The 60948-nt window shown below is 48.6% G+C and overlaps 1 protein-coding gene across 1 annotated transcript; it reads left to right on the top strand.

Moving 5' to 3' along the window:
* The first annotated feature begins 339 nt into the window (after positions 1 to 339).
* On the top strand, positions 340 to 27475 carry LOC118624449 (arachidonate 5-lipoxygenase activating protein). The gene is made up of 5 exons (XM_036252733.1): positions 340 to 470; positions 7566 to 7665; positions 12728 to 12798; positions 15915 to 15996; positions 27008 to 27475. Exons 1-5 carry the CDS (start codon positions 401 to 403, stop codon positions 27168 to 27170), a joined length of 486 nt encoding a protein of 161 aa, XP_036108626.1. The 5' UTR covers positions 340 to 400; the 3' UTR covers positions 27171 to 27475.
* The last annotated feature ends 33473 nt before the right edge of the window (positions 27476 to 60948 follow it).

The following is a 60948-nucleotide window of genomic DNA, read 5'->3' as shown; positions in this document are numbered from 1 at the left end:
ATCCATCCATCCATCCATCCATCCAGGCCTTATTACCTGGCTGTACTGTGGACCTGGCCATGCATTACGTCTCCCTTTTCCCCTAGGAATTCAAGAGAAGAAAGGCAGTCCTCAGGACTCAGATCTTTTGGGTGTTCTATAAATACAAACAAGTTTTATTTTTCTTCCCTACCTGCTCCTCTCCTGAGACCTGCTTCTCTTGCAGGTCACACTGAGCCAGGCCAGTTTGGTGGCTGGCTCAAAAACAAAAAAGAAGAAGGAGGAGGCGGCGGCACTGTGTGATTGTGCTGGGACCTTCAGAAATTCTAATGATGAAAGAGAGAGCAGGCCCTCACTTCCCCTTCCTCCACAGTGCAGCCGGGGCCACGGAGCAGTCCTTGCTGCTGAGCCGGAGGCAAACATGGACCAGGAAACCCTGGGCAACATTGTCCTGCTGGCCATCGTCACCCTCATCAGCGTGGTCCAGAACGGTAAGGGATGCCTCGCACTTGGGAGGGAAACAAGGGGAGAATGTATTTGTTAGTTATTTGAAAGTCAGGCTTATATATTCTCTGAGTTTCTCTCTCTCTCTCTCTCTCTCTCTCTCTCTCTCTCTCTCTCTCTCTCTCTGTTTGTCTATACTTGTGCTTTATTTGTTTCTTTTTATTTGAATGTATAGAGGCGTGTGTATTTCGCATGGACTGGGAGTTTTGCTTGTCCTGGTCTTTCTCTCCCTTCAGTGGTGATGACTGTCAGGCTGGCAGTGCCAGGACAGCCACCTGGAGGCTTTACCACACCGTCACTGAAGGGCCTGCGATCAGCCTTTTGACTGTTAATAGCTACTGGGGCCAGAGAAGAAGGCCAGCAGCCGAGAAAGGGAAGATGAGACCTGTGTTCACTCAGACACCGGGCTTGACTCTGCCGCTGGGCTGGCTTCAGGGCACTGAGGTTACCTGTCAAGTGGAGGCTAAAAAAACAACAAAAAGTGAATGTAGGGGTTCAGGAAAGGGAAATTACCTTATTATTACTGATGCATTTTCCATATGCATTATATACTTACATAAAGGGGGGGGGTTGTTTGGGGTAGCACATCCCTTAACCCTGCTATCAATTTAAAAAAACAAGCAGGATGCTCAGACTTGAGAAAGTGGGACCGTGCAGGACTCTCTCCTCAAGGTTCTGAGTTAGGACGGCATCAGACTCTTTGTGTAAGTGTCTCGGGAGGCTTTGTCTTTTGCATTTATTCAGATGGGGACAATGGAGAGTATTACTGAGGGCAGCTCTATGACCTGTTGGTAATGCATGTTCACACACCGTCACACTTTGGAGATTTGAGTGTTTCACCAATTTGGGATATTCTGTTATTTTCTCCCCACTTGAATGTGGACAGAGGCTGGTGGTTAGCCTTCTGGGCACAGAGGGAGGCTTCCCCATGGCCCCACACCTGGGCCCAACTGCGCACTCGGAGGAGGTTTCCTACGTGAGACCACACCTTGCAGCTTTCGGACCCAAATGTTTCACACGAAATTGCATGCAACCGAGTTGCCACTCAGGAGGGAACAACCACAGTGTTTAGGGTGCCACTTCCTCAAGCCACTGCTGTTTCATGTGGGCACCGTGCCCGGGCTCCCTCAACTTTTCAATGAGCAAGGGCTTTATTCGTCCCTGCGCACTCTCCCGGGACCCTGCTCTGTGCCATGCTACACGGTTACACGGGGAGGCAGCAGTGAGCAGACAGTGGTCCTGCCCCCCAGGGAGGGAAGGCTGGGGGGGCAATGAGCGGTAAGGTCCCTGGAAGCCTGCGGGGACCTCTCTGGGAGGTGGGAGTGTGGGTGGCAGGCAGTGCAGGCTCAGCTCTGTGCAGGACCTTCCTCCAGCCCTTCTCCATAGATCCACCAACAGAGCTGACGAGTGTCCTGGCCAGGGAGCCAGTGCCCTCTCGGCCTGCAGAGACGGGCTGAGCTGTTCCCTCCAGTTCAGAGCTGGAGGTGGGGCAGGAGGGGAGCTGAGGGGTTTGCTGCAGCGTCTCCTGTTGTGAAAACAGTCTCTTCATCTCTCCAAAAGGAAGGGCACCAAGAGCTGGCCCTGGGCTGTCCACTGGGCTGTCCAGTGGGTGCCATAGCGCAAACCCTGAGCAGAGATGGTGAGATTTTAATTATTTTTGGCAGATGAGATTAAGAAGTTCTTTGAAACAAGGGGGGAGGAAGGATTACAGATGGCCAAATGTCTAAGTCTTAACCACAATCTAAAGGCCATTTAAGACAGATAAAGATAGAACACTGTGGCCTCACAGAGTTCCTTCCACCAGCTGATGAGAGGGACGGAGGCTTCCTGGGAGGGGGATACAAACATGGACAAGCCTGGAGCTACTGTGTTGGGCTGGAGACTTTCATGCTGAGCAGACCACACATGCCCCGCCCCCCATCACAGACTCTGTCCCCAGGCCCCTGTGAACGGCTCCAGCAACACAGGGGCAGAGTAACCTTGAACAGTGCTGCCCCACTTAATGTTTGGGGAAGGGACAAACTGAAGCCACAGAAAGAGCCCTTGCCACACCCTCGGTGGCTCAGGACAAGCGTGCACCCCCATGGGGCACGGACCTGCGCTCCCATGCAGAGCAGAGCCCACCGTGTGAGGACTTTTGTTTGCAAGTGTAACGTGCCATTTGGAGAACAAGAATAGTTCCAGTGACCTGGGAGAGAGCACCTCTGCTTGTTTCTTCCATGAGTCTCTAGGCAAAGAGAAAGCCCAAATATACGTCCAGAGCTGCTCTTTGCAAGTCTAATCAACCTCAATGAGGCAGCCACAGATCTACCTTACAGGGCTTGGAAAATATGCAAAAACGGTGCCGCCCCACCCCTCACCCACAAAACATCATTCCAAACCCTTCCTGTTTGTTTTAAGAAATATTTACATGTTTTTGCCAGGCAACGCACACTTTGTCTTTGTCCCAAGACAAGTCCACGTGTGTCTGCACTGATGTTTGGGCCTCTGCGCCTCTACACCGTGTGAGCTCATTTTCCAGAGAGGCCAGGGCCCGACCCCCTGGTGGAACTTCCTCCTCTGCCCCTCCAGCGTTCTTTAGTCATCAAGATCTTTGAACATGTGGCCCTCCTCCAGCTCGATCCAGCAGAATGCAGACGTGAAAATGCAGAACAAGTAGGAAATGTAGCCTCCTAAGAAAGCTGGGCCAGAACTACTGGAGCCTGGTTTCCTCGGGAGGGTAGATAAAGGCGTTTCCTCTGGAAAGCACCCACAAAACCTACAGTTTCTCTTGCCCAGGTGCCAGCCGCTTCGACATGGAGCAAAGGTGGGACTCAGGTTTGGAGAAAGTGGTTTCCACAGGGAGCCAAGCGAATTCGATGGCGAGGAGGGTGAGCCTACCTGGCGACAGCAGAGGAAAGGTGTCCTCCGGCAGGAGAGCTGTTCCTGTCGCTCTTCCGGGGGTAGGGAAGGTGGTAGGGAAGGTTAGCATCATCCTCTCTTTCAAGAGCAGCGACCTCCTCCAGTTTCCTCTTTCTTTGAAGCCAAGAAGGGGGGCATGATGGCCCTGTAGTCATAGGGTTTGTGAGAATTGTGATAAGGAGGGAAACAGAGCTGGTAGGGACCGCCTATGTTTCCCCGCCCTCCCTGCTGCTCCCCCCAGCACACACACTCACACGGCGAGTCTCGTGCGCCTCTATGTTGGAAGGCCTCACAACCCAACGTGGGGTCTGACGGGCTCAGGAAACAAGATCAGGGACTCATGAAGTTCCCCAGTGCAGGAAGACTCCTGAAGTGGACAGTCACCGCCCCTGAGTGAGCCCTGCCCATTGCCAGGTGTACTGCCAGTCAAGCACAATCTTTCGTGCTGGGCATAATATTATCTCATTTAATCCTTGTACCCTATGAAATATATACTATTTTTATTTCTATTTTACAAATAAGCAAAGTGGAGCTTAGAGAGGGTAAATCATGGGTTGGAGGTCCTAGAGTCAGTAGTGGTGAAGCTGGGATTCAAACTTCCTCCAATGTGTAAACGCTTACACTACGTATATTACTTCAACTTCATTTATTCAAGAATCCAGGAAGTTCTTCTTAAATTTTTATTGATTGATTGATTTGAGAGAAAGAGAGAGAGACATCAGTTTGTCGTTCCACTCCTGCATTCATTGGTCGATTCCTGTGTGTGCCCTGGCTGCTGTTTGAACGTGCGACCTCGACGCATTGGGACCTGCTAAGTCCTCAGCAGGGCAGGGAGTTCTTTCTCGTGTCGAGGTGAAATCTGCCCTATGACTTCTCTCCACCAGTCTGTTTCTGTTCTCTGGGAAAGCTTAGACTGTGCCTGCTGCTTCTGTGTTTACAAAATCAGCTGTAACATTCCCTCTTCAACAGATCGTTTCTCACAGGTCTTGGTTTCCAGAGTCCCTCGTCATTGCCCCCTCTGTCCATCTTGCCATGTTCTTTCGAAAATGCATTTAGGTATCTCCTGGGCGGGCAGAACAATTTGGAGATCCGGGCACCAATTCTATTAAAATAATCTGCATATGAAATCTTTCGAAGACTCATACGACACTGCTGGCTCATATTAACTTTGGAGTTAACCAAAATCTCATGATCTTTTTATGCCATCCTGAAAAAGTTATTTAACTTCTCTTACTCTCAGTTTCCCCAACTGAGAAGCAGACTTATTAATAACTCCCAGGTGCACCCGACCGGTGTGGCTCAGTGGTTGAGTGTTGACCCAGGCACCAAGAGGTCGCCAGTTCGATTCCTGGTCAGAGCACATGCCCAGGTTGTGGGCCCGATCCCCAGTGGGGGGCATGCAGGAGGCGGCCAATTGATGTTTTCACTCATGGATGTTTCTGTCTATCTCCCTCTCCCTTCTTCTCTCTCTAAAATCAATACAGAAAAATTATTAAAAAAAATAGTAATAACTCCCAGGTGTGGTAGCTGAAGGTTCTGTATGGAATAACATAGGTAAGGCAGCTCAGTGCCCAGTGTGTGGCTGATTTTCAGGAACGGTTAGCCTTCTCTCTCTGAGTCTTTCTCTCTGTCTGTCTCTAGTTTGACCTGATGTCAGCAGCTGGCCAAGACAAGTGTGTTAACAGTCTTTGCACACACAGTTTTTGCAACATAACTGAGGATAACAAGGGGTGGGGGTGGGAGTGGGCAAAGGCAGCCCAACGCTTTGCGTCTAGCTTAGAAGGAAGGAGAGATAGATCTAGAGGGATATTGACAGAAACAGGCTTGCTTTTGTTTTAAGAGTAGGAAAGATTTGAGTATATTTCCAGGGTAAAAAGAAGGAGGGGGAGAAAAAAAAAGCTTGAAGGTTCAGAAAATAAGCAAAACACCAATGAAACAAAGACCCGAAGAAGTGGCAGGAACGGGGTCAAGGTCACCGGCAGCGGGCGAGCCTTGGGAAAGAGGAAGGGGTTTGTTCTCTGAGCACAGAGACGACAGGGGTGGACTCAGGGAAGTAGTCAGGTTGCGTTGCTGGTTGCAGAAATAACCTCTGACTTTCTTAATATTGCCCAGTTCACATGCTCAGAGGCCAGGGCGTCAGCTCGGGTGTTGGAAAGACAATGCTTAGAATTTTCTGCTGGATTTCACGGTAAAAAGAGGCACCCGGAGCGGGCAGACACGTGCGCAAGCCCGTGCGGCTGAGGGGATCCGAGCAGCGAGGAAAACACATCCTCAGGCCCCGCTGGATCTGATCCCCAGCCTGGCTGCACCCCAGGGAGTGGCTCTGACACGGTTAATTAGCCTCCCCGAGCCACAGCGTCTTTATCTAAAGGTGGGAACAGCAGCGCCCAGTGAGGGAACCTGCGCCACGTGCTTACCAGGGGGCCTGCAGCCCCCCCCCCCCCCTTCACAGCCGCTGGCCAGACAAGGGCTCGAAATGAGCCCATTCTCGGGGGAGAAATGTTCTTTTGCCAAACAGAAAACCACGGGAGGCTTTTATTCAAATGTAAGGCATCTTTTCCACGTCTTTCTTAGGAGGTTAGTAAGAAGTTGATGAAAGGGAACCTGGTGGATGGATCTCTGACAATCTTACGTTCCCTCCCCCTTTTCTCTCTTGAAATAGGACTAAAGGAATAAAATGGAGGGAAAGGGGGGGGGGAGAGAGAGAGAGAGAGAGAGAGAGAGAGAGAGAGAGAGAGAGAGACCTTCACTCCCCACTCCCAATGTCCAATCAGTAGACAAACCGTCCGCGGGCTGTCTCCCCCGGCCTGTCACAGCCCACAGCCATCCTCCCTTCAGCTTCCTTCCACCGGCTCCCCTTGGTCTCACTCCTCTCTACAGACCTCACACTAAAGACAGGGTGGCTTTCTGATTGCGGCATGGCTCAGCTTACCCTCGTCAAGAACTCCTCTCTGCTCTCGAGATAGAAATAAATTCCAGTTTTATTAACATGGCTCTCATCGAGGTCTCCGTCGCACTGTTCAGCCCCGTGGGTGCCTCTCGACCACCCACCTCTCTGGGCCTTGCTCACTCCCTGCGTGCCCGCTGAGGCTCGCTCTGCCCCCCTGCGGGGCGCTTCCCAGGGCCCTGACCCTGCTCTGCTTTCTCTTCCGCACAGCTCCACAGGCTGTGTGGTTGGAACGGATGCATTTTGTTTGTTATGTGCGGTCCCTCCTTCTCTTCCATCCTTACCAGCACAAAAGCTCCCCAGGCCAAGGCTCTGCGTGTGTTTTGTTCTGGGATGCTAGCTAGAGCCTGGCTCATGGCAAGTGGTAATAGATGCATGTCATTGAAAGAACGATTCACCATCTATCTCTCTGGCCTCACGTGTAACTGGACCAGGCTCCGCTCCTCACTCCCGCTTCCCGTCATAAGCCGGACATGCTGAACCAAGGACAGTTCTTGCCTCTGGATCTTTGCCTGTTACATTCCACTTGGGTAGAGTGATCTTTCCTGTTGTCTCCTGCCCTCCATCTGCTTAGCTGATTTCTACTTGTTCTTTAGATTTTGTCTAGGTGTCTCTCCCTCTAGGGATTCCTCTGTAACCTGAACCCCGAATTAGGGTGCCTCCCTCACCCACTACAGCACTGTGTTCTCATTCAGCCTCTCTCTCTCTCTCTCTCTTTTTTTTTCTTTATTGATTTTAGAGAGAGAGGGGAAGGGAGAGGGAAAGAGAGATAGAAACATCCATGAGAGAGAACATTGATTGGCCGCCTCCCACATGCCTCCCACTGGGGATCAGGCCCACAACCTGGGCATGTGCCCTGGCCAGGAATCGAACTGGTGACCTCTTGGTGCATGGGTCGCTGCTCAACCACTGAGCCACACCAGCCGGACTCACTCAGTCTCTTAGCGTGAATCACTGTAGACTAATTTCTGCTTTACCTCTTTGTCTATTTCCATTCAACTGTAAGGTCCTTGAAAGGGGCTGTGTCTCACTCACGACTGCATCACCAGCACCAAACACAACGATTACGGGAGAGTAACTGCTGAATAAATCTTGCTAAATGACATTTGATGAAGGACATTTTGGGCTGTTTAGAGGTCAAGTAAAAAAAAAAAAAAATTAACATTTAACTTGAGATGGCAGGCTCAGGAGTGTGCTGGTTATAACCGGAATGCCAATCTCTCCCACCCCGCAGGGTTCTTCGCCCACAAGGTGGAGCACGAAAGCAGGACCCACCCTGGGCGGAGCTTCCAGAGGACCGGCACGCTGGCCTTTGAGCGGGTCTACACTGCCAAGTGAGTACAAACCCTGACACTGCCCACAAACAGTGGGGCATGGGCACTGGGGCCTCTGCCGGGGTGACCCCACCCGCAAGGTCACATGTCTGTCTGGACCAACCTTCAGGATATCAGGGTGGCGGGGGTCCAGGAGAGGCAAACCACACCCTGGGAGGCTTTGTGGAAGCCCCTCACCATGTTAGTGAGTCAAAGATAAGAAGTGGGGACCCTGAGGCTGAGGAGGTGAGATCTCCAGTTTCCCCTTGTTTCAGAGCCCGGAGCCACTCATTTAATCACAGAGTTGGCCAGTTTCCTGTGTGGTCATTGCAGAGGTAACACCACAGGACCAGCCGCCCCTCACTGCCGCTCACCCGCCCCTCGGTCCCCTCGGTCCCCTCGCGGGAAGGCTGGGGTGACGCAGTGCATTTCACAAGGCTGCTGTCCTGGAGCAACCAGCACAAGAACAGGGAGGATGGAGGACTTGTGCAATGGCTTTCCCACCTTCATTCTGCGCTCTTGACTATAAAAGCTGTTTGGAAACACCTGCACAGTGCAGGGAAGGAGCTGGTGCTCTTTGGGATGCAATGATTTCCCTGAAACCCTGTTTTCCCTCTGTGCAAAGTGCATTGAAATAGCGGACTCAGCCCAGCCTGTCTGCGGCTCCTCTGATCAGAGGCCTGTGATCAGAGGCCTGTAGGGAGGCTTTGGCTATGAGCCGGGGAAGGGCCTTCAGGCTCGGCTTGGAGGCGACTGATGTCCCTAGAGATCCTTTCAAAGGAGGAGTCATGGCCGCCCAAGAAAAGGACTTTTATATTGGCAAGAACAGCTCAAACAAACACAAGGATGGAGTCACCCTGAAGGGCTGCAGGTGCTGTGGGAGCAGCTGGGGGGAAGTTCCACACTCAGGGCTGCTGCTGTCTTCTGTGAATTAAAGTGACTTCAAAGGCTGTCAACTGGGCAGGCCTCCCTCATGCTGCCCTACTTGCTTCCTCTTCTGGCCTTTGCCTCACCTAGCTATTTTTACATTTTTTTACAATTTGGCATAGAAATGGGGAAGAAGGAGGGGCAGTCCACTCTATTGCCACTTTTCATCATCGCCCCCTTTGTCCCCCAGCTTCTCAATTTCTGCACACACGGCCTGAGCTACTCATGTGCACATTTGCAGAGTCCTCCCGGGCTGACTTTCTGGTCCCCTCTCGCCCCCTGTTATAAGGCAGCCTGCTCTCCAGGGAGCCCTTCACTGAACTGCTTACAGGGAGATTTCTATTTTCACATTTGGATCTTCACTGTGTTAATTCTCAGAATCAATTGAAGACATTTAAAGTCGTGACTGTAGGCATTTCAGATCCATTGAAAGGAGGGTAGGGAACGCACTCCAGGTGCCATCAGCCACTGGCAAGAGAGAGGCGAGAGGGCCTTTCAGACACTCCATGTGCGACAGCTGGAATCAAGGCGTCTTTGACCTGGGGCGACATCAAACCTCTCTGGAGGCCAAAGGAAACATTGAAACTCTTCCACACGTTTGCAAAAGGAGCTTTTCCCTCCCAGATCACTCCCTTCACACCAGTTAGTTGTGTTCTTACGTACTCCTCAGATCGTCCACTTCGAAGGAGCTAGGCACTGCGGCCAGGCAATGGAAGTCACTGTCCTTGGGGGAGTTAGGTGCCTGTTGCCAGCAGTGAAGGGGAAACAGAGCGGGCCAGGCCATCTGCCCTGCCATTCCCCAGGAGTGAACTAGCTCCGCGTCCGAGATGTCACTGTGCTCACACCTGCCCTGTCGAATCGCAGAATGCCGTTCGGTAGTGGTCAGAGGGTGGCTGGAGGTTCTGCAACGGTGAGGGGTTTGTGACATAAGGAGCTAGAGGAGCGAGGTGGACGATCCGTGCCGCCGGGGCCCTCCACTCTCCAAACCAGCATCATTAAGTGTCTTTCATTATTAAGTGGGAGGAAGGTGCAGGGAAAAGAATGAGAGGAGGAGATGCAGGGGGGAGGGGGCAGGAAGGAAGACGGTCTGCAGAATGAAGGCTGCCAGACAACGCTGTGGCTCAGTACAAAGACACTTCCTCCCTGACTGGCTGACAGCTGGTGTGTGCTGTGGTGGGTCCTGGAAGGCCCTGGGGACCAACGCAGCAGGACACGCATGTTGGCAAAAGCCACAGCCCCCAGTCTGCTTGCCTCTGAAAGCTATAGGGATGGGGTGATGTGTTAGCCCAGTAGAGAGCCAACCCCAGCAACGGCTTCTCCAGGGGCCTCCAAAGAAGGCTGCAAGGTGAGTCCTGGGGGTGCAAGAAGAAGAAACATGTCTTTAACCTTGTTATCTAAAAGAATAAATACTTAAGGTTTACCCATTTTTAATATACAGATGGAGAGTAGTCCATTCTGGGTCCTGTTTATTCACCATGTACTTCATTCCAGGTGGTATTTGTTTTTTTAATCCTGACCCGAGGATATTTTTCCAATGATTTTCAGATCGAGTGGACAGGAGAGGGAGAGGGAGAGGGAGAGAGAGAAACATCAGTGTGAGAGACACATTAATTGGTTGCATCCCACACAACCCTGACCAGGGCCAGGGATTGAAGTACAACCGAGGTACATGCCCTTGACCAGAATTGAACCTAAGACTCTTTGGTTCTCAGGCCTATGCTCTAACCTCTTAGCCACTGGCCAGGGCCCAGGTGGCATTTGTAACGGGCTCCTGCCCTGTTCACTAGGTAAGTGACCGAAGTCAGAGGGGCTCTGCTCTCTCCCGTGTTTGTATCTCAGCACAGGACACACTGGTTTCTTAGCTCTCACAGTCATTGACTCCTCCAGTAAAGGCTGTTTTGATCATCAGAGGGACAGGAAGGGCCCAGTGGCCAGGAACACTGCCAGCCTGCCTGGGTTCTCTGCAGGGGGGGCCCAGGGCTGGTAATTGCAGAGTTCTCTGTGGTCCCCTTGAGGCCCAAGGCCCTATTAGTTTGAACAGGTGTTCACCGCTGATTGAGTGAGAACTGAATCAAGAGGGATCTAGATGAAGGAAACCAAGGAAAGAATTTAGATAAAAGGCTAAATATATTTTGAAAATTGCCTCCTGGGTTTTACCTGCACTTTGAATTATGTGAGACCAATGGTTCCCTGACTTGAGCATGCGTCAGGATCACTCGGAGGGCTTTTAAAACATAGATTCCTGGGCCTGACCCAGACTTTTTGATTCTGAAGGTCTGAGGTGGGCATTAACATCTGCATTTCTAACGAGTTCCCCTGGGGGGATTCTGGTGGTCCCGGACCACTCCCTGAGAACCACCAGTTAGACCACCAACTCTCAGAGCTTAAATGGATGTCAGAGTTATTCATGATCCGCCTCAGTTGTACAGGTAAGGAGCCTAAGTTTAGAGAGATTGCTGCTGGCCAGTACGCGGTCAGGGACTCAATCCTCGTCCCATACCTTCCACTCTATCGTGCTGCCCCTCCCCATGCCGTGCCTCCTTGTTTCGGGTTGTTTTTCCACGGATGTGGGCATGTATCGGTTGCCCTGATCGAGACTGTAACCTCAAGAGGGCACTCGCTATTTACCTTCTTGTCGTGGGAGAGGTGACAGAGCCGGTTCAGTCAGACTGACCAGCCATACCACTGCATAGCTGGGTGGCCTGGGAAACCATTCAGCTTCTCCCAGCCTCAGTTTCTCATCTGAACTATGAGGGTAGTTGTGGCAGAATCGTGGCCCCCTTCAGATCACAGCCCTAACCCCGGGCACCCAGGAATATGTTACATTACACAGCAAGAGAAACTAAGGTGAGTAACCAGTTGACTTTAAGATAAAGAGATTGTCCTGGATTCTCTGGGTAAGACCCGATGTAATGGAAAGGGCCCTTTAATTGTGGAGGAAGGAGGCAAGAGTCGGTGATGGAGCAATTCAGTGTGAAAAGACTTGATCGGCCATTGCTGGCTTTGAGGTTGGCAGGAGCCACCAACCAGGAACACAGGAGATGTGCAGAAGCTGGAAAGGCAAGGAAGCGCATTCTGCCCTAGATCCTCTGCAAGGAAGGCAGAAGTGCTGACACCTGGATTTTAGCCCAGTGAGACCCATTTTGGACTTGTGACTTCCAGATAATACATTGGACTTGTTTTAAGGCAGTGAGTGTGTGGCTACGCGTGACAGCTGCCATCGAAAACCCACGCAGTCACCCTGTGTCCTCACAGAGTCGCAGTGAGGCCCGAGCCTGCCCACAGCAATCACACAATCAGCAAGATAACTTTCTAAACATCGGTTGTTCTGAACATCGGCTTTTCCGAACCCACCCTGGTTTCCTCAATGCATGACCTCGCCTTTCCTCCCCCTCCTGGCCTGCGAGCATGAGCTGTGTGTCTGCCGCCAAGGCCTCCTTAGCTGGGCTCTTCTCCCCGCCGCCCTCCCTGAGGCCGCCGCTGCATCGCTCACTTGTCAATTCCAGAAGCACTTTGGCAAAGCCCAGAGCAGGTAAAAGGTCTGAGCCGGCAGGAGAGCACATCCACAACGCAAGGCCAGTGGAGAGCAAAATGACTTTATTGCATGTGCCTGGGGCAGGCGGGCTGAGCCCAGTAACAGTTGGGGCGTAGGTTATGTACTCTACTTTTAGCTTCTGGCAGTTCCTGCTGATGCGCTCTGCCTGGCCCATTGTCCACCTTGCAGTAGGACAGGTCTGGTATCTCGTCCGGCGACTGCTGGGTGATCCACTGCCTTGCGGATAATCCTTATCCATACTCAGCAGAAGGCTGAGCAGAAGTCATGCAAGCAACACAATTTTTTCACAGTTTCCACCTTTTGCGAACTTTTACCTTTACCCTTTAAAACGTTTCCAACCTTCTCAGCAGGAACTCTGCCAAAGCAAATCCATCAAGAAACCAGTTGCCTACTGAGGAAGAGAGTGAATGGGTTCTGAACGCGTGTCGCTTTACCCCGCTGTCCGTCTCCGACGTGGCGGCTGGTGCCCGTCTGTGCGCGTATGAGTGGGGTTTGTGCCTCAGGTTTGACGGTGCTTGTTCACTGAGGGTTTCGGGTAGTTTTCAGATGATACTGTGGACACATGTTTGCTGATTTCTCTTCTTTTTATTTATTCTACAGCCAGAACTGTGTCGACGCGTACCCCACTTTCCTTGTCGTGCTCTGGAGTGCGGGGCTACTGTGCAGCCAAGGTAACGCCGCTTCTCTCTGTTCTCTTGCTGAAATGAGCTTGAGGAGGCTCCAGTTCGGGCTCTTCTTTGAAAAGGCTTTGGCTGACCTCCAGCTCCTTCTGTGAAGCCCTGGCGAGGCGAGGCCCCGGGAGCCTGTGGACTGGTGCATTGCTAATGCTGGCTCCCTGGGGGCGGGTGGAGAGCGGCTGGACTGACAGGGGTGTTTTAAGGCTAAATGTGACTCAGAAGCCTTCAACAGAGTTCGCTCAGATGCAAGGGCATTGCAAATGAGAGCCAGAGGGACCTGTTCCAGGACCGGTGCCCTGGGCCCTCCTGCTAACGAGCTGCCCGTCTGGCCGTCCTCCCTCGGCGTGTCTGCAGTGGCGGCTGGATTGCAGGTCCCCAGCCTTCCCCAGTTATCAGCAGCCCCCCGTCCTGACTTCAGCAAGGTGACTCCCAGAGTGGACTTAAAATTAAATGGAAACCAGACGAATATTTTTTGGTCCCCTTTGGAGACTGGCACGGTGTCGGTGGAGGGGTGGCATGACCCAGCCAGTGTCCCACTGTGGCCCAGCAGTGTGTACCAGAAAAGGCCATTAGTGTTCTCTGTTGAACTATTTAATCCCCAGTCACCTCCTCCCACTTCATAAAGTTGGCAGAGTGGATATTCTTTCTCCTCTCGTCTTTGAGGTCACTTGGGTTGAGACAGCTAAGCGCAAGGCTAGTCAGCAGGTGAGTAACAAAGCAGATTGAGAGCCCACGTCTTTGGGGCTACCTCCTGGATTTTCACAAGTACCTTTTACTTTTTCATTGATATAGTGCACACACATAGAACACCTGTTCTGTGACATAGTAACCAATAAAGAGAGGTGGGGAGCCCACAGCAGAGGGCAAGATGAACCTCAGGAAACCAGTGAATGGATACATTATTGCCAAGAGGGAGAGGTGCCGAGAAGGCACAGAACAAGGGCAGTGATAAGGAGAGGTGAAGGATGGCAGAGAACCCACTTCAGGGACACCTTGTGGCCTTTTCCCCGTGTCCCAAGAGGCTGTCACTAAGCCCACTATTTATTTTCCACGTTCTATCCTGAGTTCAATAAGGAACATGTCCAGCAAGACTTGAAAAATTAGGTCAAAATATACTACTACTAGGAGTTACGATTCCTTTTATGTTTTCCATGATATTTGATGTAAACGAATCTAGAGTTGGGTCAGCTAGACAAGTACAGTGTGTGGCAGCGCCCGGGACTGCGCATTTCCTGTTGAAACACACCTTGGCAGTGCCAGGGGACAAAAGTGTCAGTTAAACCCTGTTTGATAATTGCACATTGTATCAATATAGAGATGGTGGAATTTCTTAGCTGAAAGAAACCCCGGGGATCATTCGAGCCCGAATCCTTTACTTTACAGAGAAGGAGCCAAGCCCCAAGGGGACGGTGGCTTGCTCTAACTTTAGAACTGTAGAGCCCAGATGCGCACAGCTGAGCCCCTCCTGCTGTTCCCGGCAGCCCAGGTCCCAGAGGCGCACACGGTTCCCGGCACGCGGGCAGCAAGTGCGGCCATTCCCACCCTCACCCCCGTAATTGTTCACTGTAGTTTCTGGTAAAGAGATGGGCTGGTAAGTTGGCACAGAGCCGTCCAGATGGGACAAACCAGGAAAGACTTTGTCTAGAGCAAATTGTGAATTGTGGCAGTTTTGTGACAGTCAGAGAATAGGGTGAACTTCACAAACAGTTCCTGTGTGCTTTGGTTTTCTTTTTAAATAATTTTTCTTTATTGACTTCAGAGAGAGAGGAAGGTAGAGGGAGAGAGAGAGACATCGATGAGCGAGAACATTGATTGGCCGCCTCCTGCATGCCCCTAACTGGGGATATGGCCCACAACCTGGGCATGTGCCCTGACCGGGAATCAAACCGGCGACCTCTTGGTGCATAGGTTGATGCTCAACTACTGAGCCACACCGGCCCGGCTGTGCTTTGTCTTTTTTTCATCTATCATATGACAATAGTATTTTGGGACGCAAGGCAGAGCTGTGGAAAGAGCGTGGGTCTTGGGGACTGATGAGCTGGGGAGGACTCTGAGGACACACTTTGCTGCTGTTGGGACCCCGGCTGTTACTCAGCTTTCCTAAGCCTCAGTTTCCTAGTTTGTGAAACAGGAATGATCGTGTTCCCGGGATGAGTGTGTGACCATGCGCATCCAGCCCCTGACAGTGCTTGGCATGTTGGGTCGGACCATGTACAACTGCAGCTATCTGACTGCCAGTGACTCGGCTCCCAGGCCCTCCCCCCTCTACCAGCCACCAGTCTGTTCTGTGGCTAGGAGTCTGTGTCGATTTTGTTTATTCGTTTATTTTGTTCTTTAGATTCAACATATAAATGAAATCATATGGTATTTGCCTTTCTCTGTCTGACTTATTTTGCTTAGCCTGATGTCCTCTAAATTCATCCATGTTGTCATAAAGAGTAAGTTTTCATTTTTTTGCGTGCGTGCGTGTGTGTGTGTGTGTGGCTGAGGCATATTCCATTGTATATATTCACCACTTCTTTATCCATTCGTCTGGTGACGGACACTTAGGTTGCGTCTGTGTCTTGACTATTGTAAATAATGCTGCAGTGAACATAGGGGTGCATATATCTTTTCAAATTAGTGTTATGGATTACTTTGGGTATATATCCGGAAGTGGGATTGCTGGGTCACAGGGCAGTTCTATTTTTAGTTTTGGGAGGAACCTTCATGCTGCTCCCCACAGTGGCTGCACCTGTCTGCAGTCCCACCAACAGTACACGAGGCTCCCTTTCCTTCCCACCCTCGTCAACACATTGCCTGTTGAGTTAGTAATGATAGCCTTTCTGCCAGATTTGAGGAGCTATCTCATTGTGGTTTTCATTTGCATTTCTCTGATGATTAGTGATGTCAGGCATCTTTTTATATGTCTACTGGCCATCTGTAGCATCACTATTATTAACATTCTCAGATTTCTCCCAGCCCCGGGCTGTTGACGGAAGTTCACGTCCGCCTGCACTGGCAGACCCGGAGGCCTAGGCTAGTCACTGCACAGTGTCTGTATTAATGTCGTGTTAACTTAGCCTGTTTGGGCATCTACGAATCTAAGGTGTTTTTCTTTCTTCACTTAGTTCCTGCTGCCTTTGCTGGGCTGATGTACCTGCTTGTGAGGCAAAAGTACTTCGTCGGCTACCTAGGAGAGAGAACTCAGAGGTAGGTGCGGGGACTGTGTGAAAACCATGGAGCCGTCACGCTACTAAGCAGGGAGCGTGGGAATTCACAACCATAGTCTGCGTAGCATTTGAGGGCCTGAGGGACCACTTGAGGGGGGATGGCCAAGGCTGACTAGATCCCTCCTCCTTTCTCACTGAACTTTGTGGGCTATGAAAATACAGCTGCGGGGCTTGAACATTGACTAATTCCTGCTCGTGGTCATGGGCTCACATTCCTTGCAACCCCACACCCTCTACCCCCACCCTTCGCAGTCTGGGGCTTGAATGACGTTCTATGTCTAGCTTCCCTGGCCTCCGGTGAGTGAAACATTTCATTGTTTGCCTGGAAATTTAAACTCAAGCTTGTGCTGTGTGATACGTTCTCTTGGGTAACAGATCTTCTGGGGACCACCAGAAGGAATGTTGAGAACGTCAGGTATCATCACACGCAGAAGTTAGAGACTGAGAATTGAATCACCATCACATGGCGAGTCGATGGTGCCAAAGCAGCTATAACACTCCCATCTGGATTGAGAAGTCCGATTCTAGTAAAATAAATGATGGCACTCCCAGAACAAACATTCGAGTGACCGTACACCTAAGAGCAGGGTTCTCAATGCAGCAGAGAGGCTCTGAGAGCCAGGAATTTGCTGAAGCCTAGCTTTTCCACCCATTTTTCTTCCTTGTCAATTTCCACACCCCTCCCGGCCTTTTACAATAGCACACTTCTCTAGTGGCTAATGGGCTCTCCGTTTAGATAGCATCCTTCAGCGGTGACAAAGGCGGTGACGTCCCAGGAGGTCAGCAGGTGAAAGCATTACTCCTGGGGAAGCAGGAGCTGCAAAGCTAAATGACTTGGTGGCTCGGTGGTGAGTGGCAGCCAGAGAATAATGGCTCTTCCCAGCAATTCTTTCCCGGGCCTCACGCCTTCTTCATTCCTCTCTAGTGGCCTTCCTATTCATCTTCTGAAACCACAGTTCCATTATCTCTCTTACTCTTATTCTCGTTTACCTTGCAAAGCCTCTCCTCTGCCTTCCTCAGGAGACGACCTGCTGTCAGGAGTGGCGGGTGGGGTAGTGTCTGTCCATAAAACAAGGGGGTTCTGCTCCTGCTCTCAGGGTTGTCTTCCCACGAAGCCCCGTCTTTCTCCCCAGTGTCCCAGGGGTTTGGCCAGGTCACAATTTTTCTCTTTATCTGTCACCACTTGCCTAAGATCTTAAAGTTGCTTTCATTCTAAGAAAATCTGTGAACATGACAAGATTTGTCCATTTATCCACAGACTCTTGTTATTTTATTTTTCCCTCATCCGAGGATATTTTTGCATTTATCTTCAGAGCGGGAGGGATAGAGGGGGGAAGAAAGAGAGAGAGAAACATTGATGTGAGAGACACATCGATTGGTTGCCACCCACATGACCCCAACTGGAGCTAGGGACAAACTGCAACCGAGGTACATGCCCTTAGCGGAAACTGAACCCGGGATTCTCTGCTTGGCGGGCCGATGCTCTAACCGCTGAGCCAAACTGGCCAGGGCCAAACTCTTGTTATTTTAAAGATAATCACTACTAGGAAATGGACAAAGGTGGCAAAAATAAACAATAGAATATGGACTTAAAAATATAAAAAATTATTGCCCTGGCCAGTTTGGCTCAGCGGTTGGACTGGCGGCCTGTGGACCAGAGAGTCCCGGGTTCAGTTTCTGCTGAGGGCACGTGCCTCCGTTGCAGTTTGTCCCTGGCCCCGGTTGGGGTCATGTGGGTGGCAGCCAGTCAATATGTCTCTCTCACATTGATGTTTCTCTCTCTCTCTTCCTCCCTCTCTTCCTCCCGCTCTATCTGAAGATAAATGCAAAAATGTCCTCAGGTGAGGATATTTATTTATATATATATATATATATATATATATATATATATATATATATATAAATAGCCCTGGCTGATTTGGCTCTGGGATCAGCCTGTGGACCAGAGAGTCCCAGGTTCGTTTCCCTCTAGGGGCATGTACACCCCCCCAAATATATATATATATAAAACATTTGATTTCTCCAGACCTCATTGAAATGTAAATGGTCTAACTTCTTTTTTTCTAATTATTTTTAAAAAATTCTTTTTAAAAAAATTGTTTTTTTCTTTATTGATTTTAGAGAGAGAGGAAGGGAGAGAGAGAGAGAGAGAGAGAGAGAAACATCGATAAGAGAGAACATCGATTAGCCACCTTCTGCATGCCCCCCACTGGGGATCTGGGATCTGGCCCACAACCTGGGCATGTGCCCTGAACAGAAATCAAACCAGCGACCTCTTGGTGCATGGGTTGATGCTCAACCACTGAGGCACACCGGCCGGGCTACTTTTTAAATTTTTCAATGACAGTTGACATACATTATTATATTCGTTTCAGGTGTATAGCCCAGTGATTAGACATTACATAAGTTACTAAGTTATCATCCTGATAAATCTTGCATCATCTGATACCATACACAGTTATTAGAATATTATTGACTGTATTTTCTATGCCGTAGTTTATATCCTCATGACTATTCTGTAACAACCAATTTATACTTCTAAATTTCTTCAATTTTTCACCCATTCCCCCAAACTCCTTCCCATCTGGTGACCATCAAAATCTTCTCTGTATCTATGAGTCTGTTTCTGTTCTGCCTGTTTATTTATTTATTTTTAAGATTCAATTGTTGATATATATTTGTTGCCATTTTATTGTTCATATTTTTCTCCTCCTCCTCATCCTCCTCCTCCTTCTTCTTCTTCAAGAAGTCCTTTTAACATTTCATGTAATACTGGTTTGGTGGTGATGAACTCCTTTAGCTTTTTCTTTTCTGGGAAGCTCTTTATATGTCCTTTGATTCTAAATGATAGCTTTGCTGGGTAGAGTAATCTTGGTTGTAGATCCTTGCTTTTCATCACTTTGAATATTTCTTGCCACTCCCTTCAGGCCTGAAATATTTCTTTTGAGAAATCAGCTGACAGTCTTATGGGAGCACCCTTGTAGGTAACTAACTGCTTTTCTCTTATTGTTTTGAAGATTATCTCTTTGTCTTTAACCTCTGGCATTTTAATTATATGTGTCTTGGTGTGGGCCTTTTTGGGTTCATCTTGTTTGGGACACTCTGTGCTTCCTGGACTTGTATGTCTGTTTCTGTCACCAAGTTAGGAAAGTTTTCATTATTATTTTTTCAAATAGATTTTCAATTTCTTACTCTCTCTCTTCTTCCAGTACCCCTATGATGCGAATGTTGGCACACATGAAATTGTCCCAGAGGCTTCTTACACTATCTTTAACTTTTTTGGATTCTTTTTTCTTTTTCTTGTTCTAATTGGGTGTTTTTTGTTTCCTTATATTCCAAATTGCTGATTTGATTCTCAGCTTCATCTACTCTACTATTAGTTTTCTGTAAATTATTCTTTATTTCAGTTAGAATATCCTTCATTTCTGACTTGTCCTTTTTGAAGTTTCACTAAGTTCATTGAGCATCTTTTTAACCAGTGTTTTGAACTCTGCATCTAGTAGATTGCTTGTTTTCATTTTGTTTAGTTCTTTTTCTGGAGTTTTGTTCTATTCTTTCATTTGGGGCATGTTTCTTTGTCTCCTCATACTGGCTGCCTCCCTGTGTTTGTTTCTATGTATTAGGTAGAACTGCTATGTCTCCCAGGCTTGGTAGAGTGGTCTAATATAGTGGGTGTTCTGGAGGGTCCAGTGACACAGCCTCTTCGATCACCCAAACTGGGCCCTCGAGGTGCACCTCCTGTGTGGGCTATGTACACCCTCCCCTTGTAGTTGATTCTTGATTCTTGTTGGCACTTCAGTGGGAGGGATTCACCTCCAGGCAGGTCAGCTGCAAGGACTGGCTGTGACCACAGATCGCTGATCTCTGACCACCATGGAGGATCAGCTGTGCAGGGCCCACCCCACAGAGCAGAACTTACTTCAGCAGGGATCTGGTGCCTGCTGAGTCTGTCTCTTGAGTGTGTCACTTGTGGAAATAGTTGGGTGGTGCTTTGACAGGGTCTGAAGCTGTGCACTGGGTGTGCTGGCTCTAGGGCCTGCCGGGAGGTGAAGGCCAGGGTCAGCCACTGCCTGTGTTCTACCCAGGGCTACTCAGCATGAGCTACAAAGCAATCTGCAGATGGTTGCTACTTGTGCTCGGCTTGGAGGTACTCAAAAGAGGTCAAGCTTCGAACCAAGGTGGCTGCCACTAGTGCCAGGCCTGGGGCCACTTAGTGAGAGGTACGGGGCACACTGAGGCCAGATCCTGCTTGTTTGAGAGATTTTAGGAAAATCTGAAGCGTGAGCAGAGAGAGGCCATTCATATGGAAAAGACACTGGAAACAATTTGACTGGGCCTGAAAGTTGGGTGAGGCGGAGCCTTGGGGAATCATCAGGGTGACGCAAACAGTATGAGCCAGGTTGATGGAGTCCCAGATATGGTGCCTACCTGCTGGCTCTTTTGGTGAGAGCCCATCAAAGGAATAATGGCCTCTGCCAGCACTTCTCTCTGGAAGAAAGCTGTCCCCCAGCTTTTGCCTCGATACTGGACAATTTAGTTCCTCCCTATACATCTCTGGTGCCTTTCAAGCTGCTGTCCTCATGCCGGAGCTCAGAGGGAGTGAGTACAAGTAAAATTGTGCATGGGCCCTTTAAGAGGAACTGTCTGGGACTCCAGAAGTCCTGTGTCTCCCTCAGCCTCAATCTCTGCTGGTTTTTACAGCCAGAAGCTACCGGGACTTCTCTTCCTGGCTCTGGAACCCTGAGCTAGGGGTCTGGTGTGGGCTGGAACCCTCTTGCTCCTCAGGGGGGACCTCTGCAGCTGAGATAGCCCTCCCGATTTTTATCTGCCACACATGGGTGTGGGACCAGATTGTTCCATGTATCTGCCCCTCATACCAGTCTTGCTGTGGCTTCTTCTTTAATCCCCTAGTTGTAGGACTTCCATTCAGCCAGATTTCAGGTGGTTCTGAATGATGGTTGTTTTGTGATTTAGTGGTAATTTTGACGTGGCTGTGGGAGGAGGTGATACCATGTTTACCTACACCACCATCTTGACCAGAAGTTTGATGGCCTAACATCTTAAATCTCTCCCTTGTCTCTCCCATTACATGGTATAAGAAGACCCCAGCAGCCCTTCTCCATGATCTGTGCTGGCAGACATACAAGTCATGGTGTTCTTTCCTGCTGATACTGAACGGGGCCTCACAGTGCTTCTTCACACACTGTGCTGAGCAGTTGTCTTTGATAGAAATGATACCCTGTACACCGGATGAGACCGTCAGTCTTAATCTAGACCAAAATGTAGTCTGAGGTGGATACAATCCTGAGGGTTCTGTGGCTACATCCAAAGGGACTTTCAATTCTGCCTCCAAGAAACTACTTGCTAATACCCCCTTACATCGGGGAGCCCCCTCTTTTGTTCATCGGCCTCTGTCTCTGGGCTGTGTCGCACTTAATCTCTGCAGACACCTTAATGCCCTGATACCTTCGGGGTCTGCTTTAGTTCTTGGCCTCACTCAAGAGGAAGTTCCTACTCAGCGAGACCCTTCCCTAGAAATTTCTCCCTTGGGCTCTAGATCATCTCTGCTGTTCTCCAGAAGTTACTTCTGCCCTTTCCCCTCTTCAGTTCCAGGGTTGTTTTTGGTCCAGTAGGTAGGGAAGGCATTTCCTGGTGTATCTATTCCACCAAAGCTTCTTCCAGGAATTTTGTAGCTCCTGCCTTTAGTCCCCATAGAGTTTTGTGTCCCTTATTCTCATCCTACATCCTGTTCTCCAAGCCCTTTCTCCCTGTTCTGTCTGGGTTGTCTGTAGCATCCTTAAATGCTCCGTAGTTAAGGATGAATCTTAATTTCTTCCCTGTTCATTCTAAGCTACTATTTGGGCCCAAATCAACGGCAGTTGGCATTATATTACAAGACTCTCTGACTTTCATCACCTACCTTCACCAGCTGGCACTAGGCTGCTCTGTCCCTGTCCCAAAGAGCCCAACCCCTGTGGAGCTCCCCCCAAATTATTTTGCAATTTTAGGTTTTCAGCTCAGTGGTGGGTGGGCAAACCTTGGCGACTCTCACGGCCAATAAGCTCAGGCTACTCAGTTCCACTTTCTCCTCATTCGTTCAGCATTCATTTAATAAATATTTAATGATCACCTGCTCTGAGCCACGTATTGTAGAATCATTCCCCCAAGGAGACCCTGGGGGTCAGGAGAATGGGCCAAATCCAGAAATATTAAACTATCAGCATAGTCACGAGTAGAGTTTTCAAGAGAACGGATCCTTCCAAGTCAATTTCCCTGTTAGTGTCAATATTTTATTTATTGTTATTATTTTTTAAAAAATTCTCACTGGAGGACATGCTTAGAAAGAGGAAGAGAGAGAGAGAAACATTGATGTGAGAAAGAAACCCTAACCGGTTGCCTTACACATGTGCCCTGACCAGGGATTGAACCCTCTATCAAGGTATGTGCCCTGACTGGGAATTGAATTGCCAACACTTTCAACCAACTGAGCTACAGCGCTGGGCAGTGTCAATATTTTAGAGTCTCTGCCCCCACTTCCCAAATGTGGACCATGGGTTATTTCACCAGAGTTGGAAGAATGAACTCGCTTCTTTTGGAATTCCTGGGTGAGCATATGGGTATCACGTCTGGACTTTTCAAAGTGAAACCCACCAACCAGCTGCACCAGATTCTCCTGGGTGCTTATTTAAATACAGATTCCTGGGCCCATCCTTGGACATATGGAACCAGAACCTCTTGAGGGGGGGCCCAGGAATATACATTCTAACAACTTCTCCAGGTGACTCTCATGCACGTGGAGTCTGGGAGCCACAGAAGGCTGCTCATGCTTCTTTTCTACAATGATTCATTCACGTGACCCGTTTCTGGACGGCCTGATTTCCCGGAGACGAGGGCGAGCACAGAGGAGAGTACCCTGCTCTCATGGAGCTCAACCATTTTCCCCCTTTAGAAGTTAGCGGGCTTTAGGTGAAATTTCCTTATTGAAAACAACAGAATTTTAAAGCCAGAGGGACTATCAAGTTTTCTCTTGCTATCCACATTTTAGGTACATTTTTGTGTGAGGAGTCGCCCAAAGCCACGCTGCAGAGAGCTGGGCTGGAGCGTGGGTCTCCAAGCACCTGGGTTCACCTCTCTCCCACCACACTCTGCCTCTTGGAGGCTTTAGGCATGTTCGAGGTGGGAACGGTCAGCACAGTGCCTCTGGTGTGTTGTCCCGTGTGTGCAGGGGCCAGGACACTGTGGTTCAAAACCAGTAACCGAGTCCTGGTCTCCTCGGGAAGCCAATGTGGCCGAAAGAGCTGGGCTTTGGCCTCACACAGACAGGTTTGAATTCCCACTCGGCCTCTTTCTGGCTGTGTGACCTTCGGCGAATCTTTCAACCTGTCTGTTCCCAGTTTCCCCAGCTGGGAAATAGGTGAACCACACCTCATGGAGTGGTTCTGAGAGTTTAGTGAAGTCACAGGTATAAAACTTCTGGTTTCTACAGATGCTTAATTTTTTAATTCTGACCTTCCCTGCCCCATTTAGAGAGAACTATGCATCAACATTTATTTATTTATTTTTATTATTTAAAGACAATTTCAATCGTGGTTGACATTTAATATTACATACATTTTAGGCATACAGAATAGTGGTTAGACATTTGTATAACTTATGAAATAATCCCCTAATAAGTCTAGTACCCACCTGGCACCGTACATAGTCCTTACAACATTACTGACTGTGTTCCCTATGTGCATCCCCATGACTGTTTTGTAACCGCTAATTTGTACTTTTTAATCCCTTCACTGTTTTTACTCCCCAACCCCCCTTCCATCTGGCAACTATTAGTTTGTTCTCAGTATCTATAAATCTTTCTATTTTGATTGTTTATTTATTTATTTTTAGTTTCCACATATAAGTGAAATCATGTAGTATTTGTCTTTCTCTGTCTGACTTATTTCACTTAGCATAATGCCGTCTAGGTCCATCCATGTTGTTGCAAATGGTAAGATTTCATTCTTTTTTATGGCCTAGTAATATCCCATTGTATATACGTACCACATCTTCTCTATTCATTTATCTATCCAGGGACACTTACGTTGCTTTCATGTCTTGGCTACTGTATGTGAAACACTCTTCTTTGTCTCTTGTTATAGCCTTTGTTTTATAATGTCTATTTTGTCTGATGTAGTATTGTTACCCCATCTCTAAAAAATTTCCATTTGCATGAAATATCTTTTTTCATCCTTTTACTTTCAGTCTGTGTGTCTTTTGATCTGAAGTGGGTCTCCTGTAGGCAGCGTATGTAGGGGTCTTGTTTGCCTGGCCGTTCAGCCACCCTATGTCTTTTGATTGGAGCACTTAATCCATTTACATAGAAAGTAATTGCTGATAGGTATGTAGTTATTATTTTGATATTTTTTTTCCTTCTTAAATAAGTCCCTTTAACATTTCTTATCATCTGATTTGGTGTTAATGAACTCCTTTAGCTTTTGTGTGTGTCTGGATATGCATTAACTTTTAGAAACAACAAAAGAGAGGTCTTGATGGTTCAAAGTCTGACATGTGGCACGTGCCCCATTGGGGCCCTCTCTCTTCCTCTGTGCACTGCCTCATTGCAGGTCCTCTGCGACCTTGCCTGAGCTTGGGCAGGTCTTCACCTGTGCACATCCTGTCCACTTCCAGGGTGGTGGCCCATCTCTAAGCTTGAGAGACTAACCCTGCATCAAGGAAGTACCTGGTTGGGGACCCCATTCACACTTGGGCATGTGCTAAGTTCTCTCTGCACAGCCTGAGAAGAGTTAAAGCACCAAGGATAAATCTCCTTTGGGGGTGTTATGCTTTGAGACCTTTGCAAAATCCTGCCCAAATTCAAGAAGACCGCTATTCCATTAGGAGGCATCGCCGTTTCATTCCACACCACAGATTTATTTTGCGTATGTTCTGAACAGTCTCACAGACCCCTTGCTTGTTTCTGTAGTGAGCATGGGGTGGCCTCACTCGTGATAAATCAGAGCCATCACAGTATCTGACTTTTCACAATTTAATGTCTCTGCACCCTCTGTCCTCTGTCTGAAGAGCAGACTCCCTCACATTCTTTTCTCTTTCTTACCTGCATTAGCAGGTAACCCGGCATCCATGTGCTCGGGCCACCGCGACCAGGAGCCACAGGCTAGGTGGCTCACATGAAATGGAGCGGCTCACAGTCCTGGATGTCGCTCTCTTCTTCAGGCCTCATTCCTTGTCATGCAGATGGTCATCTTCTCCCTGTGTCTTCACATGGTCTCCCCTCTGTCAGGGTTCACTCTGGTGCCCTCTTTTTATCTCCATGACCTCTTTAAAGACCCTGCCCCCAAATACAGCCTTATTCTGAGGCACTGCGGTTTCGGACTTCAATGTAGGAATTTGGGCAGACACAATTCAGCCCACAGCCCTCTCTTTTGGGACCACAGTTCCCCACCCCATACAGAGATAGACGTTCTTGCTCATGAACATGACTGTGATTCTTAAAAACCAAGGAGAGAAGAGCACAGCTGGCCAAGGGCGGGGCGCCTCGCCAGCAGCGCTTCCCAAACCTGAGTGTGCCCGCGGGTCAGAGAGCTGGTCAAGTGCAGATGCCGACCCCGTAGACCCAGGAGGGCCTGGGATTCACTTATTTTATTTTTTATTTCCTTTATTGGTTTTAGAGAGAGAGGAAGGGAGAGGGAGAGAGAGAGAGAAACATCGATGAGAGAGAACATTAATTGGCCACCTCCTGCATGCCTCCCACTGGGGATTGGGCCCACAACCTGGGCGTGTGTCCTGACCAGCAATTGAACCTGTGACCTCTTGGTACATGGGTTGACGCTCAACCACTGAGCCACACTGGCCGGACTGGGATTCTGCATTTCTAATGAGCTCCATGCTGCTGGTCCAAGGATCACACTTTGAGAAGCAGGGATGTTGATTCTCAGTTGATGAATGGTTTTCCAACTCCTGACATGGGGAAATTATGGGTTACATTGTGAATCTTTGTGGTCCCTTTCAAAAAGATAAAATTTTTAGCATTAAACCTGTGGACACCAAATTTTGCTCTCTGATTATAGCAAGACTCGGACTCAGCAGCATTACCTCACCTGTTAGCTGAGCTAGCTATTAAGGAATCGGGTTGCCAAAGAGCCCCATGCTGGATTCTATCCTAACAGCCTTAACGAGCCACTTGGCTGGACTTTGCTAATGCCACACAGATGAACTCAGCCATGGCAGTCACAGATTCTGCAGACGGGGGGAGGACACCAGGGTGGCTGCTGGAACAATTAGAAGGTCATGTTTCCCTAGGGAAATGGCTCTTGACCCCAGCTGATAATGTGCTCGGCAGCTCAGGATTAGAGCCTTTGATAGAAGGGTCTGACTGCATAAAAAGCCTCTCTCCCTCCATTCACTTAAAATACTCGTCTTCCCTTGCTGGGGCCCCGCTCTCATTAGAGTGAACATGAGTTATTCCCAGGCAGATTGAAGCCTCAGATGCCAGAGCACCTCTTAGATTCCAGCAGTCTTGTTAGCTCATTTGGACCATCACTTCTCTCCGGGAGGCCCTTAAAGGCTTGCGTTGTTCACAGCTGCCAGCAAGGCTCTCACGGGCGGGCGGGCGCTCCTGGGGAGCAGCAGGGTGGAGAGGTCTGGATGAGTCGATGCGGTTCCCAGCCCGTCAGCTTGCCCGCTGGCCGGCAGAACGTGCTACCTTCACGCTGCCGAGGACCTGGAGTCGGGAGGACACGGGCCACGCAGAGCAGCTGTTCGCTGAGCCTTATCGATGAGGGCTTTGAGGTCTGGCCCTTCAGCCGGGTTTTGAAATACGTTCAGTGACTAATACCAGCTAAGAGAGTTCATCCTTCATACGAAGTAGATGCAACATTCTTGAGTGAAGGGAGCTGTAATTGAAACCCCGTGTATTTCAAAGTGATGACTTTCTTTGTGGGTGAAATGGGTGTCATTTTGTAGCGTCTACAGGTTTCTCTCTCTTTTTGCAGCATACCTGGCTACATTTTCGGGAAGCGAATCATCCTGTTCCTGTTCCTCATGTCCCTTGCTGGTATATTCAACTATTACCTCATCCTGTTTTTTGGAAGTGACTTTGAAAACTACATAAAGACCATCACCACTACTATCTCTCCTCTGCTTCTCATTCCCTAACTGCTGGATGCAAGGATGCTACTACCCTCACCTGATCCATACCTAGAAGTCACCGTCACTCAGCCCCTCCAGGGTGCGGCCCCTCTGAGCTAGGGAGTCAATCTGACCACCATCTGGGCTTCCCAGCATGAGTTCACCTTGTTTTTCCTGGAGAGAAGAATTCTGCGTCAGCCCTGCCCCCTGAAAATGCAGGCCCCGGGTTTGTTATTCAGACCCACTCTGTGCTCCTTGACTTATCCTGCTTTCTGAAGATGTTTTGGGACCAGATTTGTGTTTTCCTAAAATAAAATGCAGAGATGCGTTTGAAGCTGGTGGTTTCATTTTTGTGTGTGTCTGTTGCTACAGTTGAACGACTACTTTGTTTTCTTCAACCTAAATGATGATAAGACATACACTATCCCCCCCCCCCCCCACACACACACACACGTCTGGGAGTATATTCACCAAAATGTCAACTGTGATATCTCTGGGTGAAGAGAGTAGGGGTAAGTTTTACATTCTTGTTTATATTTTCATGTATTATTTGAAATGTCTTAATGAGCAAATCCCATTAAACAAAGAAACAGAAGTGACACCCCTGCAGCCTTGCCTCTTCCCGGAAGCCTTCCCTAGCTCCAGGTTGGTCTCTGCTGCCCTCTGACCTCCCGTGGCGCCCTATGCACGGCTCAAGCACAGCACATACACGTACCACGTAAAGACATTAAGAGGTGCCCTCTGCCTCGCCAAAGCATCAGTTCTTGAACATCCCTGATGTCCTGTTTCTTTTTCTTTTTCTGTGCTATGCCAGGGACAGGCCCATAGCAGGTACCAATGACTCAAACTATTTGGGAACTTGAACAAACGTCCTGTAAAGTGTTATATTGTAGGGGACCGTAGGTGTGAGTTTTATGACATTAAGATGTGCTTCTCCCCCTGCAAAATTTTAATGTGATAAACTGGAGAAATGCAAAAACAAAAAAGGAAGAAAGAAAGAAAGAAAAAAACACTATCCTTCCTACAGACAGACAGACTACCTTAAGACTTGTTTGTTGACTGTGCAGCCCCTCCCCACCATGAAGACTAAATTATTATTTAGTTGAAATGTGCTGAAGCTCAGTGTCAGCACCCATGACAAAGCCAGGCCCAGCACAGGTGCCCCCAGACAGTGGTAAACAAGTGAATAAATGAATAACTGAGGTCATAGACTGCCGGCTAGCAGTGTTTAATAAGATATGTGTGTTGAGCCATTTCCCATATTGTGGGCAGACTTGTGGTGGTCCAACCACCGTCACACCTGGGGCCCTTGGCACAAAGAGCACAGTTGGGAAGATGGCTAGGTGTGGTCAAGAGCCCAGGACGCCCGGCAGACGGAAGCCGGCTCCGACGGGGAGTCAACTCCTCGGGGCTGAGCTTTCAGCTGAGGTGACCAGACACAGGTGAGTGCCCTCAGTCCCCAGCTGAATATGCTGAGGGTCCCCACCCCATCTTAGGCAGGAAGAAGCACATCCTGGGTCAAACCTCTCCCAACTTTCCCTGAGTTGCGTCGTTGGGGAGCAGAGCAGATGAAGACAGGGAGTCTGGCCCGTGTGATGCCGGGGTCGACGTGCCTCATGCGGATGCTCCAGGCAGCAGACCTCTGGACTCGGGAAACGCCGCCATGCGGGTCATTTCCGAGGCCTGTCTGATGGTCCTGGCTGAAGCCTACTTGGGCTTTCCTAGCCGAACCCCATCCAGCAGCAGCTTCTTAGAGTCAATTGCTTTGAGGAGTTGCTTCCGCTCCTTAGCTCCCTGTTGGGAATAGGACTCCAGTATCCTGGCTGGGCATTTCTTTTCTTCTTGGTGACAGGAAGGACCACGGTAAGCTGCAGGACCAAAGTGGCCCCTCGGCCCACCTCAGCCTGGGCTTGGTTTGCAGGGCGGTAGGTGATTGGCTGTCCCAGCTTTCCTGAGGCTGAGGAGTCCCTGGGAGGTGGAACTTTCCGTTTTAAGACTGGGACAGTCCTGGGGAAACCGGACCCGGCCAGAATACTTCCAGTTCATCCTGGGGACACCTTAGCTCCTAGAGGCCACACTGTTCAAAATGACCATGGGACCTTAGAGTGCAAGGAGAGGAAATGATGAGATGGCCCATCAGAGGCTCTGTGGCCGGTGGCTGGGATGGAGCGTGAATGACCGAGGGCACAAGGGGTTAAGATGTGGTTGGAGCAGGGTTCCCAGGTACAAAGAGGAGTCTCAGGTGCAGAACTAACTCCGCAGGAGGGGCTCCTTCTCTGATTGGAGGCGGCACTGACGTGCTCAGCTCCTCTGCCTTCAGAGTTCCAGGCCTGGGCCGAATCGGTCACGTCCTCAGTTCTGTGACTTCTTCCTCAGTGTCAGTTTTCTCATGTGTTAAACTTGGATAATTATAGGACCAAATTTGTAGTTGTTGTGAAGGATAGTGACAGAAAGTAATTAAAAATGGTTAGCATATGGTAAGTGCTGAACATTACTATTATCTATTATTGCTGTATTTATTATTGTTATCATGTTGTATTAGTTTCCTATTGCTGTGTAACAAATCCCCATAAACACAGTGGCTTAAATCCACATACATTTACCATCTCACAGTTCCCAGGGGTCAGAGGTTCCCATGGCCAAGCTGGGTTCTCTGCAGGGTCTTGCCAGGCTGTAATCAAGGTGTCACCCTGTGATCTCTGCTGAGGCTCAGGGTCTCTTCCAGGCTCACTGACTGTGGACTCAGTGCTTTGCGGTTGCAGGACTGAGGCCCCCAGTTCCTGGAAACCCCTTCTCTGACTCATGGCCTCTCTGCAACATGAAAGTTTGCTTCTTTAAGGCCAACAGGAGAGCAATCTTTGTGCCTTTTTATTTTTCCACTTCCCCCTCCAGCCAGGCCCCAACCTACCCCAAGCCTTAACCATACTATTTTTCCTGTCCATGGGCTATGCATATAAATCCTTTGGTTAATCTCTTCCTTTCCCTCCCTCCCCTCTCAACCCTCTGAGGTCTGTTAGTCTGTTCCATGCATCCACGTCTCTGGACCTGTTTTGATTGTCAGTTTGTTTTGTTCATTAGATTTCACATATAAGTGAGATCATGTGATACTTGTCTTTCTCTGTCCGGCTTATTTCCCTTAGCATAATGCTCTCCAGGTCCATTCATGCTGCTGCGAAAGGTAAGAGATCCCTCATTCTTACTGCTGCTCCATTGTGCACATGTACCAGAGCTTTTCTATCCACTCATCTACTGATGGGCACTTGAGCTGTTTCTAGATCTTAGCTACTGTAAATAACACTGCTATGTACACAGGGGTGCATGTATTCTTTCTGATTGGTTTTTCAGGATTCGTAGGATACATTCCCAGAAGTGGGATTGTTGGGTCAAATGGCAGTTCCACTTTTAATTTTTTGAAGAGACTCCATGCTGTTTTCCATAGTGGCTGTACCCGTCTGCATTTCACCCAGCAGTGTACTAGGCTTCCCTTTTCTCCACATGCTCTCCAGCACTTGTTTGTTGATTTATTAATGATAGCCATTCTGGCAGGTGTGAGGTGATACCTCATTGTAGTTTTAATGTGCATCTGATGATTAGTGACGCTGAGCATTTTTTCATGTCTATTGGCCATCTGTACGTCCTCTTTGGAGAAGTGTCTATTTAGGTCCTTTGCCCATGTTTAAAAAAAATTTGTTTTCATTGATTTTTTTAGAGAGAGAGGAAGGGAGAGGCAGGAAGAGACAGAAACATCAATTGGCTGCCTCTTGCATGCCTCCCACCCAGGAATCGAGCCCACAACCCAGGCATGTGCCCTGGCTGGGAATCAGACCTCTTTGTCTTTTGCTCATTTTTATTTATTTTATCCTCACCTGAGGACATTTTTGCATTTATCTTCAGATAGAGCAGGAGGGAGTGCGGGATGAAGCAAGAGAGAGAAATGAGCCACATCGACTTGTTGCCATCCACACAACCCCAACCGGAGCCGGGGATAAACTGCAACCAAGGTACGTGCCCTTAGCAGGAACCGGGACTTCTGGTCCGCAGGCTGACACTCTAACCACTGAGCAAAACTGGCCAGGGCCAGAGGCAGCATCTTTTGCCCATTTTTAAATTGGATTGTTTGTCTTCCTTTTGTTGAGTTGTATGAGTTCTTTGTGTATTTTGGAAATTAAACCCTTTTTAGATATATCATGGATAAATATGTTCTCCCATACAGTGGGTTCCCATTTCATTTTGGTGATGGTTCTTCCTCCGTGCAGAGCTTATTTTTAGTTGATTTAGTCCCATTTGCTTATTTTTTCCTGTGTTTCTCTTGCCCTAGGAGATGTTTTGGCAACAATTCTGCTAAGTGAAATGTCTGAGATTTTACTGCCTATGTTTTCTTCTAGGACTTGTACGGTTTTGTGACTTACATTTAAGTCTTTTATCCATTTTGAGTTTATTCTTGTGTATGGTTCTGGTACTTTTTTCACTTCTGACCTGTAGACCCACTTTTACAGGCCTTACCTGATTAGACCAGGCCCACCCAGGGCAAGGTCCCCTTTGATCAACTTAAAGTCAAGCGACCGGGGACCTTCATTACAGCTGCAAAGTCCTTTTACCTTGACTTTATCATGCAACGTAGTGAAATTACACTCTCGGGAAGGGGATCATGCAGGGTATGAGTCGGATTAGGGCTCTGACAGCCTCTCTTGCCACCCAGCCTCCAGGAGCCACAGGGAGCTGCATAGACCCTGAGGTTGCAGGTGCTCTGGGCAGAAGCAGGCTGGAGTGTGTGTGTGTGTGCACGTGTGCGGATTATGTGTGTGAACACCTTGGGGAGAATTCTGTGAGGAAGGAGGCCTGGGCAGCTCCTTAACCTCTTCCATGTCCTCTGTGGGAAAAGGTGCCGCGACAGAACAGACGATGCCAACATACAGTGAGTGAGCTCCTCCTCCCCTTCATTTGGATTAAAATAGGATTCTTTTCATGCCGAGACCTCCCTGGCTGTGAAGAGGGAACCTGCAGCTGGTGTTTCTACCCCGCCCCAACCCCAGCTCAGGAGATGTCCCACCAACACCCAGCTGCTCCAGACAGTGAAGTGCTACCCTCCCTTCCTCTCTTCTCCCCACCCCACGGTCAGTCACTCCGCCGACTTCTCTCGGGGCTCCTCCGAGGTACATCGGCGCTGGCCACTCCTCGCCACCCCCATGCTGACCCTGTCTGAGCCAGCGTCAGTTTCTCTCCTGAGACCGTCCCTGGCCGCCTCCGTCCGCTCTCGGTCACCCGCCCTCGCGGAAACTCTGCGAGCGAAGTCCCCTGCTGTCAGGCAAAGGGATGTACCCACGTGGCTTCGTGCGGCCTGCGCGGTGCTCTGCGCCGCGTCCTCTCGGCGGTCCCTCGTTCTCTCCGGTCCCTCGTTCTCTCGGCGGTCCCTCGTTCTCTCGGCGGTCCCTCGTTCTCTCGGCGCCGCGTCCTCTCGGCGGTCCCTCGTTCTCTCTGCGGACTCCGCGCCGCCCACGCTGGCCTGCACCCTGCGCCAATGCACGCTCTCCCCCCAGGCTGCCCTGGGCTCCCACCTGCCGGTGGTTCAGTGTCTGCCAAGCGTCACCTCCTCACAGAGCCCTCCAGGACCACCACCCCACATCTGCACAGAAGCCCAGTCCTTCCTCGGCCCCACCCACCACCTCCTGCCCTTCCTTCCTCTCTTCTGTGTACTTATCACCACCTGACATTAGATCAATGTCTTACCTCTTTGCTCGGTTACTGTTTCCTCCCTTGGAACAAGAACCTCAAAAGGACAGACTTAGCCTATGTTGTTTCTCCCCACCCCCCAGACTGAGAACAGTCCAGGCATATAATCCGTGTTCAAAATGTGCCTGATGAGCCCTGGCCAGTTTGGCTCAGCGGTTAGAGCGTCGGCCTGCGGTCCGGAGAGACCCGGGTTCGGTTCCCGCTAAGGGCATGTACTTCGGTTGCAGTTTGTCCCCGGCCCTGGTTGGTCGTGCGGGTGGCAGCCACTCGATGTGTCCCTTCACGTCGATGTTTCTCACTCTCTCTCCCTTCCTCTCTCTCCCTCCCACTCTATCTGTACAAAAAATGGAAAAATATCCTCTGGTGAGGATAAAAAAACAAACAAAACAAAATGTGCCTGATGAGCTAAGGACAGAAGAGGCTGGGTTGTGGGATGGTGTCTTCCGGTGTGTGTGACCCTGAGGTGGGGGTGGGGGTGCTGATAGCTAAGGGGCTAAAAGCAAATCTGGGACAGATTGCCTAAGAGAAGTTCTCCGATTTCCGGGTGCAGAGCTCCCCTATGGAACTTGTTCGACAATGCAGGCCCTTCAGCGCCACCCCCGGAATGATGATTGGTAGATCAGGGACAGGGCTCAGGAATTCCCGTTCTTCTGAAGAGTCTCAGCTTTTCCTGGTGCAGCGGACCGCAGGCTACCCTTTCAGAAGCTCCGTGCTTTAGAGCTGTACCCCAATACCAGCCACAGGTGGCCACCGAGCCCCAGCACATGCACTGAAGTGAGATGTCCTGCCAGGGGGAAGTGCACACTGAGTTCTGAAGGCAACGTAAAAAAAGTAAAATAGTTCAGTAATGGTTGTATGTGGATTACACATTGCAATGATAAGCTTGAGGCTCTATTGTGCTAAATAAATGTATTATTAGAATTAATTTTACCTGTTTCTTTGTACTTTTCTTAGTGTGGCTACTGGAACATTTTAAATCGCACATGTGGCTGGTGTTATGTTTCTGTAGGACAGCACTGCTCTAGTTCTGTGGGACCCCGCAAGGCCTCCGGGCTGAAAACAAACACTGGCCCTTACTTACTATTACATATGATTTCTCGCAGACAATACTAAAAAATATGCCAATAAAAATTACCCAAGGACGCCAACCGGTTTTGTCTGAATCTGGAAAATAGTTCTTTGAAGCTTGTTACCATGATCATGAGGGTGTTTCATTAAGTATTTCTGATCACAAATGTGGCACATTATTAAAATATCATTTTTACGGTACCCTGGAGGCAAGGTTATCTGCATATGGAGAGAGGCAGCGTGTGGAACGTTGTATAAATGAAATTCCTGGAAAGCAGTGCACTCGACTGAACCTTGGCTCAGGGGCTTATTGTTATTAAAATGTTTAGGTAGCAGTTTTTGTTCATTTCTGCAGAATTGCTCTCCAAATTAAAAATCTAGCTCAGCACACCAATAGACCCGAGTCCCAGGAGAAGTTTATCCCATTTTGTCTTACGATCCCTGCCTAAGCACTCAGTGCTCTGCTGATAGGTAGTGCAGATGGTCTGTATGGAGCATATGTATTAAAATTTACCACAGCCCCGCAAATGGGCACACTCCTTTCTGCCTCAGAAAAGTCAGTGTGGTGTCAAGACAATCAGGTCTACCCATAGAAAAACAACAACTCTGCTTTTCTTTCTATCATTGTTGGAAACAATTTGGCCTTAATAGTTGAAGTTGCTGCAGAAATGGACTTGCTATTAATAGACTGGAAACTAGCACATAAACATAATGAAATATAAACCTTCTCAGAATTCAAATTAATATATGCTCAGCTAACAAAAAAGAGGGCAAAAGAATGAACACTTGGTGCATGATCGCTTAGTTCTGTGTACACACACTCAGGTTCTCAATAGCATCCAGGACGTGACCACAGCACTGTCTGGAAATGACTATTCTCACCTAGAGCTGGGAAGCCACCTTCTCTAGGCACATAGCTCCCTCCCTCACTCCACTTATACTTGTCAATGAACCGGCCAGTGACATATAGAGTGCTGACTAATGTGATTGACATCATGAGGCTGGATGAGTCTTGCAATTCCCAGCTTCAGAAAAAGCAGGGGGTAGGGAATCTAAGGAAAGGATGTGTGTGTGTGTGCGTGTGTGTGTGTGTGCACGCACGCGTGTGCAGTTCCTACCTACTGAGAAGGAAAAACCACAATATCATTTTGCGATTCAGTGAACACATCCTTTCCTTCTCCCTTCAATCACCTGGGTTAATGGGAACCACAAAAAGCTTAGCTGATGCCTGAGCCTCATCTCATTGCAACCCTTGTTTCTAAGCCCTTCCTTTCCTGAGCTCCTTGCTCCATTCTTCCCACGTACTGAGGCTATAATTGAGAAATTAAATGAGAAAGACCAGACAAAGAAAGTGAGCTGCCAAGAAGCTGAGAGGCGCTTGTGTACTCTTCCAGAATGTTCCACTTGACCTCAGTGAGGGATGCTCAACTGGTTATCATGAAACAAGTCAAGTAAATCTCTGAGCCCAGGGCCTGACCTTGATAAAATGGTAAAAAAATAAAAATAAATTAGTCAGTATTTATTCCTCTTATCATTCTTTTTATTTTTCTACTGGAAGCACTCTAAAGCATAGCATCAGAAAAGCTCCTGTCATTGAAAGCTAACTCAGCGTTTGGTTCGCTCAATCCCAAGAAAGGAGGAAAGGAGAAGGAAATGTCATTGAGGAGACAGGAAATAAGGAGGAAAGAGAAGAAAGCAAAAAACCAATAAAATGAAAATGTTAAAGAGACACTTTAAAGTGTATGAGAATACAGAATACACTGCTGTTTGCGTGCAGAGATCAAAGCTGCTCCACCGGAGACAAACACCGGTGTAATAGAGGGTCTTTGTCTCAAGGAGGCTACCTTTTATTTGGGGGAACAGAATGGTTTATGAACAGATGGTCAACAGTTCAAGCTACAGTGGGCAGGACCAGCATTAAGGACCTAGGATCTCAGAGGAAGCAAGGGCTGTTGCCCAAAATAGTTAGGGGTAGGGAGGAGGGGCATTGGGCCCAGGAGAACAGACTGTGATTGGGATAGTGGGGGAAATGGTGCTCCTTGGTCAGCACAGGACCCACAAATTACTTAACTGGGTGCATCGTCTTGGACCCTGGAGTTGGATTCATTCAGTTATATAGGATGGCTATAATCTAAAATGTTTTTATATTAAGACAAATATGGATACACTTAATGTGCTAGAAATGCAAAATTCATATGTGCTCTTAACATAAAACACAAGACTAGAAAGCCACATCTTTCTCTGTGTTCTAGAGTCACCCACTGCCGGGATTGAGGGAGACTTTGGCGAAAAGTTTTGAGAGACACTGGACTGTGGACATGGGTCAGGGGAAGACAATAAGCAAACCATTCTGACTGGAGTGAAGGGTTCCTGCGAGGAAGGTCCAGGTTAGGTTTGTGAAGTTGTCAGGTGCCGGTCAGCCTATGGGATCTGGATGCTCTCAGTGAAGTTGTTGAAAGTAGGTCTTTTTGTTTTTGTTTTTGAGAGAGAATGATGACTTGTGCAAAAAGAGTTTTAATAGAATATCCTGGCAACTTTGTAGAAGATCGTTTGGAGAAAGGAAATAGCTAGATGTGAGAGAGGAGACAAGCTGGAGATCTTGGTAGGTAACAATTTTAATGATCTAAATGAAAGATGGCGGCTGAGGTAATGGAGAAGACAGGGAAGTTGCGACATTATGAGTCAACCACCAACAGGAAGTATGATTGGCTGAATGAGGGTAGGAAAAGGAGAGGAAGAATATAGAACTCGTGGCTTTGAGCTTGGGTGAGAGGAGATTCATGTATAATTAAACCCCTATCAGTCCCCTACCATATTCCAGGCCCAGGGCTAGGTGCTGGGCAACAGCAGTGACTAAGAGAGACTAGACCCCTGCCCTCAAGGAATGTTTATTCTGATGACGTTAAACAGTCAGAGAGTTAGAAAACACCAGAGAATTGTAGGTCACCAAAGCTTGTGGACAGTTTCAACTTAAGAGTTCTGTGTAAATCATCATGGAAAATGAACATGGAAGAACACTGGAAAGCCACTTATAATAAGAAGAAATGAGAATCCCTAAACCCTTAATAATAAACATGACAATGCCTCTATTCCTCTCTTACTGTGTGCCAGATACTTTACTATGTGTTTTGTATGCCTTATTTTATTGACTCCTTTGATAACCCACAGGTGAGGATATCTGCCCCAAGGTTAAAGAGTTAGGAAGTAGCATATCCAAATTCAAGTTTATCTGATCTTAAAGTTGTGAACTGCCCAGCCGGTGTGGCTCAGTGGATTGAATGTCGCCCCATGGACAGAGAGGTCCTGGTTCAATTCTCCATCAGGGCACATGCCTGGGTTGTGGGCTCCATTCCCATTGGGGGGGGGGGGGTGTGTGCAAGAGGCAGCCGATTGATGTATCTCTCTCACATCAATGTTTCTATCTCTCCCTCCCTTTCTCTGTCTCTAAAACAAAACAAAACAACAATAAAAACATTTTTTTTTAAAAAGCTATGAATTGAATTTATCAAGTAGGTCCAAGCACAACTCAGGTAATTTGGAGTATATGGTGGCACTGAGACATTTATGGTGGATAAGAGTTAGCTATGCCCTTGAACTTCACTATCATGTTACTAAAGTAATCCTCAGGCCAGATTTGCCTGCAGATTTGTACAAAATAAACATTTCTTTAGAAAGCAGGCCCAAGACAGTTTATACAATTTTGAGCTTGATGGATTTCATTTATTGAGCACCTCTTATACTAGTTCACCTAACCATCCAGACTTGAATGTTTACTTTTATCATTCAGCGCCTATTTCCAATAGTCATCATGTAGCCTAGCAAGCCTCTCATTTCAGCAATAATCACTCATTTCTGGCACTCACTATCTTAATTTTCAAAGCCTCAGGTGATGACTGAGATCCGAAGAGCTGATATCTTTCTGACATGTTGCCACTGGACCACCTCTGGAGGCTGAATTTTCTATCAGAGCATCTCAATGTTCCAAGAGCCCAGGCTCCTATGAACACAAACTCATATTCCCCTGCATGATGTCAAACTATGTTAAAGTAAATTATGGACATCATAAAGTAAGCCCATACTCTTAACTGCTCCTCCATAAAACCTGTAAAATAGGTTTCTTTAAAAAATTGATCCTGATAAACTATAAAGTGTTTATATTGTTATTATTATTTTGGGTAAGGAATCTTAAACTCGTGGCCCAGGCATGAAAGTAACAGCTAATGATGACCAGCTTTCGTTATGGGCAAGGCATTGTGCCAAGACCTGCAGATGTACCTCATTTATTTTTATTTTTTTAAGTTTTTTTTAATCCTCACCCGAGGATATGTTTTTATTGATTTTTTTTTTTTTTTTTTTTTTTGGAGAGAGGAATGAGGGGAGAGAGAAGGAGAGTGAGAGAAACATTGATGTGAGAGAGAAACATCAATTGGTTGCCTCCCATACACACCCTGACTAGGGATTGAACCTGCAACCTAAGTATGTGCCCTGACTGGGAGTTGAACCCGCAACCTATAGGATGATGCTTCAACCAACTGAACCACCCAGCCAGGGCTACCTCATCTATTTTTCAAAACAAACTGACAAGCTGCGTATTGCTGTTGCAGACTAACATTGTACAGGGAAGAGAGTGTGTCATGGAGGGAGCAAGTAATTTGACGCAGATCCCACAGCTTAGAACTGATAGATATGGGATCTGGGTCTGGGCCTGGGGGTGGGGGAGCTGAAAACTCTGAAACTGTCCTCAAAATTGTGTGTGGGCATCCTTTTTGTTCACATTGTTCCTGGAGGTGGGGGGTGGGGAAGGGCTGTGGTAAGTTTCTGTGACTTTAATGAATTGTTGAAGGCTTTGGGCACCATGGTAGAAGCCGGCTCCATCAGACTCCAGACGCCTCGCCTAACAGCTGCCAGTCGTAAGTCATCGTCCTAATGGAGGCACAAAGCAGATGCTTCATTTCCTCTTCCGCGGACAGACGTATTGAACCGGGCCTTTAAATCTAAAAACACAGCAATGTCGTCCTAATTTATGGAAACCATGTCAGGTAAGAAAAATCACATTCATAAGAAATCAATTGATCCTTTGTATTTTGCAGTTTAGAAGTAGACTCAAAGAGCAGGATGGCTCCATGTCGGGGAGCATGAACGCGCGGGTCTTTCTCTCATTGCTAAAGAAATGCAGCTTCCACGATGTTCCTGACACAGGCCTCACAAGCCTTCAGTACAGGTGATTGCTGACTCTATGGTCCTTTGCTATTTGAACAAAAATCATCAGCTCCTGTGTTTATTTGCACCAAAACAAAGTGATCATGTTTCCTCTGGCCCTGGAGAGGTATGGCAGAACAGATAATTAAAATATTTTACTGTTGCTGAAGCAAACTGACCTAAAAAAGATGAGGTGAGATTGAGGAAGTAGACATTTTCTTGAAATACTTTGTCCTGTCTTCCTTCTGAGGAATCTTGAGTTTCATGGAACAGTGTTTGAGGAATTAGTACACAAAGAAAACGTATGGTGTCTTTTATTTCTTCTCAAATGGTACATGTTTATCTTTAAAAATTGCCCAAAACTTTTATAGAAAAAGGCAAATAAAATTTGCAATAACTTGAGATGTATTCTACCTACTTATGCCCAGCAATCCACCACATTAATGCCCAGCTCATACTCTAGAAATTAGGCTAAAATGAGCAAATGACCGATTTTCCCTTGAGCCCACCTGCCCCTTATACAAAGAGTTTCTGTAAGCATCAAACCTTTGCTCAGTATAATAGGATTTGGGTACATTATACAAAAATTCTTGAACTTCCCTCTCTAATGCTTGGGTGTGCAGAATTGAGAAGTACTCTGTCGAAATGGAAAGAGAAATTGGTGTGGAAATTGATTTTTCCAAAGCTTCAACATTCCAAGTGCAAAAATTCTTTTATGTGGTAACTTCTGGGGAAATAGTTGCTGGGAGCTAATAAATGGGAAGAGAAACCAAGAGATCTCTGCTCCACAATGGTCCTAATTCCAGTTCCACCACCAGTCCTCGTGGAAGCTTGAGCAGGAGACTGAGCGCGCAGGAAAAGCCTCTTCCTACTTTCAGCAGGTGGCCAATGTGCCTTTGGGTCACTTTCTCAGAGGTTGTTACCATTATGCTGATTCATCCACATCCCTTTGCCTGAACCCCCAGTGTCCTTGGGGCCTCCATCCCCCACATACATGTGAACCACAGCAAAGGGGAGGCATCTCAGGCTGGACGACAAGAAGAGGGCCTTTTCATCTGCACGGTTTCCTCCTAGTTCAACTATCCAGTGCTTCCACTCTGTTTTTTAAGGGTCTTTGTTTCTCCTCTGAATCTTTCATTTGCTTTCACTCCAGTCTCCTCCACTAGACTGTAAATCCCATGAAACAAGGCCTTTGACCTACGTTTCGCTTGTATATTCTCAACCACAAGCAGAATGCTATGAACAGAGTAGACACCCAGTGAGTACTGATGGATTAATCCTTCTTTTGGTGTGGATGTTGTATTTTCTCTAGGAGTAAGAAAGCTTTATGAAGACAGAAACTCTGTATTAATCATCTTTGCATCTTGTGAAACATCCAATTTAATTACTGATCTGAGTAAATGCTCAATAATTATCCTGGAGAGGATGACCAGATAAAGCGGTGATGAGTGGACCAGGTTTTGCGATGCCTCGAGAGAACAGTGGATAATGTGGGAAATGGGGGTGCGGTGATACTTTAATTTTTCCTGGCATGGGAGCATTTACCGGGCAGGCTTTGCTCACCTTCTTCTCCTGAGATACTTGGCTTTCAGCAAGGCCCGCAGCCGCTGTTCCTCCCCCGCCTCCTCGTGGCGGAGAGCACAGGCTTGGCGCCAGGATCTCACGGGTGATGCGTTGTCACATCCACGCCGCGCCCCTGCGTTCTCTTCCTTACCCTTGCCAAAGTCTAAAATTCTGCCTCCTACCAAAGGGACTTCTTCTCTTTTTCGCCTCCAGACTACACTATCCCATTGCCCTGTCTCTACTTGATATGTTCACAGCCCCTGACTTCCCAGCACCCAACTCGCTTTCCCTCTGCGGGCTCATCTTCCTAAATGGCAACTCGGCACTAACTGCGGGGACAGAGCCTCGGGGTCAGCGCTGGTTCCATTTCTCTCACCCGCACGTCCGCTCGCGCCCGGTCCCGTACCCGCACGTCCGCTCAGCGCCCGGTCCCGTCACCCGCACGTCCGCTCGCGCCCGGTCCCGTCACACTGCAAGTCCACTCCGCAGCAAGTCCTGGCCGTTTTACCTCCAAAGATGTTTTACAAATCCGACCATCTCCACGCCTCTGCCACCTCCCCCCATTCTCAGGCACACTCCGTGGAGGCACAGACCCTGTCTCGCGGTCGTCTGTCTCGGTTCCGGTCACTGCCGCCCAGCGCAGGTGCTCAGGGCTGCGGAGGAGCTCTTGGCTGGACTGCAGACACCCCCCAGCGCGACTCACCCTGCGCACTGCGGACCTCGGGGAGCCCCCTGCGCGCTGCAGGCTGGTCGACGGCGTCCCTGGCCTCCACTCACCAGATGCCGGTCGCACTCTGTCACCCACCCCACCAGGTTGTGACAACCAAGAATGTCTTTAGACATTGTAGAATGTTCATTGGGGTGCAGAACCACCCCCATAGCTGGTCTTTCACTGTAACACTCACACCCCATAGCCGCTGAGCAGCCAGACTGACTCTAACATGGAAGCCAAACCGTGGTGACGCAGCAAAATCCAAATACCTTTCTGCACCGAAAAGGCCTCTCCCGTCTCCTGCGACCTCGTCCCTCTCCACTGCACCGTGTGTCCCAGACCCACTCTTTGCTTATCCTCCGACACAGCAGGCACGTCCTGCCTCGGGCCTCTGTGCTAGCTGCCCCACTGCCTGCAACGCCCTGCAGTGTCCTCCCCCCTCGTCTGTCCACATCCCTACCTGGTTCTGGGCCTCTGTGGTAGTTACCATCGCCCGAGAGCAGATGTGCCCAGAGGAGTGCTGGGCAGTGGTTGGGTGCTGAAAAAATGCCACCGAGTGAATGACAAATGAGCAGGTGGGGTGGACACAGCAGACAGTGGTTCTGTCCCTGGTCTTCACTGACCTTCCTGTTCTGTCTTCGGCTCCCTCCTGTGTCTTGCTGAGTCACAGTTGGCTCTCTTTCCTCTTCACACTGAACATATGAGCAGAACTAAACAAATGGTATAAAAGGAAGCCCACATAGACACCCAAAAGCCTCACTGGGGATGTCTTTCAGGAGCCAGCTTGGACCCTGTCCTCTGTATGTCCCAGAATGTGGGCTGTATTGTGGGGTCACCAGCACAGCTTAGTGTCCTGTGCTTAGAATCTGGAGTTGGTCACGGGCAACTTACTTTTCCCACCTCAGGCCCTCATCTGGAAAATGCAATAATAACATGGACTAAGAGGATTAACTGTACATGTAAAGGATGTAGGCATGTAGTAGTATTTGCTAGTATGCATTTGTAGTATTATCGATCTAGGTACATGCTGTCTGCATGTTACATGCCGTTCTAGGTGCTGGGGATACTGGTGAATGGAACAAGCAGGGGCCCTGTCTTCCTGCAGTTTACATCCTGCTTCGAGGATACAGGCAGTAGGCAGATCAACAAGAGTCCCTCCGATAGTGGTCAGTGCTGTGGTCAGAATAAAACAGGGTGATGAGATGGGAAGGGGAGGGAGAGGGCATTACTGTAGGCTTTACGAGCTGGACAAGATGCTTTGACAGGTGACTGTTAAGATGTTACCTGAATGACTTCAAGGCAGCAATGAGCCAAACACCAGGCACTGTAAGGGGTGGAGCCTGGGGGGCAGATAAGAAACAAGGCTGGGTGGGGCCGAGAGAGTGGCAGCAGAGTGGACAGAATGAGGTCACAGAGATTGAGTTGCAATGCTTCGTAGTCCTCAGGAAAGGGTCTGTGTATAGTTTTTAAAGGGCTGGGGAGTTGTAGGAAGGCTTAAAGCTAGGGAATGGCATTTTACAAAGATTCTGCTGGCCGCTGGTGGAGAATCAACTGAGAGGCAGGTACAAAAATAGGGACCCAAATGAGGGACAATAACAGGTAAAGTACGTGACCAGTGGGGGTCACATGTGATGTTTAGATGCAACTCTCATGAGGCGTTAGCACACCAGCGAGGACCTGGTGCCACGTGGCTGACCGATCCTCCCACCTCCAGAAGGAGCTGGCCTGTCCCCAGGCCTCTTGCCTTTTCTCTCCAAGGAGGTTTTAATGTACACTTATAATGCCATCAGTGTGGGGCAAATGGGTAAGGCTGGATTCTCTTTATTTCTAGAACATTCTCCTATGGCTCCTAGGAATATTAATAAGCTAAAATAGTGTTGACTTTAACAGGTGAACAGTAGCGTTTATACAAAGGCCGACAAATAATTCCATGCTGACCATGGGCTGTATTTGTTAACTATCAGCTTTGGATAGTGACATAACTATTTGTGGACGATGTTTGTTTTAAGAGTCTTAAAAAAAAAAAACAACAGAAAGAAAACCTGCAGAGACTTCTTCCAAAGCTTAAAAACAGAAAGACCTCTTGTTCTCCTGTTGTATAAACAGAAAGACCTCTATGTTCTCCTCGTTCTGTTAAGAATGAGGCTGTCTGTTTCCAATTTAATAAACAGTCACTGGATTGGAAGGATTGAAGGCCAAATTTTGTTGTTGTTGTTTGTTCTGCTATTCTAACTTACACTGTTCTTTATAGACCTGCCATTTTCCATATTGGAATACTTTCTAAAATGCAGGAAAGAGGCCAAATGAAGTTGCTAGAGGTGTTCTTCCTTATGGCCATTCAGAAGAGGGACAACCCCCTGACAATGGGACTTATGCCCCTGACATGGTAGCCTTAGATCAGACCATGTCAGCTGTCTCCCCCGTTGGTCCATCTAAGGTCACTTTCTGGGCAGCCTGGTGTAGGGTGGCCAGATTAAATACAGAACACCCAGTTACATTTGAATTCCAGATTTTAAGAACTGGGTAATTTTTAAGCATAAGCGTGTCCCAAGCATCACATGGGCAGCTATTAGTTGCTTATTTGACAGTTCATTGGAACTGAGCATTCTGTGTTTTATTTGCTACAGTGGCTCCTGTAGCCCTGGTTGGGAGTAGGGGTGAAGCCTTCCCTGCAGCAGGAGCCCGATGCCACACCCTGCTGCCTCCTTGGGCATGTCCATCTCTGGTCACCCAGCTAGACCTGCAGGAAAAGGGTATTGTCAGTGAAGTGGTCAGCTTTCTCTCTTCACCTACTTTCTTGTGTCTCAGACTCCATTTAGGACATTCTCTCTTTTACCTGCTCTATAGTACAAACCATTATCCATCCATCCATCCATCCACCCACCCACCTATCCATCCACTTGAAAATTATTTATAGAACATCTTCCAAGTACCAGACACCATGTAGTTAAGCCATAATCTCCCTGGGAACATGTCATGTGAATGATTCATATTCCGTCTTGGAGCCAAGTCCTTGGAAGCCCTCCAGAGTACAGGAAGCAGCTCTGTGACAAACACAGCGGCTCTGGTCCCAGTATCTCTGTACCTGTTCAATCGAGCCTGTATACACTCCCCAGATGCCACTAGCTTCCCTGGAACTAGTCCTCACCTGTGAAATGTGGTGTAGGGGCGCTGAAAGATAGGCAGGACTGTCCTGTTGTATCAGTTAGGAAAGGCTGTTGGTTGTAACAAACAGATCTCAACATGTATACTCACACTAGAAGTTTATTTCTTGCTCATCCAATACTCTGGGCAGGTACAGAGATTGGATGGGCAACTCTTCAACGCAGTCTTACAGGGGCTTGGACTGGCACAGGTTCTGCCATCTTCACAGGTCACTGCTCACTGGTCACTTGCATGGTTGCCCAGAGGTCATCATTCTGCCAGCCAGGAGAGGATGAGGGCTTGGAGGCATGCAGAGAGATTTTTTAAAAAAACCTTACCTACACATTCTATTTTTAAAAATATTTTTTCTTTTTATTGATTTTTAGACAGAGAGGGAAGGAGAGAGAGAGAGAGAGATAGAAACATTGATAAGTGAGAACATCGATTGGCCACCTCCTGCATGCCCCCCACTGGGGATTGAGCCTACAACCTCAGCATGTGCCCTGACCAAGAATCGAACCAGTGACCTCTTGGTGCACAAGTTGATGCTCAACCACTGAGTCACACTGGCCGGGCCATGCATAGAGATTTTAAGACCAGGCTTGGAAGTAGGGCACATTGCTTCCTCTTGGATCCCTGCACTAGCCACATGGCCACTCTGAGTTACAAGGGAGGCCAGGTAATGTGTGACCAGGAAGAAGATAAGAACATGGATTTGATGAACTTTTCTGAGCTTCAGTTATCTAATTTGTGAGACATTATCCAAGTGGATTGGTGAATCTGCTGGGACCCACCACTAGCTGGCCTGACATCCCTAGTGTCCTTTTCCATCCTGCCTGCTTCTTGGTTGTTGTCCTTCTCAAGCTATCTGCTAAGAGTGAAGCCCCTTCATCTCGCAGGATGCTCTCCAGGAGTCCTTTGCAGCCTGGTGGCCTGGGAAGTCAATGTGTTTCTCCATAAAAGCCGAGTCAGTGGCTGGTTCTGGCCCAAGGCAATGTTAAGGGATGGGCTGGTGGAGGCCTGGCGTCTGGGCAGTTCCCTGAGCAGCTCACAGCAGGGAGTGGGGGTGGAGTTCAGAGGCCCCAGAAGCTCTGTGAGTGGCGGGTTCCCATGGCAACTGTGGGGTGGCCTCAAAGACAGCCAGGAACAGTAGACGTGGCTAGAAGCTGAGACGGTAAGTTCAGAGCTTGTAAGTAAGCCTGGAACCTCCTGTGGAGGCAACTTGGAGCAGATGCCTTTCCTGATGGGTTGCTTCCATACCAGCATGGCCTGAGGTGCCCTTTCCGCGTTGCTCACTGAGCATCTGCACGCTGGACACTGCAGTGGATGCTGGGAGCCCAAGAGTCAGACAGTATCGGCCCTCGCCTGGCAGGGCTCCCTCCTGGAGGGTGAGACAACACACAGGACATTGGCGCGACATTGCCCACCCATGGCTGACCCCAGCAGGGAGGAGGCAGGGGGCTCTGGGAAGGGAGTGGTGTGGATGATGAGGAGGGTTTCCGGAGGAAGGGGGACAGTTTGGTGTGAACAATGGCCACAGCACTTGCAGTAGCTCCGGAGCTGTTGACCGCCAAGGAGCAGGGGTACCCTCAGGACTTTGGATCGTGTCCTAGGGTGGGGGGGGTATGGACCCTGAAACCTTCTCTGAGATGAGAATTTGAGGATGCTGAGTTCAGTGGGTCCATGAATATCTTTACAAATTTTTAACTAATTTTAGATTTCTTGGATTCATAAAAAGGAACGGAAAACTCAGGGATGTTTCTCCAATGTTTGGCAAGTTCCACCCACTGACAGGTCCTGTCTCCACCCTCGAATGGTCATGGTTTTATTTTGGAAAGTTGGCGAGCTTGAGGTTGCAATGCCTGTCCTGCAGCTGTGCCCGGGTGTAGTGCTGCTCCTCCCTCTTGCTCAGTGCAGCCTGGCATCTGCATCTACACTTGAGACCCACCTTGGCGTGCAGGTGTCTACACTTCCTCGTGGGGTGACCAACAATCCTGGGTCTAGGACCAGGAGTCCTGTGCGCCAGGAAACCCTCAGTCCCACAGCCAACCTCCAGGACAGAGAGAAAGGGCGGAGGCAGAGCGCAGGCTTCTGGGACGCCGACTGGCAGATGGGTTACACAGGGAAGGCTGGCTTCCGTGCCAGGCTGCCCGGCAGAAGCTGGAGTTCTCCAGGTAGCTGTGTGATCTTTGAGAAACTACTTCACCTTTTGAACCTTAATTTTCTCTTCTGTTATAGGGAAAAAAGAACATGTGTTTTGTGGGTTTGGAAATAACGAATGTTAAAGACTGTGCCATAGGAAACGCTTAATAAGTGAGAGTTATTATTCTCCAGGGGCAGCGTGTCCGCAGTCCCACACGGTGTCCTGGATGCTGAGTTGTGCTTTCACACTGAATGTTGAGGACACCTATAGCTGCCTCTGGTGGTCAGGCAACTTGTACAACTGCTTCCAATTGCTGACGAGACTCTTAGGGGGGTTCCCCAGCCTCTCATACATCCACTGTGGACTGTGATTAAAAATGAGAGAAAAATGCAGCAGAGTGAGAATGTGCTGAGTCGTAGGACAGCTTGAGCAGCGAGGGTCACGGACACAGAGCACGTGCATTCTCCAACTGTGGTCATGCGGGGCGGAACCTGTGGCGGGGAAGGTCAGGGTGGAAGGGACAGCAGGGTGCAGAGAGCCGGGCTGCCTAGTAGGAGGGCACAGGCGTTCCAGAATTTTCAGGAAGTTCTGGAACATTCTGATATATTCTGGAATACACTCCCTGTGGGTAAAGCTGGAGGGCAGGGTGTTTACACGATTCTGTTTGGGAGGAAGAGATTGAGTTTTTGAACTTGTCTGCTTGTGGGTCCCTCGAGGACCTCAGACAGCAGCCTCGGAGTCACCCCTGGGGAGTCCTGCCCTCTGGAGAGGCCAGGGCTCCCGGTAGCAAAGCAAACGTCCTCCAAAAGTAGCCAGGTCTACGCTGTACTGTGGTTTCTTCCCCCAGAAAATCTGGAGAATGTTCAGTGTGGAAAATCCACACCTTTGCCCAGGCCCCTCACAGGTGGGAGTCTCCTCTGGAAGGGCCCTTGCTGAGCCGAAGCTGCGGAGAAAGCGCTTTTCTTTCTCGCCCTGGAATCAGCCCGCAGAGCCCAAGGACGTCAGCGGCAGGGACATGATGGGAGACGAGAGGCGAGAGGTCTCCAGCCTCCCCAGAGTGTCCGTCTTTCAGGACCAATGGCCCTGACAGTGGGGACAGGCACGCTGGGGTGGAAGGGGCAGCTGTGTCTGGTGCTTTGTTTCACCTGCCTCCCCAGACGGCAGAGAGTTCCTCACCAGCCTCATTCCCGCCTGGCACGGTGTACAGGGGCGGCTCACTAACAAGGGCACGTCTGGGTCAGCCGTCCCGTGGGGACGAGAACAAATGTCCTGTCCTGACTTCTCTGTATAGTCATCTTTCCACCCCTCATCTCTGCAAGGGACTGAATGTCATCACCAGAGTCACATGCATTGTTTGTTTTTTAACTAATGACCTTATATTTCGGGGACCATCAGTGAGAGGCAATGACCTATGGGCATTTAAAATCTGAGCTCCTTCGCATGATGGGGTCCTTCACAGCAGCACCCACTGCACCCCAGTGGCCCTGGCAGCAGGTAGGGTGGTTCTGCCGGCTCTGCCTTTTCTATGCAAACGTTAGTTTTTAATATAGTCGATTCAAAAGTAGCCGCCTCCCCAGATTCAGCCTCATGAAATGCGGACTTGTGTTATAACGAGGTCAATGCAGGGAGCAGGTGGATTTGGCCTAGGGGCAGGAATCAACCACCCCTCATTCTATATCCACCCGATCGTGAGTTATCGTGGGTGCATTATCATGGGACTTCGTTATGTAGCAAATAAAGACATTATTTCCACCAAGTGTGAAGAGAGTAAACCCAATCTGCATTTTGCAGAAGCAGTTGTGGGTAATGAGAGATTTAGACACAGGTAGGTCACAGTTTGGGCTGGGGAGAGGGCTGTTCAGATGCTCTGACCCTAGCACCACCCACCTTCCTGTCACCCAAGCCAGGAGTCTGTGTGCAGGATGGGGCTGACTCTGGTGCATCCCTGCAGAGCCCTGGGGCTAGGTGGCAGGGGTGCCAAGCCCCCAAACTGGGCAGGGAGCCCCTTAGAACAGCTCTTGCTGCCCCCTCCCCCAGGGCCTGCTTCTGGACCTCGTCAGGCCACAGCTGCCCCGCAGCTGGACGCTGGGAGCAGAGCAGGCCTGTTTTCCATCACTTGGGTGTTGACTTGGCCTGTGATCATCACCAGAGGACACATTCCAGGTTCATGGTCTAAAAGAAAAGCGTGCCTTTGTCTGCAGTCGAGGAGCCATTGGTTCTGAGAGTTTCATGTTTCTCGGAGGCTCGGCCCCTCTCCTTCTTCTGTTGGAGTCTGACCACACAGCTTTGATTTCGGAGGGAGGCTGGCAGGATGCTGGGAAGGGCACACGGGCCCCACTCTGGACGTGCCTGAGGGATTGCCATGCAACGCGGCCAGCTGGGCGTGCGCTGTGCTAAGTGCTGAGGACTCCCCAGGCAGCCCCGGTTCTGCGTCTTTGTTGGAAACACCCAATAAACCACTGGCCTCAAAGCTCTGTTATTTTAGTGCAGGGCTTAAGAGCAGTCTCCTCCAGGCTGCCAAGAGTAACTTGGACCACCTCGCTGCCTGCAGGCACACACCAAATGTGGCCCCTGGCCCCTAGCTTGCTCCAGCAGAGCCAGCCAGCTGGGACCAGAGAAGGCTCCGGTTCGCGGTCCGTGTGCAAGGGCAACTTTACAACGTGTTAATGCACTCTCCACTGTACACCAGGGTGACACGGGCCCACCTGTCTTCGGGAATACACCCCCTCACCCCGTGAGACTGGCAAAGCCAGCTGGTGAGGGCTCAGGGTGTGCCTGGGGGCGGCGGGATGCAGCTCGCCTGTGAGTGCGGTGAACCACCTACGCCGTTTCTCGAGGTCATAGCCAGCCCCGGGGACCAGGCAGCTATCTGATCACTGACAGAATTTATATTGGTCAGAGAACCAGAACATTAAGGCCTCTGTGTTAAATAGCTTCACATAAGAAGACATTCATTTTAGCTACACCGCTGTTGCTGAGGACCCAAGGACGCTGGTCCCCTAACTGTGGGCTCAGCTGACTCACGGTTGGAGGGTGGCCTTCGAGGCTGAGTTCAGCAGAATGCAGGGCATGGACATGGGCTGGATCCGGGCACTCAGGAGCCTGGGCTCAGCTAGGGATTGATGGTGCCAGAGAATTTAAACAGTTGCAGCCAGCAGGGCAGGTTGGGCAGAGTGCAGATACAATGTCCGATTCCGAAATGAAATCAACATTCCACCCCTGGCAAGGCCGTCTCCCCACCAGTGGGATTGTCCATGGCTGAGGTTTAACTGCTCAGGGCAATGACCAGCCACCTGATGGGTCACTTACCCTCTGCCGTGGATGCCGACTTCAGTCACGAGGGGAGGTGTCTGCAAACCCCTGTTGAACAACCGAACCTAACCAAATCCGATTTCACCCGCACTTGACCTCCTTGAGCCCAGGTTTCCGTGGTTCTTTGACCAGAATGTTGGGTCTTTGTCTCTCATTGTTTCTCATGGGGAAGGTTGGCCACTCGGGGAGGGCGGATGTTTCACAGCAGGCATCAGCGACTTCAGAAGACCCGCGTTAACTCAAGAGGGGGAGGAATCAGAGACAGCCAGACAGGACCTGGAAACCAGGCAGTGACACCTACCAGATGACAGAACCCCCCCTCCAGGCCACACCTCACCACAGCTCTTGTGCACATTCTTATGTTCACTTCCTGGCTCAGATGAGTCCTGGGGGTCTGGCTCTCCAACCCCATTTTGTCTTCTGACTCCAGCCAGGTGGTCTGAATAGGAGCCATCATCTCTTTCCACGTCCCCACTCCTGGCCACAGTCCCCTAGAGGGAAGGACATCCGAGCCAGGTCCTCCCTGAGGGTTATTGGACGTGCAGTGGGTGGGGAAGAGGTGTTCTTTTGGGAAGAGGGAGAAGAGAAGTGAGCAAGTCGGACTGAGCACGGAGATCAGATTTCCCTGTTCTTCCTAAAACATCCTTCAAATCTCAGTTCAGTTCAACAAAACAACGGAGCACACACCACGCTGGAGACATAATGGTAAGTCTGGGTCCTACAGAGATACCCATTAGTTTTCCTAATACACTGATATTGTCCCACTACTCCAAACCCCTTCAGCAGATCCCCCAAATTCCCTCAGAATAAAGTCTTACTGAAAGTGTCTTTCGAGGCCTGCTTGACTTCTGTACCCAGCCTGTCCTTGGTACCTTCCCCCGGAACCCAGAGGGACCCCATACCCACCCCGTGTCCTGCCTGTGGGTGGACCAGCTCTACAGATACAAGCTTCTTCCTTCCCTCTCGCCTCCAGCTATTGACTCCTACGTACCTGTGGGTCCTGACTCTCTAAAGCTCCTCCAAGTCTGGTTCCTTTACATCTTTCTTGAACTTGCCACCATTGATTTTTAAACTCTCTCAAACAGGGTCTTCTGTGGTGGTTTCGAACTGTGTCCTCATCATGTGTCTGGCTGTCCCGACGTAGACTGTGTTCCTTGAGGAGAGCCGGCAGCCACGTCGTATGCAGGTACCTCACAGCCGCAGGGAGGACAAGGGCAGAAGAAGGCTGAGGTTCGGGTCCTGGCTGTGGGATCTCGGGCGGCTGCCTCATCCTCTCTTCCGTGGAGGCTGCCTTCGCAGGGCTGCTCTGCCCCCTCTGCCTGGGCACAGCTCCCCTTGTCTGCCTGGTGGCCTCTCCCGTCTGCGGTCCTACAGCACTTGAATTGTTTGCTTCTCTAGTTCCATCTCCTACGACTGACTCTGACCCTCCTTCCTCCCTCTTATAAGGACCGTGGTGGTGATGTTGGGTCCACCTGGATAAAGCAGGGCCATCTCCCCATCTCAGGATCCTTAATCCCATATGCAAAGCCTTTTACTATGTGAGGTCACATATTCACAGGTTCCAGAGATTAGGACATGAGCATCTTTGGGACATTATTCTGTCCACCACACTGAGGGAGCCGAGAAATTCCAAAGTGATTCTGTGAAGCTGCTGAGAAGAAGAAAGCACTTTCTAAAGGCATCTTAATAACTTCTCCTTAGCACCGAGCACTTGAAAGATGCTCAGTAAACACTTCTGAGTGATTGAAGTAAATATTTAGAAGTGAAATGAGCTGTCCAAAGCATATATTAAAATTCTCTGTTGGGAAGTTTAAAAATATAGTTTTTTTCAGGGTTGTTTATTACCTTCGAATTCTAGAGGTCCACTTACAGTATGCTAATTTTTCTATCGCCTTGTGAACATCTGATTATTATTTAGTTATTGGCTATTCCTTAGGAGATCTCTGTGAGGCAGTATAACCCTGGTTACTGTCAGAGGGAACAAAGGTACATGGGCCGACCACCACTGAGTGAGAAAGCACTGCACCGAGTTTGCAATGAGAACAAGGATCGGATGCTTCCTGTAATAGAAGGTGGATCGGAAACGCAAAGTTTCTGCTCCCAGACCGCTATCGGCTCATTCAGTCTGCCGTGTAGCATTTATAGAGCGTCTTCCCAAACAGAGCCTGGGCACGTGCTGGGGGCGCAGAGGCACTGAGATTCACCCTCTGAGAGCTCCCAGGCACGAGGGGGCGGAGCTACAACTGTACAGTGAAGGTTCTGCACAAAAGGAGTGTGACCAGGTGGGACCAGCAGGCCGTACTCAGCACCTGGGCACCTGAGCCCTAAGCCAAGGGACTGCGGGATGTCAGTGCGGATGTGAGGCCTGGGAACGAGTCGGGGTGAAAGGTAAAGGCGAGGTGACTTCTATCTCTTATAATTTGGCTTCTGGGGTTCTGTTCACTAGAGGCGGCTGCAGTAACTTACTCTTGCATTGCTTTATATATATGTTTGTCTACAGTGTCTTCCCATTCCCTTGAGTTTTGATAAATATGTACTTTGAGATGAGCCAGAATGTTTGCTCTCTGGGCGTCCGTGAGGCACCAGGGAGGGTTTTGGCACTGACCTCAGAGTGAGACCTGGAGGCATTCCCTGTAACAGGAGCTCGTCTCTGGTCCCAAGGCGTCCATCTCCCAGAGCGAGTTTCTGACTAACGAGGCTTCGGGGTTAGAAAAGCATCTTTGATTCCCTTTCTCCACGGCCCCAGACCCCAGCCAGGCTTCATCCCCTCGTTCCGACGCTGAGTAGATGTAAGACTCTAAGCAGCTTATTTAACCTCTTTGAGCCCCTGTTTCTTAGTGACAATAATGGCCCCTTCTCTGCATATTGTAAGGATTAAAAAATTCAATATATGTTAAGTTTCTAGCCCTGCGCCTAGAGCTTAATGGGCTCAAAAGAAATATGCCAATTCCTCTCGCTGGGAAATTCTGCCCAAGGGAAGCTGTAATTACACTTTCTCTCTCCCAGTTCAAGGATTTGCTTCCAAGAAAATTAACAGGCCACAGAGTTCTGGTACCTGTCAGTCACTGGTAGCCAACAGTCTCCCGACATTGACATCAACATCATTGCTTGAAGCCGGGACACTCAGGTGCCAGCGCATTGCTCCATGGCTCCTGGTGCATCTGCATCCCTGACAGTTCCACAGGCCATGTGCTTAAATATTTACCATGCTCAGAGCCACCCCAGCACGCCAGGCTCAGGACTAAATTCGAGAAGCAAGATGGCTTTGGCATCACCATTCCACTCTTTGTGGGTGGAGCATATGTCTGGACTGGACAACCAGTTGCTCTAAAAAAAATAACAATAATTATCTCCACTCAAACTCAGGAATATATATCAGGCATGACAGACTGCTGTCAAATTTAGGCAAGCAGAATGGTTCCAGGACACCAGTTCCCCGAGTGTCCAGACGCAGGTCCCGGTGCATGGCGGAAGGCTGCAGGTGGGGTGGAGAAGAAGTGGACATGCATTGTCATTACAGAAGTCCCCTTGGATCCTCAGTTTTGCTTTCCATGATTTCAGTTACTCTCGGTTAATGCAGTCTAAAATTATTAAATGGGAAATCCCAGAAATAAACAATTCATAAGTTTCCATTTTCATGCCATTCTGAGTAATGGTGATAAAATCTTTTGCCTCTTGGCTCCATCCCACCCAGATGTGATAGTCCCTTTGTCCAGCAAATCCCCGATGTACACACACCAGCCCGTTGGTCACCTCGCAGCAGCCTTTGCTGATCAGATCTACTGTCGCTGCATCTCAGTGCTGTGTTCTCGTGACCCTGATGCTACGTCACGGTGCCCATGTTTGAAGAGACCACATTCACATAGCTTTTATTATATATGTTGTTATATTTTATTATTAGTTATTGTTAGTCTCTTACTGTGCTTAGTTTGTAAATTAAATTTTCTTGTAGGTGTATATGTAAAGGAAACAACATAGTATATAGGGTTCTGTATCATCCGTGGTGTTAGGCATTCATCCTCCTCGGCTAAGAGGGAACTACTGTATTATTATTATAATAATAATTATTATTATTTTACAGACAAGAAGACCGGTGGCTCAGAGAAGGTGAGCAATGTACCCAAGGTCACACAGCTGTAAGAGGCAGGGCCAGGGTTGGCTCCTGGCTATTTGCCTCTAAAGCAGTGGTTCTCAACCTTCCTGAGGCCGCGACCCTTTAATACAGTCCTCATGTTGTGGTGACCCCCAACCATAAAATTATTTTTGTTGCTACTTCATAACTGTAATTTTGCTACTGTTATGAATCATAATGTAAATATCTGATATGCAGGATGTATTTTCATTGTTACAAATTGAACAGAATTAAAGTATAGTGATTAATCACAAAAACAATATGTAATTATTGTGAAATATTTATTTCTAATTACAAATAAATGAAATTTTGTCTTGAAGCATGGTGTAGCATGGGTAACAGTCTTACTATAACAACAGTAAATTACATTGCTACATTTTGCGACAGCATGCGTAAAAAGCCACCATCAGTGCACAGGTTGAGATTGCTTCTTTCTCACCGGATCAGAAATTCTCAGGGAAGTCTTTGCAAGAGCACAGCGAAGATCACCTTCCACACCAAGTCTACTTCTGTATTTAGACTTGATAACCAACAAGCTGGAAAACCCTGTTTCACAAAGATATGTTGTTGGACATAGAAGAAGAAGGCGCAACACAGTCTCAGACAGAAGAGGATATGACTGCAAACACTTGATCCAGAATTTTGTAACTGGCATTGTAGAGAAATCAGTTCTCGCTGCATCGCTGTTAATAATTTCATTGAACTCCTCTTGTGCTGTTTCAGGAACATCTTCAACTTTGTGAATGGGCTTCTGGCAAGTGCAAATGGGGTGTCAGGTAGATTTGGAAAGTATGATGAAATTCCGTCTGCAAGCATGTGCAAGTGTTCTTTCACAGAAATTATCATCATAATCATTTTGTCTGGTTCAATGTCATCGTCCTCAAAGAAAGCAGATAAGGTAGGCAACATGCAGATTTTATTTTCATCCATTTTTTTTTTTTTTTTGCCAAAGCTGGTTTCATTTGGAATGATCGGATCTTTTCAGACAAATCGAGGCATGTTGCATTTGGTACTTGCAGTGATAAATTTAGCTCATTCAAGATGGCAAAGATGTCAACCAAGTAAGCTATTTTCTGCAGTTCACTTTTAACACTGAAAAGTACTTCAAACTGCGGTCTTGCTTTCTGATTAAAAAACGTTTTGAGTTCATCACAAAGCTCAAAAACACATTTTAAAACTTTTCCTGTCGACAACCATCTCACTTTAGTGTGAAATAGCAGAGTGTTGTTCAGCGCATCCAACTCATTGCAGTTACAAAAACAGTTGATGTTTAAAGTGCTCGCCTTTACCACATTGACAGAACTTATAACACTTTTCATTACTTCTTGTAACTCTTGTGACAGTGTCTTTGTTGCTAATATTTGCTGATGAATCATACAGTGAGTTCCGATGACTTTCGGTGACTCATTCAGTACTAACAGTTGAAATCCAGATTGACATTCTAGCATAGCTGGAGCACCATCTGTGCAAATGCCACAAACCTTTTCCCAAGAGATCTTATGCTCTTTCAGAAACGAACCGACTGTATCAAATACATCATGTGCAGTAGTCAACCTCATCTTTAAAGTTGCCATCATTAACATACCTCATGTAAACCAGTTTGCAATATCTGTAGATTCATCAAGCTGGATGCTAAATATTGAAAGTGAAGCAGATTTAATTTCCTGGATTACCTGATCAAGAATATCAGCAGACATGTCATCTAGTCTTCTGTGGACAGTGTCATTAGATAAGGAAGTTGCACTCAATTTTGTAACAAATTCATCTACAAACATAATTCAAACAATGTCTTTGGCTGCTGGCAACAGTAAATCCTCAGCAATGATGTGAGGTTTCATAATTTTGACGATTCTGAGTGCCACCAAATATGAAGCTTCAATGGCTGTTACATTTTGTTTGCGATACTTGCCACCAGTGTCAAGTCTGGCTTTCTTGAATCCATCAGCTTTGCTTCAAAAATAGTTGATATCCTTGCTGGCAAAGCTCGGATGCTTGCTATCAAAATGGTGTTTTGGTTTGTTCGGCTTCATAGATTCGGCTGATAGAATTTACCACAAATAACACAGTATGGTTTCTCAATTCCTGCTGTAATTATTGGGGTAAAACCATATTGTAAAAAATTCTTCACTATTTTTCTTTTCTTAATGTTCTCTACACGATCCATTGTCATGAGATGGTTTGCTAATGAAAATAATATATAACAATAACTTTAATAATACAGAAGATGATACATGGTATAGTTTAGTCAATACAGTTCATTAAAGTTTCCTATGATTTACCATTCTCTTTCTTTCTTTCTTTCTTTCTTTCTTTCTTTCTTTCTTTCTTTCTTTCTTTCTTTCTTTCTTTCTTTCCTTTCTTTCTTTCTTTCTTTCTTTCTTTCTTTCTTTCTTTCTTTCTTTCTTTCTTTCTTTCTTCTTTCTTTCTTTCTTTCACATACCTGTTACTATCACAAGGGGGCAGTATTCACATCAACCACAGCTGAATATAAAAAGACTGATCAGCATCCAGATTAAGTTCCCATGGTAATAATATATATATATATTTTTGCAGTAGTTGATGATTTTACAGTACATGATTTTACATTTACCCAGTAATTATAATTCATGAAGTGTAGTTTTTACCTCCAATACTGCTGTTTTCAACACAGTAGCTGCTTTTAACAGAGTAGCCGCTTTCTACACAGTAGCTGCTCTCTACACATGTGTGGCTGGTCCACATAAGTACATTATGGTGCTAATCCTGTCACATACACCTGTATTTGTATGTGATGGGGTTGGCACAATGATGTCATCACGCCAAGTACTTGTATGTGGGTATATCTGTATGTGGGTGGACTCACCTGGAGACAGAGGAGCGGTGCCTCGATTTCTAAGACCACTGGAAATATGTGTTTTCCGATGGTCTTAGGCGACCCCTGTGAAAGGCTCGTTTGACCCCCAAAGGGGTCGCGACCCACAGGTTGAGAACCACTGCTCTGAAGGCGTGGCATAGAGCAAAGACTAGCACAGGAAGAGTGTCCCAGCATCCTTTTGAAAGGCTTTTCAAAGGAGATGAGCCTCAGAGCATCCCACGGGGGTCAGAGGTTGAGAATTCCGTTTGCTAAAGGCAGCCCCAATCCCCATAGCTCTCTGTAAATTTCTTTCACCAGACTGCCTCATACAGTTCATCTCTTGGGATTGAAATAAGACAGGACCAGACCCAAGTGCCAAATAGGCAGCAGGGGGACCAAGGCCATCTCCATGGTAGCTGAAATCCTTGCTCTCCAGGAATTCTCATTCTCTTGGATCATACCCAAGAGCATTTTAGTGTCCAGAGGGGAGGGTGGCTGGCACAGCCTGCTGACTGCTGCACCAAGAGGGCATGCCTCGGTGGTCTCCTGCAGCCTCCAGGCTGGGCTCCCTTCTTCCGACTGTCATGGGAACACCGAGGATTGCCCATTCCAGGGGCCCAGAGGCAGGTGCAGGAATCTTTGGGACTTTTCCCTGCCATCCTCCCAACCCCCAGGGGAATTCTGATTTTGAGGTGGTGGCAGTGGGGGGCAGTCTGCATTTTTAACAGGCTTTCCCAGCAGTTTGACATAGAAGGTCTGTGGGCCTTTTTCTGAAAACTGCTGCTTTACTGGCCAGCAGTTTCCACTGGCTTCCCCTTTGCCCCAGCAACGCTTCTGTAGCCACACGGTCTCAGGGTGTCCTTTAGAAAATGCACCCACTGGAAGTTAGGAGTTCTTACTGGGCTTACCGTCCGGCTGTGGGAGATCCATTAAGGCTGGAGGGGAGGGCTGTTTTTTCAACTCTGCAGGGAGCAGTGCCCACCCCGGAATAGTGTCCCTCTCCTGCCCTGGATCCCAGAGTGACCACCTGGGCTTGCCCAGGGATGGATGGAAGGGCTCAGAGCATGGTGGATCCCTGCAGCTCTGCAGCTCCGAACGGGTTGATCTCTCTAGAGGCCTGGATTCCAAGGAGTAATTTGCGTACCAAAAAAAACCAGGGGACTTTCTGTCTGGCACAGGGGGTACCCCCGCTCTAGTACCTCCCTGAGAGGTGCTGAGACCCTTGGCCTCCCCTCCTCCCAGCCCACAGTGGGCACTCTGAGTGGGTAGTTGAACCTAGTGGACAAAGGGTGCCTTCCTTTGAGAAACATGTGGACGTAGGAGGAAAGGGTCTGCGTCTATACACCATGTGTCAGTGTTCTGAAAAGTAAAATAAACAACTGCCTGAGGTGGTGATGAAAACATTCAAAATATTTCCCTTCAAATAGGAGGTCACTGATGGTGGAAAAGAAGGACCTGTTTGCTGCCCGCCCCCCATTCCACGGAGGCTCCTTACCTGGTCTTGGTCTTTCAGGGGTACAATAACTATCTCAGTGACTGATAGAAAACTCTGCCAGGCCCTTTCTTCATGAGGGGAATTAATGGCTTTGAACATTCAGTGCTTTGCAAACATGGTAAGGAAAGCATTTCCCCAGGCTCGTGATTCCTGGCAGGGAGGGAGCTGGATGGGAGGTGGGGGCTTCACCAGAGCCTCACCAGCACCGTCTGCTTCTGGTAAAGCTGGCCCCCAAGCTGGGATGCTCAAAGATCCCCCAAAGGAGTCACACAGAAAGCAAGGGGAACGTGACCCAGGGACAGGGTGACGCATCCCTTGAGTTGAAAAAATTCTAACTGGTGAAATTTCTAATATAAATACACACTTTCAATAAAAATGTGTGTCCTTGGCAAATCCAACTTTTGCCCTGAATTTGAGAAATGGGTTGTTTACACAGCCCAAACCCACAGATGCAGTAGCCTCTTTGGTCCTTTAAGCTGTGAGACCTGGTCAATGACATAAAATATTTGGAAATAGCAAACTTCTGAGGACAAAGCATGGGAAAAGGGGCTGTGACATCCAGACTTCGGGGTTTCATTGCTGGCATGGATATGCAAGTTGCTAACATTTGAGGGGGCCAGGGATGGAAGAGGGAAGGGAAGGGCTCATCTGATAAAATAATTCATTCCCTTGCCTTCCCCAGAGAAGTTTCCGGCCCACCAAGTCTTTCTGCTCCAAAGCTGCCCTTTCCCGGAGACCAGCTTTTTCCTGCCCAGCTTCTTTCTTGAGAAAACCAGTGACAGCAGCTTGAAACCTGTGCTTCTTTGAAAGCTGGTGTTCCCGCTTGAGGACTCGGTAATGGACCTGCCAAGGCCTGACCAGGGCTTTCACTCGTTCTCCCCCCGTGTCTGGGTTTGGTTGTGTTAACTCCTTCATTCATTTAACAAATAAGACTGAGCCCCTGCGTTTTCGGGTGTCAGGGCCAGTCTCTGAGACAGGGATCGAGTCTCACAAGGTGTCTCAACGCCTGCAACAGCGAGAGCAGCGGAGAGCGCAGTACTTCGGGAAATTCGGGCTTTGGAGTCAACCTGCCGTGACTTTCTTTGTGTCTTCATGGTTCAAGGCCCCGGCCAGACCAGTAAAATGGTATCGCTGGTTTGCAGTACCGAGGTGTTCTGACAGAAACATTGTTCAAATGTGTAAACTGATTGAAAATTAAAAAAAAAAAAAAAAAAAAGACATCTGCCACTAAGTCCTCTGGGAAGTTAGAATACACTTTCTGAAATCAGAAGGAGGCGACTTTGCGTATCGCCCAAAGAGTCTACGAGACACTGCTGGGAGGTGTTCAGACAGAGGCTTAACCCAAACCGAGGGCAGTACTGAGCAGTGTGGGAAACGCATTCGGCAGAGAATTTTAAAATTCTCTTCTCCTTCGCAGGATCGCAGGTAACAAACCGCAGGAGCCCTTGACCTACTACCACCGTGCCACAGAATGATCCGATCAATTTCATTTGTTTACCTTTGTGCTTTGCTCCGTTCCACAAAAGAATGAAGGCAATTTACAAAAAGGACACAGCTATTAAGTTTAATATACACTAAGACAGGAGCAGGAGCCAAGGGAAGGGCCAGGGTGGGTCGTCGAGCAGCGCGGGGCCGGGCGAGAGGACGCGGGGCCGGCGAGAGGACGCGGAGACGCGCAGGTTTACTCTCCCTTGCAGTGGGTCCGGGTCAGAGAACAGGATGGGAAGGAAACTGCGATCAATGGCTGCAGAGCTACTGCTTTGGAACCAAGGAGAGACAGGCATTTCTCGGAGCCACAACCTTAATAGCATCCTGGACCTGATGCGCCCTCAAGCAGCTCAGCATTTCAGGTTGTGGGACTTGCTTGGAACTTCAACCCGCTATCCCGTGGTGCACAATCTGCTCGGCGCCTGGGCACCTACTTATCCGGTTTGGATTGGCCTTGGTCCACACCGTGGCACCTTCCAGAATCTTCCCCACAGATTCAGTACACAGTATAAACATGATCACCAGTGACCATATTTCTCAACCCTGACATTGTAATGAACGTCTTGACAAGTGTATGTTCATGTGGGACCATGAAGAAAAATTAGTGTGCAGCCAAGTCACTTGAAATGTCTGGAGTATCCAGACACCACACCTGTGCCCCCAACCCTCAGCCTGCCTGGGGAGGGGGTGCTCCTAGGGTTCAGGAGCCTTGCGACCCACCCCAGGTCCAATCTACCCACCTCGGAGACCAGCGTGGGCTCTGTGACGGTCTTCCATGGTGACCGCTGTGTACTCGACCCCTTAGATGTTCGCCCACTCTGGTCATGTTAAAGGCATTTCTGCTGTGTGGAAGCTGTTCCCTCAATAGAAGGCTGACGGTTTCCCCAGAGCAGGGCACTTGGGAGCAGCCCTCTCATTTAAGGGCAATGACAATCCCAGTGTCACCCCCAGCTGCTCCCCGTGCTCCCAAGTAGGGAAGGGTGGAC

This window comes from Molossus molossus, unplaced genomic scaffold (genome assembly GCF_014108415.1).
Source record: "Molossus molossus isolate mMolMol1 unplaced genomic scaffold, mMolMol1.p scaffold_m16_p_10, whole genome shotgun sequence".
Classification (NCBI taxonomy): Eukaryota; Metazoa; Chordata; class Mammalia; order Chiroptera; family Molossidae; genus Molossus; species Molossus molossus.
The sequence above is the reverse complement of the archived record's forward strand: the minus strand, read 5'-3'. Positions and strand labels throughout refer to the sequence as shown.

What these genes read in the sequence shown, in the direction of transcription:
- LOC118624449 (XM_036252733.1), top strand. Translation starts at nt 401, where the DNA reads ATGGACCAGGAAACCCTGGGCAACATTGTCCTGCTGGCCATCGTCACC. An exon ending in GAGCGGGTCTACACTGCCAA is followed by an intron (nt 7,666 to 12,727) that starts GTGAGTACAAAC and finishes TTTATTCTACAG; the next exon opens with CCAGAACTGTGTCGACGCGT. An exon ending in CTAGGAGAGAGAACTCAGAG is followed by an intron (nt 15,997 to 27,007) that starts GTAGGTGCGGGG and finishes CTCTTTTTGCAG; the next exon opens with CATACCTGGCTACATTTTCG.